The 72089-nt window shown below is 46.4% G+C and overlaps 1 long non-coding RNA gene across 1 annotated transcript; it reads right to left on the reverse strand.

Annotated features, from left to right (window-relative positions):
- Nucleotides 1-37522: 37522 nt before the first annotated feature.
- LOC307200111 lies at nucleotides 37523-37948 on the reverse strand. The gene is made up of 2 exons (XR_013832331.1): nucleotides 37839-37948; nucleotides 37523-37766 (listed from the first exon to the last, which is right to left on the reverse strand). It is a non-coding gene; the product is annotated as an uncharacterized lncRNA (long non-coding RNA).
- Between the last annotated feature and the right edge of the window lie 34141 nt (nucleotides 37949-72089).

The raw sequence follows: 72089 nt of genomic DNA on the forward strand, positions 1-72089 counted from the left end.
GCATCTAATGAGCAGAAGCCGATTTCTTCTAAGCCCCTGGGAGGACCATGCGGGTGACTGTTCAGAGACACCGCCGGCTCCCCAAGAAGCATCCCAGGGGATGGAGAGGCAGCTGGCTCCCAGCTGCTTGCCTTGCTTTCGGGCCTGCCGAGATACCCACCGGGGACCCGTGTCTGAGCTTCGCCGAGCCACAGGAGGAGTAACAAACAGGTGCCTCGCAGGAGTTTGACCTGTGCTGCCTGGCGCTCCTGCTGCAGAGCCTGTTTTCCTGGCTGGATGGAGAAAAACAGGGGGGTTGAAAACAAAGCCCAGGCACACCTTGCACCTGTGACCTCAGAGGCTCCTGGGGGGGGGGTGGAAGTAAGCTGGGGCAGACTATCAGAAGCACGCTAACCCTCCAGGGTGGGCTAAGATGCCTTTGGTTTATCAAGTTCTCCTTCACCTGCTTTAACCCAGCAGAAGCCATCGCAGATCCTTCTCCCAGGCCTCGACACACACACACCCCACTGAGCAACTGGAAATCATGAGGATTCAAATCCCAAGCTTGCCGACAAATCCCAAGAGTTAATCATCATGCTTTTAAAGTACCTTTTTAAAAAAAGTTTTTAAAAAGCTTTTTAGCTTGTTGGCGTCTGTTGTTTTTTTGCCTCCCCACTGACAGTCAACTCCTCTAGGTAGGGTTGCCACCCCCCAACCCTAGAAAAACTGGAGGGCCCCGTTTTTGGACAAAAGTGTCCCCTGTCCTGTTTTAACTTCAAGTGGGACATCTTTCTCCTGTACAGTGGTACCTCGGGTTACATACGCTTCAGATTACAGACGCTTCAGGTTACAGATTCCGCTAACCCAGAAATAGTGCTTCAGCTTAAGAATTTGCTTCAGGATGAGAACAGAAATTGTTCTCCGGCGGAGCGGCAGCAGCAGGAGGCCCCATTAGCTAAAATGGTGCTTCAGGTTAAAAACAGTTTCAGGTTAAGTACGGACCACTGGAACGAATTAAGTACTTAACCCGAGGTACCACTGTATTTGAGCTCAGCCAGCCCAAAATGGCGGCTTCATCGTTGTTGGTGCAGCTGTCGAGCAGCCCAGCATGAGTGACAATAGAGAGAAGGGGGGAGGAAGGACCTCCTCTCCCTCCTTCGCCCCCTCCTCCCTCCCTTCTCGCTGGCGCTCCTCCTCACTCTTCACCACACTTTCATATGCATCTGCTAAAAACATTTTTGTTCTGGCATGTCTATCTAGACGATGGAGAGTGTTGATATGAGGTCCAGCGCCGTGGGCCTTCTGGCGGTTCCCTCACTGCGAGAAGCCAAGTTGCAGGGAACCAGGCAGAGGGCCTTCTCGGTAGTGGCACCCGCCCTATGAAACGCCCTCCCATCAGATGTCAAAGAGAAAAACTACCAGGCTTTTAGAAGACATCTGAAGGCAGCCCTCTTTAGGGAAGCTTTTAATGTTTAATAGATTATTGTATTTTAATATTCTGTTGGAAGCTGTCTAGAGTGGCTGGGGAAACCCAGCCAGATGGGTGGGGTATAAATAAATAAATTATTATTATTATTATTATTATTATTATTATTATTAATAATAATAATAATAATTGGTTTTCAGCATCATCAATGATTTTAAATTTTGGGGGAAGGTTTCAAATTATTGTTTTCCATTATTATTTTTACTGATAATTTACTTGTTTTATTATTTTTTTTGTAAACTGCTTTAAGGTTCTGGACTTTTATTTTTTTTAAAAAAAAAAAAACAACCCACACAGCACAGGTGCTTAAAACTGACATAAAATGACAGCAAAATGTGAAAACTGACAGCTTGGGGGGGCGGGGAGAGGATTTTTTTGATTGACATCGTACTTTTTGGGTTGCATTGAACTAAGTTTCACAAAGTAGACTCACTGAAACACAAACTTAGTCATGTTAATTAATTCCAGTGGGTCTACTCGGGATGAAACTTACTTGGATGCCAGCCTAAAAGTGTGATGACAATCAAAAGCTAATATAAAAGTTGTGGTTAAAAGCCCAAGGAAATAGGAGAGTTTAAAATACACGAAGTTGCTCTAACAGCACAGTCCTGTACACAGGCCTGAGACCAGCAAATGCCAGGAGTCAGTGGACAGGTGGAACTCATTGTGATGGATACCTGCCTCCTCTTCCCCACATCGCATACCCTCCTCCAACATGTAGCAGCTCAAACAAGACCGTGCATCTTCCGGACCGCACTCCTGCATGAGTCATGGAACCCGCACAAGAGCACGGAACCCCAAAAGTCTTGCCCCATGGACCCCATAACCTTTAAAGTGCTAAACGGCCTCGGCCCAGTATATCTGAAGGAGCATCTCCACCCCCATTGTTCAGCCCGGACACTGAGGTCCAGCTCCGAGGGCCTTCTGGCGGTTCCCTCCCTGCAAGAAGCGAAGTTACATGGAACCAGGCAGAGGCCTTCTCGGTAGTGGCGCCTGCCCTGTGGAACGCCCTCCCATCAGATGTCAAGGAAATAAACAACTATCTGACTTTTAGAAGACATCTGAAGGCACTCCTGTTTAGGGAAGTGAAATATATAGAGTGGATTTCATGCTCTTTATTCAGCTCATAGTGGTGAGGAGGAATGGAAGTTCCCCGCAGAATGTCTGCTTTATATACATTATTTACACAATGGGCCCCATGTGATTGGCTAATTCCGGGATTCTCCTGTAGGCCAATGAAGTTGCGGATTCCCTTCCACCTGGAGCTGGATTGGGTGGCTCCTGTGGACCAATCAGACTGTTGCATTTTGGATGCTATTCAACTCAGTACATAACAGGAAGTTTTTAATGTTTGATGTTTTATCATGTTTTTGATATTCTATTGGGAGCCGCCCAGAGTGGCTGGGGAAACCCAGCCAGATGGGCGGGGTATAAATAACACATTATTGTTATTGTTATTGCTAAGACTGAAAGTCCCCACTTCCCCACAGCCATAAAAGACTCCTCCTCTCCAGGGTTTCCCCCTGAGTAATTGGAGACTACACCTGTGTGAAGCCTGATGCTCCTCCGCTCATTTCAGCCCCCTTCTGGTTCTTGGAGACCGAGAGGAAGGGGAGCTTGTTGCAGCAAGATGAGGAGACACCTGCAACTCTTCACCAGCCTGACTCATCTCTGCCTCTTGGCTTCCCTCCTCCCACTATCCCACTTCAGCTTCTGCCTCTGATTCTCTCTGCCACAGACTCTCCCAGCTCACTGAGCCCTGTTACCCCTTCTGCTTCTGACATCTCTTCCCAGCCTGCTTCCTCTTCTCCCTCTGGCCACCCATCGTCATCCCACTCCCTGGGCTCTGAAGCTTCTTCCCTCGGTGGTTCTCCAGCTGGTTCCTCCCACCATTCCTCTGTGTCCAACCAGTCAATTTATAACAATGGCTATGGGAAGTAAGGGTATGTCAATCAAACGCTTCATCCAAAGATCTGCTGAAGCCAGGCTTTCTGAAGGCACCCACGAGCCTTTGAGTGTCAGTCCTGAGCAGGTCTCCTATGGGAAGGAGTGGGTGGGTGGACACAACCGAAAAGGCCCCGTAGCTCCAACGCTGCTGCTGATTTAATCTCCTGCAGAAACGGAATGCAGATCAGGACTTTGTTGGCTGCTCCGAAAAGTCTGTAGGAGTCTAGTCAACAAGATGTCTTATCTTTGCCCGATGGGTTAATGTGAAGACACAATAGAGAACAGAGTGTGCTCCTCCCAGGCTCTCCCATCCACAGTACACACACACACACACACACACACACACACACACACAGCATCCTAGAAGGGAAATTCCTGCCATAGTGGCACCAAAGTAGACTTAAAAGATCGCATCTGATCAAATTGCTGTCTAAATCTTCCCAGAGGTTTCAGCTTCCCATCCTTTCCTCGTCCACCAAGAGAGATGGGTTTCTCATTAGACTGTAGTCCAATTTCAGATTGAGGCAAATTTTGGCAATCCCAAGCATACCAGTTCAAGTACAGGCCACTCCTAGCCCTGGGACCTGATATCCTTTCTTTTTTCTTTTTTCTAAATCTTTTTCATTGAGTTTTACATTGCAAATTTAAATTCAAACTATAAACACCATCATCATTTAGGATTCCCTGAACTCTTTGACTCCCCTTCACCCTTATGGCTACCATTTTCCATCTTTTTTCCACTGCTTCACTTCACTGCTTCTCTATTTTTCTTAAATAATCCAGTTTTACCTTAGTTTTTAGTACATTACAAGCGGTACTCAAATCCTGCCAAAGTTTTTAGTTGTTTACAGTGTTCTCTCAAATACATTGTAAATTTTCCCCATTCCCTTTTAAAGTTCTTCTCTTTCTGGTTTCTGATTTCCCCGGTCAATTTCACCATTTCGGCATAGTCCATCATCTTTGTCAGCCATTTGTCTCTAATCAGGACTTTATCTCCTTAGCAAGCGCAATATTGTCTCCTACGCTGACTGGCAGGGTTTCAGGTAGGTGTCTCTCCTAGCCCTACCTGGCAGTGCTGGGAATCGAACCTGTGACCTTCTGAATGCAAGACTGATGCTCTACCACTGAGCTGTGGACCCTTCCCTACAAAGTTGTCCTACACCAAGCCAGAACACTGGTCCATGTAGTACAGTGGTACCTTGGTTCTCAAACTTAATCCGTTCCGGAAGTCCCTTCCAAAACCAAAGCATTCCAAAACCAATTGAGACTTTTAAAAACAACCCCTAAAACAGCAATTTAACATGAATTTTACTATCTAACGAGACCATTGGTCTATAAAATGAAAGCAATAATCAATGTACTGTACTATAAAATAAATAAGACAGTATTGTAGATGATAAAAATCAAAATTATTATTTTTTTCTTACCTGCACTGATGACAGTCATTGTTTGGATGGGGGTTTGATCCATTTCTGCAGTCAGGCAATCAATCAATCAATCAGTAATTGAACTGGGTTCCACACAGTCACAAAAACAAATTAACCGAAAAAGCCTCAGAAACAAAAACGCAAAATAAATAGCAAAAACAAAAGCGCCAAACTTAATCCGTTCCAGAAGTTCATTTGACTTCCAAAATGTCCGAAAACCATGGTGCAGGTTCTGATTGGTGCAGGCGCCCTGGAAACAATAGCCAACAGCTGCATCAAACGTTCAGCTTCCGAAAAACGTTCGGAAACCGGAACACTTACTTCCAGGTTTTCAGCGTTTGAGAACCAAGGAGTTTGAGTACCAAGGCATTTGAGAACCAAAGTACCACTATATTGCGGAGGCAGGGAACCTGTAGCCATTGGCTTAATTTCACGCAGTCATGGAGGAAGGGGAAAGTGGGTGGCAAGGACTGAGAGAAGAAGAAGAGGAGGAGGAGGAGGGAGAGGAGTTTGGATTTGATATCCCGCTTTATCACTACCCGAAGGAGTCTCAAAGCGGCTAACATTCTCCTTTCCCTTCCTTCCCCACAACAAACACTCTGTGAGGTGAGTGGGGCTGAGAGACTTCAAAGAAGTGTGACTGACCCAAGGTCACCCGGCAGCTGCATGTGGAGGAGCGGAGACACGAACCCGGTTCCCCAGATTACGAGACTACCACTCTTAACCACCACACCACACTGGCGTGTCAAAGTCAAAGAGATGCAGTGCATCCCCCTCCATATCTCAGGCTCCACTCACCACTGTCTCCAGCTCGGTCCACTTGCGACATGTGGCTCCCAAGTGCTTCTCCTTAAGGCAGGGCTTTTCAGCCAGTGTGCCATGGCACCCTGGTGTGCCTTGAATGATGGCCAGGGGTGCCAAGGGCAACACTGACCTCCCTCCTCTGATGCCCTCTCCCATCTCTGCCTCCCAAAGGGTTGTGTGGCTGCTTGTTGCTGCAGCCCTGGCTACAAGCTCCGCAGGCGAATGGTGCCTCTGGGGCTGGCCAGGGGGTGCTGGTTGCCAGGAGCTGAGGCAGCCTTGGAATGAGCAAGCAAGCAAGCAAGGGAGCCCAGCCAGCCCGTCCGCCAGCCCTTGCTCTTGGGAATGGACGGACAACTGGGAGGCTGGGCAGGCAGGTGCCAAGATGGCCTTTCTTGTGTTTGCTGTGTGCAAGGCCTGCCTGGGAGCCGAGTGCCCATTGCCAAAGGGGAGCCGCAGAAAGAATGCCGTTGGTCAAGGGAGCCATGGACTCAAAAAGGTTGAAAACCTCTGCCTTAAGGGAATGTGGCCCTCAGTGTAAAGCCGGATCCCTGCCCCATGGCACTGACTTCTCTGATCAGTAGCAGCACTCTCAGGTCTTGCACATCACCAGAGATTCATTTTTTCAAATGATGGAAGTGGAAAACAGCCACCCCTCTGGAATCTCACTATGACCTCTGTGCCTTAAGGCAGTCACCACATCCTCCCCCCTCGTCCTTTGCTCTTGTCCAATTAACATTATTCCCTTCCTTTCTGGAGGGCAGGAAAAATTGAGAGGCATTTTGCCCATCTGACCAGCCGGACAAGGGAAAGAAGTGTCCAGCTTTTGGGAAGGAAAGCTATGTGAGATATATATAGATATAGATATAGATATAGATATAGATATAGATATAGATATAGATATAGATATAGATATAGATATAGATCATGTCATATATGACATGAATTTTTACACAATAGCTTTGACCATTTCAAATTGTCAAAATAAAAAGGTTCTTTCAAACCTTCGGACCTCCTCCCCTCCCTCCATGGGTTCCATTTCCATTGAAAATAAATTCTTTCTTCTTTTTCTGCATCTTTTACCCTTATCCATCTGTTTTATAATCATAGTCACCATAGTTGGTTTCACATTACAAGTGTCATTGTATCCCTGTCAGTGATTTTAACTGCCTACAGTAGTCTTTTAGGTATATTAAAAAGTTATTCCAGTCTTTTAGAAGAAGAGTTTGGATTTGATATCCCACTTTATCACTACCGTAAGGAGTCTCAAAGCGGCTCACAATCTCCTTTCCCTTCCTCCCCCACAACAAACACTCTGTGAGGTGAGTGGGGCTGAGAGACTTCAGAGAAGTGTGACTAGCCCAAGGTCACCCAGCAGCTGTATGTGGAGGAGCGGAGACGCGAACCCAGTTCACCAGATTACGAGTCTACAACTCTTAACCACTACACCACACTGGCTCTCAGTTTAAGAAATACGTGATCTTCCTGGTTTCTGATCTTTCCCGTCAGTCTCGCTGTCTCTGCATATCCCGTCAATTTGGTCTGCCATTCTTCTCTGGTCGGCGCTCCTCCTTCCGTCCACCTCTACGTGAGCTGTCTCAATTTGCATGATATTGCATCCTGGATCTGTACAGTTCTGCATTTTAATTTGGCCTGGCTAGTTCTTATCCTGAACTCAGAGCAGAGATTGCATACGTCCCTAATTGTTGTTAATTAATTGCCTGCAATCTCACCTGTGTAACAGTAATAGCAACAACACAATATACAGAATCGGTTGCAATAATGAAAGGGTAACAAGAGTCAAGGCCATACTAGAACATCCGATGCATTAGTCAAGTTCTTCCAGACATGTACAGAGTGCATTTCCCTCTCCATCCAAGTCACCACAACTAGCCCTGCAGATCTGATATTAGCAAATGTGACCTTCAGGGAAGAGGAAGACCTACACTTAAAACAATAATAATAAAGCATGAGGTAATTCAATTGTTTGAAAGGAGATCTGTTAAAAGAAGGTTTCTTTTCTCTCTTTCTTTTTTCAGCCTAGTGTTGGTAACAAATTTTTGTAAGGCACTTTGATTCCTGAGAACACAGTGAGATGGAAAAGGAGTCAAAACCAGAACCAGCCTGAGATCTTGTGACGGAGGGTAGTATATAAATTTAATAAATAAATAAATAAATAAATAAATAAATAAATAAATAAATAAAAATAGAACTTAAACTGAGGCCTAGAATGTGATATACTAACAGAGTGTCCCTGAGCATAGGCAAAGTATTTTTTTGTGTTTTGTTTCGCCACTGAATAACCTCAGCTTCACCCACCCACATCTCAGAGTGTTGATTTCCAGGGTGGTCTGAGAGGGAGCTGGCATGGGGATTATTATTCTGAAGATGAAAGCGAGAGAAGAAATAAGTAAAGGAGGTGGGCAACCTCAGGTCCTCTAGATGTGGTTAGATTCTGACTCCCACCCACTCCAGGCAGGATGACCAGGTTTCCCATCTGAGATGTTCAGTGTTTTGCACATTTAAAGGTAAAGGGACCCCTGACTGTTAGGTCCAGTCGTGGCCGACTCTGGGGTTGCGGCGCTCATCTCACTTTATTGGCTGAGGGAGCCGGCGTACAACTTCTGGGTCATGTGGCCAGCATGACTAAGCCACTTCTGGCGAACCAGAGCAGCGCACAGAAACACCGTTTACCTTCCCGCCAGAGTGATACCTATTTATCTACTTGCACTTTGATGTGCTTTTGAATTGCTAGGTTGGCAGGAGCAGGGACCGAGCAACGGGAGCTCACCCCGTCATGGGGATTCGAACCGCTGACCTTCTGGTCAGCGAGTCCTAGGCTCTGTGATTTAACCCACAGTGCCACCCACGTCTCTCCAGGCAGGATGACCAGGTTTTCCATCTGAGAAGTTCAGTTTTTTGCACAACCCAAAAACACACTCCCTAGGGAGCCAGCCTCATTGAACTAAGTGGACTTTGCCTCTGAATAAAGAGTATGGTTTCCCCTCACTAGGTTGGTGAGAACCTCCTTACTTGAGAACAAAGAGCCCCAGAGTGGTCTGAGAGGGAGTTGGCAGGGGGATTATTTATATGAGGTTCCCAGCCAATCAAAATGCTAGGCTGGCAGCCAATCAGGGAGCTGAAGGAAGAAGACAACCTCGGGAAGAACCCATTGCTTCTTAAGATCTCTGTGCCATGGCTACAAAGAAGCCTGAGGCTGATGGGGGCAGAGGTCCAAAATATCTGCAGGGGGCACCAGGTTGGAGAAGGCTTCCTTATGGCCCATATCACATCATGCCAACTCACCTAAAGGTCCCACAAACTGAAAAGAAAGCAGAGCTGGTTTTGAACAGAGAGCTCCACCTACTGGCTGACAAATTTGTCATTCTCCATTCTGATTTCTACCTCACTTGGATTCAGGCTTCCCAGATCTAGGGGGAAGTGCTCAGAAGAAGACACACCGGTATTTTATTTTATTTTATTTTATTTTTGGTTGTTTACAGGGGCCAGGTTTTAAGAGAGAGAGATTCTTGCAGGCAGGCAAGGGTTAACCTGTTTGAGGGCGGGTGTCGGGAACTCTGTCCAAGTCCCCCAGAGCGTATGCCTTGGTACCTGGGCGCCTGCCCCTGTCTCTGGGGTGGAGCAAACTCTAACCACAGGGCAGCCCTGTCTGCATTCCATCGGAGTGACGGACAGCTGCGTGACTAGCTCAGCTCATCCCAGCTCTCTTTTTTGGACGAAGTTGAAAGAGCTGCCTCCTCCAGGGCTAATTCAGGCTCCTGCCTTTTGAAATCTCCTGATTTGGGAGCGAGGGAGTCAAGGCAACAGCTCCAGAGGGTAGGTGGGTGGGTGGTAGCACTCAGATTGCTGGCTTGCACATTTCTGAGCAAGCGGGTTGACTAGCAGGAGGCTTCCCGTGCCTTTTTATAGCTGGGGAACAGGGAGCAATCCAACAGGTCCTTTCTCATCTAGGTCCTTGGAAGTGATGGGGAGAACTACACCAGTTGGATTTATGCCGGGCAGCTGTTGAAAGGACCCAGAACTCCAGGAGGTTTGGGGTTCCCAGGAAAGAAAGCTTGGCTGTTAGAGAAGATCTAAGCTCATCTGAGCTAATTTCTCTCTTCTGCTTCCGGGATAAAGAACTTGTGGTTCTCTGTGTGTTGCTGGACTACAGTTCCCATCATGCCCAGGCCATTCACCATGCTGGCAGGGAGCTGATGGGAGCTGAAGTCCAACAACATCTGGGCTGCCACATGTTCCCCATCCCTTTCTCTACTTGGTGTAATGTAACGTGTCAGAAACTAGGAGTGAGAAGATGCAGGTGAAAATCCCCATGAAGCTCACAGCACGTGACTTTGAGCAAGTCACTCTGAAAATCATAAAGATGGAAGGAGATTTGTAGGCTAGCTATTCCAACTCCAACTGGAGAGCCAGTGTGGTGTAGTGGTTAAGAGTGGTAGACTCGTAATCTGGTAACGGGGTACGCTTCCCCGCTCCTCCACATGCAGCTGCTGAGTGACCTTGGGCTAGTCACACTTCTCTGAAGTCTCTCAGCCCCACTCACCTCACAGAGTGTTTGTTGTGGGAGAGGAAGGGAAAGGAGATTGTGAGCCGCTTTGAGACTCCTTACGGTAGTGATAAAGTGGGATATCAAATCCAAACTCTTCTTCTTCATTCTCTGGAAGTCCACATCTAGGACATCCCCAACAGATAAAAATCCAGCCTCAGCTTGAATACATTTAGCAAAGGAGAGTTCAGCCTCCACTTGCCAGGGAAATGGTTCCACCGCTGAGCTGTTCTTACTTTTAAGATGTTTCTCCTAACCTCCAGCTGAAATCCACCCTCCTGTAACTTAAACCTGTTTGATCTGGTCCTGCTTTCTCTGACAGCAGAGAGCAGGGATTTGTCTTCTTTCATGAGACAGTCCTTCACACATTGGAAGAGAACCACCATGTTCCCCCTCAGTTGTCTCTTCTTTAGACTAAACATGGAGTTCCTTCAAACTGTCCTCCTAGGAGTTGTTTTCCATAAAACGAGAGTTTTTTCAGAGGGAACTCACAGGAACTCAGTTCAGGCAGCTCTCAGGTGGGCGCCATTGCCATTCTAAGAGAACAGAGGAGGTGTTCACAGTGAGTTTTGCCACCTCTTTTTCTAGGAACATAGCACTGCATAATACGATGTTCGTTGCTCTCCTCCAAACTGGGACCTGTCCCATTTTTTCCCAACAAAATGTCCATCAGCAGCAGGTATAAGGGAAACGAAGACTTACATTATCAGAGATCACTGCAGTTTGCATTTTGACCCCCCGATGAAGGCCTAAAAGCTGCAAGACCAAAACTCACTGGACTTGTTTATAAATAAAATCCTATGCAGCATCTTGAGATTCCCCCCCCCCTTCCATTTTCTGGTCCATTTTGTGTACAATCTTCTTAAAATGCAGAATCCCAAACTAAAACACTGTACTCCATGTGAAGTCCCAGTAGCTTTGAAATCAAGATAAATTACACCCAGAGCATCCCCACAATCCACAGAGCAGCTAACCAAATCCAAAATAGGAGATTACACAAGTCTGGCAAGACTTAATCTTGACAAATTCTTGCTGGTTTCTACAAATCCCTGAACTGTTATCAGATTCAGGGTGGATCTCATCTTGTCCAGTATCCTGTTTCATACATTGGCCAACATGATGCCGACAAGAAGCCGACAAGCAGGCCTGGAAGGCAACAGAAGATGCAAGAGGCAAGAGGAAGATGGCAGTGGAGTAACCAGATGTGTTAAATTTGACTCCTACATTGGACTCCTACGGTTTCACTTTTATCTGCAGTTTGCACTTTTATTGTTATCTCTGTTTGGCTTCCCTCACTATTTCACCCTATGAGCTGATTAAGCAGGCAAGGACTTACAACCACAAGTGAAACAAAACAAAGGATCTGTCAGGCTCCCATCTGTCAGGCCCAGTATACCTGAAGGAGCGTCTCCACCCCCTTCATTCAGCCCACACACTGAGGTCCAGCTCCGAGGACCTTCTGGCGGATCCCTCACTATGAGAAGTGAAGTTACAGGGAACCAGGCAGAGGGCCTTCTCGGTAGTGGCGCTCGCCTTGTGGAACGCCCTCCCATCAGAAATAAACAACTAGCTGACTTTTAGAAGACACCTGAAGGCAACCCTGTTTAGGGAAGTTTTTAATGTTTAATGTTTTATCACGTTTTTAATATTCTGTTGGGAGCCACTCAGAGTGGCTGTGGAAACCCAGCCAGATGGGCAGGGTATAAATAATAAATTATTAATAGTATTATTATTATTATTATTATTATTATTATTACTGAAACAAGACAGCAACCTTTAATTGAAAGTCAGGAAGAAATATTTATTCACACTAATAGTCACACAGGCTCTGCAGCAAGTACAAGGTCCAAAGTCCAAAAGTCAAGCTTCCAATGTGCAGTTCATTACAGACTGAAGGCAATGAAGAAGACCCAACAAGTTGACATGTCCCTTCTGCCAAGCTTTTAAAGATGAGGTGCGCTCACTCACAGAACTCTCGGGCTAGGATGGATAGCTCAGCCGGTAGAGCATAGGACTCTTTAATCTCATGGCTGTGATTTCGAGTCCCACATTGGGCGAAAGATTCCTTCATTGCAGGGGGTTGAAGATCCCCGTGGTCCCCTCCAACTATGATTCTATGATTCTCGTCCTATGAGTCCCTACTATGCACATACATGCATGCTCTGTCACAGTGGGCACATTTGATCCCGCCTATAAAGGTGGCAGGGACGCGGTTGGGGCTGTGGGTTAAACCACAGAGCTTAGGACTTGCCAATCAGAAAGTCAGTGGTTCAAATCCCCGCGACGGGGTGAGCTCCCGTTGCTCGGTCCCTGCTGCTGCCAACCTAGCAGTTCAAAAGCACAAAGTGCAAGTAGATAAATAGGTACCGCTCTGGCGGGAAGGTAAACAGCGTTTCTGTGTGCTGCTCTGGTTCGCCAGAAGCGGCTTAGTCATGCGGGCCAAATGACCCGGAAGCTGTACGCCGGCTCCCTCGGCCAATAAAGCGAGATGAGCGCCGCAACCCCAGAGTCAGTCACGAATGGACCTAGTGGTCAGGGGTCCCTTTACCTTTACCTTTACCTCTCAATATAGAACACTTCGAATGCAGTTTTCAACTGGAGAACTTGACTGGACCTAATGGTCAGGGGTCCCTTTACCCTTTACCTGTATGAAGGTGGCACCCAGCTCTCAGCCGCAAACCTGTGTCCTGCTCCTCAGCATCCAGCTCTGCTGTTGCCCCCCCCCCCAGCACTCTCAAGCTTGTCAAAGTCCTCCCCCCTCCCCGATGAGGCTCTGTGCTCTGCAAGGGGTGTGTGAGTGGAGATATCCAGCAGATCTGCTTCCTCCTCTGTGAGATCCCGATTTACAAGGGAAGGACCGCTCTTTTCCATTCTTGGGTGTCTGCCTTCCAGCCCCCCCCCCACCTGCTTCCTCCTCCTCGACTTACATCTGGGCTGCCAGTGGATTTCCTGCATTTGTAGGTAAAGGTAAAGGTAAAGGGACCTCTGACCATTAGGTCCAGTCGTGGCCGACTCTGGGGTTGCAGCGCTCATCTCACTTTATTGGCCAAGGGAGCCGGTGTACAGTTTCCGGGTCATGTGGCCAGCATGACTAAGCCGCTTCTGGTGAACCAGAGCAGCGCACGAAAATGCTGTTTACCTTTCCACCGGAGTAGTACCTGTTTATCTACTTGCACTTTGACGTGCTTTTGAACTGCTAGGTTGCCAGGAGCAGGGACCGAGCAACGGGAGCTCACCCCATCGTGGGGATTCGAACCACCAACCTTCTGATCGGCAAGCCCTAGGCTCTGTGGTTTAACCCACAGCGCCACCCGCGTCCCTTGCATTTGTAGGAGATTGGACTAAATAAGGGGTAGGTCACCTAATGATGTCCTCTATGTGTTGAACTACAACTGCCAATCTTCCTGCCCATTGCCTATGTTGGCTGGGGCTGATAGGAGTTGTAGACCAACAAAATCCAGGTCGGAACACATAGCTTCCACCCCTGAACAAGATGGCGTTTGAGATTCCTTCCAACTCTATTTCCCCCCCCCCCTGCTTAGTTAATATTTATATTTATTAATACATGTTGGACACAATGAGGTTGTTCTAAATTGTTTTTATGCTGCGACTCGTGATATATTACCAACCGATCAACCCATTTTATTGCTGTTGTTTCTTTTAAAAAGGTAAACTGAGCATAACCAACAAGGAAAGGCAGTGTGAAAGTAAAAATGACAATAGACATATTTGCCAGTTTCTAGGAACCACAAGCAGGGAGACTGGCGCCCAAGTCCTCCTTTCAGGCTTCCCATAGACATCTGGTTGGCCACACTGATGATAATAATAATAATAATAATAATAATAATAATAATAATAATAATAATATTTATACCCCGCCCTCCCCGACCAGAGCCAGGCCCAGGGCGGCTAACACCAATAAAATCACAGTAAAAACATAAGGGAGGGGGACCAATTTAAAATACAGGTTAAAATGCAATTTAAAATGCAGCCTCATAAAGTAGCTGATAAATCAGGACCATAAGGGGAGGGAAACATAAGGGCCAGACCGAGTCCAAACCAAAGGCCAGGCGGAACAGCTCTGTCTTGCAGGCCCTGCAGAAAGATGTCAAGTCCTGCAGGGCCCTAGTCTCTTATGACAGAGCATTCCACTGGCGTCGGGGCCAGTACTGAAAAGGCCCTGGCCCTAGTTGAGACCAATCTAACCACTTTGCGACCTGGGACCTCCAAAATGTTGTCATTTGTGGACCTTAAGGTCCTCCGTGGGGACTTAGCAAGAGACAACCCAGAGTACATCTGTTAAAATGAACCAACCTAAGTTAGTCCATGTTCATTCACTTCAGTAAGCCTCCTCTGAGTAGGAATAGCATTGGACACAATCCAATGAAAAGAACAGGATGCTGGATTAGATGAGTCATTGGCCTGGTCCAGCAGGTTCTTACAGATTGATGGATGTTCTTCTGCACGTACATGCTGCAAACATGATGCTTGGGTTACCATTTCTGCAATGTGGGAAGGTTGGACTAGATGGCTCTTTGTGTCCCTTCCAACTCTCACAGCTCTGTGAATCTATGGTTTTAATGGACAGACAAGACACTTCTGCAATGTGTACTTGTCTGTGATGGCCCGGGACTCAGGCTCAGACTCGGAATCAGAGGAGTCTCAGTCTGCACTGGATCCTTTGCCTCAGGCATCATCTGAACCATGTCTGGGGCCTGATCCTGAAGAGTCCCAGTCTGCACAGGTTCCCCTGCAACAAACACCAGCTGGGCCGAGTCAAGGGCCTGAGCCTGCCCTGGCTCCAGATGCAGGGATTACCTCGTTGCCTTCAGCTGGGCCATCGCTTACAGCTGCTCCACTACCGGTTGGGTCAGGGGAGGCTGAGGCGGCCCCTGGGTCTAGTAACCCACCGACGTTTCCTGAGCTGCAGAGACTGAGGTCTGAGAGAAGGAGAGACCTGAGTACTCGCAGGAGGAGTGCTCGCCTTCGGGCGAAACAGGGAGGTGAGTCGCCAGGGGATCAGGACCGGCTGCTACCCCGACAAGGATAAAAGGCTGTCGGACCCCACCCCAGGTTGCGGGAGCAACATTGCTGTATGCTAGATCCTGCCTGAGATCCTGTACCTGTCCTTGCCTGGTTTCCTGCCTCACGTCCTGCCTTAGCCCTGTTGGACTGACTCCCAGCAGAACCTTCAGATTCTGGGCCGGTCCTGAACATTGTCCAAATAATATGGTCCTAGTTTTTTCTTCCTGCTGTTGCAGCTGCTAAACCCCAGACCATTCTCCTCCAGGTTTTCAGATCCAATGCCACATAAAACACTCACGCTAATGCTAAGGTTCAGTCAGAGATGGAAGAGACACTTGGCGGTCAAACAAAAGGAGATATTCCATTGTTCGCTGACCTTTCTTTGTCTGGCTCCAATTCCACCTCAGCAACGAAAAGATTTTTTTAAAAAAACCTGGCTGGCTATAATTAACGTTAGATTCATTATTTCTTTAAATAGCCTCAATTGCCCTTCAGGTGGATTGAAAGGGGAGAGGGCTTCAAGTAATTCCAAAGGATCCTAAATTCCTCAGTTGCTCCTTGACCTAAAGTCCTCAGACACATCAACTGTGCACAAACACATACATCCTTTCTTTGCTCCTCTCCCTTCCACAGTAGCTAACAATGCAAAGCCCACTAGCCCCAGCGAACATGGCTGATATCCAGGGATGATGGGGCTTGTAGTCCAGTGACACCTGGAAGGCTACAAGTTCCCCATCCCAGATCCAGATGTTTGAGAGCTGGAATGAGTGCAGGTGAGGCTGACCAAGACGATAAAGGGTCTGGAAAACCAAGCTGTGTGAGGAACGGTTGAGGGATTTAGGTGTGTTGAGCCCAGAGAAGAGATGACCGAGAGGTGATATAATAATGGTCTTCAAATATCTGTCACATGGAGGGTGGAGCAAGCTTGTAAGACTCAAACGAATGGATTCAGAATGCAAGGAAGTAGATTCCAACCAAACCTTAGGAAGAACTTTCTGACAGTAAGAGAACTTTCTGACAGATGACCTCAGAAGGTGATGGACTCTCCTTCATCAGAGGTTTGGAATGGCCATCTCTCAGTGATCGTTTAGCTGAGCCTTGAACTGGATGGCCCTTGGGTTCTCTTACAAATCTACGGTTCTACTATCCCATAGTTGTATAGTTGGGGAGAAGAGAGAGAAAAAACAAACAAAGAGAAAATGGGGTGAGACTAGATGAGAACCTTGCTTCCTAATAATATTTATTTATTATTTATACATACATACATAGATACATACATACATAACCTGCCTATCTGGCTCGGTTTCCCCAGCAACTCTGGGCGCTTCCCAACAGAATATTAAAAATACAATAAAACATCAAACATTAAAAAACTTCCCTAAACAGGCCTGCCTTCGGATGTCTTCTAAAAGTCAGGTAGTTGTTTATTTCCTTGACATCTGACAAGAGGGCATTCCACAGAGCGGGCGCCACTACCAAGAAGGCCCTCTGCCTGGTTCCCTGTAACCTCACTTCTCGCAGGGAGGGAACCGCCAAAAGGCCCTCGTAGCTGGACCTCAGTGTCTGGGTTGAATGATGGGGTGGAAACCTAGTTGTCTGTGTACAGGGAATGATTTTGTAGACAGGCACATGCAATCCCATGAACAGCTCTTGACAGCAAGTGAGACCCCGGCACGAAATAAGATGGCTGCCAATGGTTCCTGCCGGCCCAGTTTGGCAAGGCTCACCGGGAACATTCATTAGCTGGTGACAGGCTTGATGTTCATCTCCTGATTTACCCCTTGACCTCTGCGATGGTGATGACGAAGTCACAGTGATGGAGTCTCGGCCAATGGCTAGCCAAGGAACTGTCACCATTCGTGCCAGAACAAACAACAAAGACAAATGGCCCCCATCAAAAGTAAATGGCACTTAATAGCATGCAGGAGGGAACCAGTCCACCCGACTGGCTGGGCACCATATGTGAATTCTTAACTAATCGCCGCAAATTGCCCCAATTTGTTAACGAGCTATGTAGTGGGCATGTGCACCCCAAAAAAGCTCCAGATTCTTTCAACTCCAGCGGCATGGAAATAATTTTGCACTTGCGGCTGCCCAGACATTTTCCCGTCTTGACAGTGATGGAAGCTCAAAGGGAATCAGAAATGGGCAGCTTTGGAGTTTGTGCGGCTTGCCGTCTTTGGCACTTTGTCCCGTCCTGGGGGCGGGGGATGGCAACGGAGAGGGTCAAAGGAGTCGAAAGGTGAAGGAATCCACTGGGGCACAGCAAGGCCCCAAACAGAAGAATGGATTCAAAGGTAGAATTGGCCCAATGACCCATCTACTCCACCCCACCTATGTTGTTGTTATTTAGTCATTTAGTCGTGTCCAACTCTTTGTGACCCCATGGACCAGAGCACGCCAGGCACTCCTGTCTTCCACTGCCTACCGCAGTTTAGTCAAACTCATGCTGGTAGCTTCGAGAACACTGTCCAACCATCTTGTCCTCTATCGTCCCTTTCTCCTTGTGCCCTCCATCTTTCCCAACATCAGGGTCTTTTCCAGGGAGTCTTCTCTTCTCATGAGGTGGCCAAAGTATTGGAGCCTCAGCTTCAGGATCTGTCCTTCCAGTGAGCACTCAGGGCTGATTTCCTTAAGAATGGATAGGTTTGATATTCTTGCAGTTCATGGGACTCTCAAGAGTCTCCTCCAGCACCATAATTCAAAAGCATCCATTCTTTGGCGATCAGCCTTCTTGATGGTCCAGCTCTCACTTCCATACATCACTACTGGGAAAACCATAGCTTTACCTATAAGCTGCCCCAAAGGCATAGCATCAACCTAAGACAAGGGTGGTAAATAGATAGTCCTTGTCCCAATTTCATGCCAGGGAAAGAGAGCCTTGAAGGACAGCAGGAGCTGGAAATGGAAGGAACCTGTGATGGATGGAAGGAGAAGAGTGAGATGCCTGTCTGGGGAGGACTAGGGGCTGAGACCCTCCCAAAAAATCAAGGAGGAGGCTGGGCCTCCCCGATATTCTGTAGCTTGTGGCAGGCCCTGCCAGGACTTCCCGCAGCTGTGACGGACCCCGTTGGGCCTCCCTGCCGCTGTGGTGGGCCCCAATGGGCCTACCCACAGCCATGGTGGGCCTCGCAACCTCCTCTGGCCACGTGATGTCACACGTGTGTGTCGCAATGTCACACTTGATGTCAAACGTGTTGGGAGGAACCCGGCATCAGTGCCTGTAAGCCATCAAGTCAACCCTCCAGTGAGAGCGATCTGGGCAGGGAGAAAGAGGACTTTGGCAGAGAAGAGGGTGCCAGAACCCAGGTGAGAGAAGCACAGTGACTTGACTCATCCAGCCACCTGCCGCCACCATGCCACTGACTTCTCCAAAGCCTAGCATGAACAGCATACAGTAGTTGCTGATGCAGCCATAGTCCTGCTGCTCCCCAGCCAGAGTTGGGGCTAGGCGTGTACACCGTGTTTCTGACCTGCCAACCTCCAGTCCTAGAGCCTTGGAAACTCTATAGCAATGGGAGTGGGGTGGTCCTGTCCCCCCCCATCTGCCAAAGCAGGATTCACTTGGAGCAATCTCAGTAGCAGTCAACAAGGTGACACAGGTAGGTCAGTGTTGCACACTTGGTTTCCCAATGCTGAGAGTTGCTGTTACTTACCAACAAGGGCAGGGACCTTGGTTTAGACTTTAGAGCCAACCCAACACTCCTGCCCCAGCTTGGGGCTGATGGGAGTTGTAGTCCGAAACTTCTGGAGGGTACCGGCTTGGCAGAGGCCGCTCCAGAGATAGGCACCAGCGCCCCCACCTGCTCTCGTCTTTGTGGGACAGTGATCAATAGACACCAATAAACAAATGAATAATGTCCAACGCCCGTTGCCAGAGGGGTTGGCTTTGGTTTCAGTTGTGCACATCAGCCATCCATTTGGTTTATGGCTTTGACGCACAGAACAGATTGTGGATTTTCACCTGGGGCACCAACGAGAGGGGCGGTGAGCTCCCCACCTGCTCCCCTTCATTTTCCTGTTCAGAATTAAGAGGCTTGACGGCATGAATTCCAGCCCACCTGTGGCCATTGCAGCGGTCACACCCACTCTTGAAAAGGGTCTTTGTGCTTGCCTCGCCCTACCTGGGCTTCACCTTTGGTCTGTGATCACAGGCCTGTCGCTTTTAATTAGCTCTCTCCATCCCTCCCCTGGACCGCTCATGCAGAGGTCACCTGGGTCATTGCTCATTGGCAAGAAGAAGAAGGGACATCACCACGAAGGTCGTGTTTCAAGACGTTCCTTTGATGCCAAAGAAGCAGAAATTATACGCTGGTCCTGCCAACGAGATTCGCTTCTCTCCGAAGAGCAGTTGCAAATGACAGAGGTGCCTTCTCTCAAGAAAGGACTGGCCTCCATTGGCAGAGCCAGGCAGAATAAGAAAGCTGGCTTGCCAGTACTCTCCCTGGCAGATGTCTCCCTTACCTGTGAAATCGGACTCTGTGTTCATCATCTGGTGTCCTTCTTCATGTGCCTCCTCCATGTGAGGGTAGAGACACAAGAATGAGCCTTCTCTGTAGTGGCCCCCTCCCCCTCCCCAGGGAGGTTCGCCCGGCGCCTTCATTATATATATTTTTAGGTACTAGGCAAAAACATTCCTCTTCAACCAGGTCTTTGGCCGGCTGATATCCTACAGCCTTGTAAATGTGTCTGTGGGAAGGGTGGTGCTTCTTGTTTTGCTTTACTTCAGGGGTTAGCAAACTTTTTCAGCAGGGGGCTGGTCCACTGTCCCTCCAACCTTGTGGGGGGCAGGACTATATTTTTTTGGCGAGGGGGAAAGAACACATTCCCATGCCCCACAAATAACCCAGAGATGCATTTTAAATACAGTGGTACCTCTGGTTATGTACTTAATTTGTTCTGGAGGTCTGCTCTTAACCTGAAGCACCACTTTAGCTAATGGGGCCTGCTGCTGCCGCGCAATTTCTGTTCTCATCCTGAGGTAAAGTTCTTAACCTGAGGTACTATTTCTGGGTTAACGGAGTCTGTAACCTGAAGCATATGTAACCCGAGGTACCACTGTAAAAGGACACATTCTACTCATGTAAAAACACACTGATTCCCAGACTGTCCGCAGGCCGGATTTAGAAGGTGATTTTTGCCGGATCCGTCCCCCGGGCCTTTGTTTGCCTACCTATGCTTTACTTATTTACTTGTGTTTATCCTGTATTTTATTCTGTGAGCTGCCCTAAATTTAATAAATAACAAATAAATAAAACTGAACCCACCTGACTTGTCCAGTTGTTCCTGGCCAGTTTCGGCTTCCCTTAGGGTACCCTCGACAATCTTGTTGGGGAATCCGCTTTTCTTGGCTTATCCCGTCCACGATCACGGATTATCAGCCTCAAAACTTTGCGCAAGCAGTTCCTTGCCAATCGAACCTCGCAAAAGCCGAGTCGCTCGGTGGAGGCAAAATGCCATCCAGATGTCTGCTCTGAGAGCTCGCCAAGATATACACGTTGATAAACCTCAGCTAGCTAGATATATCAGATCTGAGGTCGTAGAAACAGGCCCCACAGTTCCAAGATATTGTCTCCTTTGGTAGCGAACAGTGTAAAAAATAATAATACTTATATCAGATGGGAGGGGGAACAGTGAGGAATTATTTTTAAAAAATAACCTGTCAGTCTGAATCCATGCCAGCATGAAAGCATGCTTCTGCGGTGCACATAGAAATACGATATGATCAGTTAGGAGCCTGAGATTGCTTCAACTCTCCTCTTAGTTTCCCTGCTATTTGGCTGCAGAGGAAGGAAAGCCACATTGCAGATGGCATGCCGGTTTTTGTTTTTTTTACAAGCCTTCTCAGAGGCTAGTAGTCTGCATTCCCAGGATGGCCATCGAGGAGGAGGTTCTCCTACCTCTGCAGTCAGCATGGAAGCGCAGACCGCTGGCCTCTCAGCAGAACAGTTTGCATGCTAGGAACATCTGTGGGTTTATCTACAAGGCTGGGCAATGGTCAGGGGGTTGGTTGGAACTCAGTGGCTTGATCTGCAGGGGCTGCAGCCCCAAGCAACATATTTTTCTATTGCCCAGCAAGGTCCCCAAGAACTTGTTGTTGTTTAGTCGTTCAGTCATGTCCGACTCTTCGAGACCCCATGGACCAGAGCACGCCAGGCCCTCCTGTCTTCCACTGCCTCCTGCAGTTTGGTCAAACTCATGCTGGTAGCTTCGAGAACACTGTCCAACCATCTCGTCCTCTGTTGTCCCCTTCTCCTTGTGCCTCCTTTCCCAACATCAGGGTCTTTTCCAGGGAGTCTTCTCTTCTCATGAGGTGGCCAAAGTATTAGAGCCTCAGCTTCAGGATCTGTCCTTCCAGTGAGCACTCAGGACTGATTTCCTTCAGAATGGATAGGTTTGATCTTCTTGCAGTCCATGGGACTCTCAAGAGTCTCCTTCAGCACCATAATTCAAAAGCATCAATTCTTCGGCGATCAGCCTTCTTGATGGTCCCGCTCTCACTTCCATACATCACTACTGGGAAAACCAGAGCTTTAACTATACAGACCTTTGTTGGTAAAGTGATGTCTCTGCTTTTTAAGATGCTGTCTAGGTTTGTCATTGCCTTTCTCCGAAGAAGCAGGCATCTTTTAATTTCGTGGCTGCTGTCACCTTCTGCAGTGATCATGGAGCCCAAGAAAGTAAAATCTCTCACTGCCTCCATTTCTTCCCCTTCTATTTGCCAGGAGGTGATGGGACCAGTGGCCATGGTCTTCGTTTTTTTGATGTTGAGCTTCAGACCATAGAACTATTTCACTGCTATTAGGGATGAGCAAGTCTGTCATTTCCCCAGTCTTCAGCTCTCCACATATCTGCATCAATTTGTAAACAGGGTTGGTGTTTTTCAATCCTCATGAAAATTGGTCCATTCTTTAGTATGCGTACTATTACTACAACTTCTAGATTTCAAAAAGAAGTTATAGAACAAGAAGTGGAGCTGCTGAAGAAAGCATTTAGTATTTTGCTAGAATGGGAAACAAAGATGAGGAGGTCAAATCAGTCATGATCAAATGGGCACGAGATATAGGACATAACATACAATTTGAGGACTGGGGAAAATTGTGGAAAGTAAGTTTGAAATTTACAGATTGTTCTCTTTTGAAAGAAAATTATATGAAAATGATGTATAGAGGATTGTTGTTTTTCAATCCTCATGAAAACTGGTCCATTCTTTAGTATGCGTACAAATTTTTGTATGCAATTTCCCCTAAAAGTACAGTGGTACCTCGGGTTAAGTACTTAATTCATTCCGGAGGTCCGTTCTTAACCTGAAACTGTTCTTAACCTGAAGCACCGCTTTAGCTAATGGGGCCTCCTGCTGCCGCTGCACGATTTCTGTTCTCATCCTGAAGCAAAGTTCTTAATCCGAGGTACTATTTCTGGGTTAGCGGAGTCTGTAACCTGAAGCGTATGTAACCTGAAGAGTATGTAACCCGAGGTACTACTGTACACATTTTTGAGGCAATGTTCCTTTAATGTCATGCAGTTTTCTATGTTGTTTTCACTATTATATTCATTTATATATGCATGCTCTGGAGGGTAGGACTCGAACCCATGGCTTCAAATTACAGGAAAGGAGATTCAGACTAAACATCAGGGGGAAACTGTCTGACAGTAAGAGCTGTTCGACAATTACTTGACTGGAGAACGGCACAGCAAAATTCGGAGACATGAGGATTTTGAAGGACAGTTGTGTTTTGCTTTGTGTCTTGTTTCAGAAACTGCAAATCAGGTAGGTCTGTCTTTTGATGTGAACCGGATGGGATTTCTCCCCTATCCCTGCCTGCTGTGGAGAGACAGTCCTGAGTTTGGGACAGTGTTGTTTTAAGGGCAAAGCTTGTCCTTCAACCCTGACATTGGCTGACTGACAGTAGGGGCAAAAGGGGAATGAGCCCCTTCCCACGCACCCCACCTGCCACCAATGACTGACACCTGACTGACTTCTGATATCTGACAGTTTTCGTAATTATATTTATTTTTGACATAATTGACTAGCTGACATGCGCTGACATTTAGTACAACAACATTTCGGGAATTTGCCTGCGAGCAGGCACATAATACTACAGTGGTACCTCGGGTTACATAAGCTTCAGGTTAAATACGCTTCAGGTTACAGACTCTGCTAACCCAGAAATAGTACCTCGGGTTAAGAACTTTGCTTCAGGATGAGAACAGAAATCGTGCAGCGGCAGCAGGAGGCCCCATTAGCTAAAGTGGTGCTTCAGGTTAAGAACGAACCTCCAGAACGAATTAAGTTCTTAACCCGAGGTACCACTGTACTCTCTCCCCACACCGATTGAACCTGTCTCACTATGGGGTTTGGACTTCCAGGCCAAAGGGCCTGGTTTCATACTAGGACTGTCCTTCAGCAGACAGAAGCGCATATCTGGTGGTGGTTTGCGATAGCGGATTGTAGCTAACCAGGCAAGACCCTAGGAACAGGTATTAGATCAGTGGTTACCAACCTTTTTTTGGCCATGCCCCACCTAAGCATCTCTAAAATCCTGATGCCCCCCCAACCCCGGTGACATATAATTCTTATTATTCAAAAAGTGAACTCCTATTCATGTGGAGGAAGCCTAAAAGGCCATTAACTTGGTCTAAACAAGCTTCCAAAGAACATGGCATCCATGAAAGAGAAAGGGCAGTTGAAATACTAAGGAAGAAATCACTAAGAAATTGTTAAAAATAATGATAATAATATTAAGTGATATGAAAAAATAGAAAATTCAGGTGGAAATTCCAAAACTGTTGACTGAGTGCTCTTGGAGCGCTACTCCCCCTGAATGAGCCCAGTGTATTTTCTGTTTAGATAACCTCTCCATTGTCACCAGCTGACCGCCATGTACATTCTGATTTAAATTTTAAAAATGTGTGTGTCACAGTATATATTTATATACTGTACACAAGATCCCTAGAACCATAAGAAATGCAAAAAACCCCACTGTTAATAACTCATTCTCAAATTGCCTCCCTTAAAAATAAAATTGCCCCCTGTGGGATGTGTGCCCCACATTGGGAACCATGAAATTATATGTAGCAATAGCAGTTGACCATCCCTGATCTGCCTTCTTTCACCTGTTGCAGTCACAAGCGCCGTGTCATCCTCGTTCCACATTTGTAAGAAATCAATACTTTAGTGTGGCAGCACCCAGTCTTTGGAATTCACTGCCTGTTGGCATCAAGCAGGGACAGTCACCATACTCTTTTTGGTGCCTGGTAGATTGATAGAGGGACGCGGGTGGCGCTGTGGGTTAAACCACAGAACCTAGGACTTGCCGATCAGAAGGTCGGCAGTTTGAATCCCCGCGACGGGGTGAGCTCCCATTGCTCGGTCTCTGCTCCTGCCAACCTAGCAGTTCGAAAGCACGTCAAAGTGCAAGTAGATAAATAGGTACCGCTCCGGCGGGAAGGTAAATGGCGTTTCCGTGCGCTGCTCTGGTTCACCAGAAGTGGCTTAGTCATGCTGGCCACATGACCCGGAAGCTGTACGCTGGCTCCCTCGGCCAATAAAGCGAGATGAGCACCAAAACCCCAGAGTCGGCCACGACTGGACCTAATGGTCAGGGGTCCCTTTACCTTTACCTAGATTGATAGAACTGTAGAGTTGGAAGGGACACCAAGGGTCTTCTAGTCTAACCCCCAGCAATAAGTAACCAAACAAACCCCTGTGTTGCAAAGAGAACCTCAGCAATGTCTAGGCAACACGATGACCATGTGCATACGCAATAGACAATCTTTACAGAATTCCTTCAAACCATAACAGGCAGTGACTACATTATTACATGAGCATTGTTCCACAGCATTTGATATTTTCATTTACATACATTCATTCGAAATAAGATGAAGCAATTCCATATCCTCCCCACCACACTGATGAAGAATTCTACGAAACAGTAGTCAATATCTGGAATCACTGTTCAGTGTTGGACATCATATTTGCTGAATACACAAAGCTTCACAGCTTGTCTTTCATTGTACAAAGTCTGGTACCTCGCTTCAGTTAAAGATTTTCAGAGACTTTGGGACTAAAGATTTCATTTTGTACTTGTTATGGTTTGAAGGAATTCTATAAAGATGGTCTATTGCTTATGTACATGGTCATCGTGTTGCCTAGACATTGGTAACCCCCAGCAATGCAGGGATCTCAGCTAAAGCATCCATGAGAGATGGCCACCCAAGTTCTGCTCTCCAAGGAAGAAGAGTCCACCACCTCCCAAGGGAGTCCGCCCCACTGTCAAACAGTTTCTACTGTCAGAAAGTTCTTCCTGATGTTTCATCGGAATCTGCTTTCTTGTACCTTGAAGCCATCGGTTTGGGTCCTGCCCTCCAGAGCAGGAGAAAGCAAGCTTGTTCCATCTTCCATATGGCAGCCCTTCAGATATTAGAAGGTGACTATCATGACACCCGTGGGACGTGGGTGGCGCTGTGGGTTAAACCACAAAGCCTAGGACTTGCTGATCAGAAGGTCGCCAGTTCGAATCCCCATGACGGGGTGAGCTTCCGTTGCTCAGTCCCTGCTCCTGGCAACCTAGCAGTTCGAAAGCACGTCAAAGTGCAAGTAGATAAATAGGTACCGTTGCAGTGGGAAGGTAAGCGGCATTTCGGTGCGCTGCTCTGGCTCGCCAGAAGCAGCTTTGTCATGCTGGCCACATGACCCAGAAGCTGTACGCTGGCTCCCTCGGCCTATAGAGCGAGATGAGCGGCGCAACCCCAGAGTCGGCCACGACTGGACCTAATGGTCAGGGGTCACTTCACCTTTACCTTTATCATGACACCGCTCAGTCTCCTCTTTTCCAGGCTGAACATACCCAACACCCTCAACTGTCTCTCATAAGTCTTGATCTGTGCACCCTTCATCATCCTGATTGCCCTCCTCTGCGCACACTCCAGCTCGTCAATATCCTTCTTAAACTGGGGTGCCCAGAACCGGAAACAGTAATCCAAGTGTGGTCTGATATTTTGCCTAAAAACATTTTTCATTAGGCAAGCCTGTCCAGACATGTAGAATGTTGACATGTGTTTCAATCTAGTTTTTAGCATTTTGTGGTTGGGGTTTTTTTTAAAATAATAAAAAAGTTCAAGATTATTATTTTTTAAAAAACTGGGTTTTACTAGTAGTTGTTTCTTTTTGTAAGCTGCTCTAAAGGTGTGGGGTTGTTGTTGTTTTTTACGATCAATTAGTATACAAATCTTTTAAAATAAAATATAAAAAATCTGTGGCAGAAGTGGGGGATATTTGGTGCTCCAGATGTTGCAGAAGGACAATTTCCATCAGCACTGGCAAGCATAGCCAATGGTCAAGGATGATGGGAGTTGTAGTTCAGCAACATCCAGAAGGTCAAAGGTTTCCTACACCTGATCTATGGGGCAGTTCTTGTATTGTTTTGCACAAATGCAAAATTTGGGTTTAAAATGCCTGAATTCGAATTCTGACCCCTTTCCTATGTTGCTTTCAATGTGTGAAGTGAAGCTTTAATCTGATGACTGGCATGCAGAAGAATTCAGCACCCGGCAATGTTTGTTAACTGATGTCCAAGGGCCAAACCATGTCCTATAAATATTTGCACAAAATAAATAACCTAGCGTCCGATAGATGATATGCGACGGTCGTTAGTATTTGGAAATGAACATTGCATGCAATTTCATCTCGGGTACCAGTCGAACGAATCAACCAACGTTACCTCTCTAAAGCATTAGAATGTTGGGGTGAACGTCGTACATTCAAAATGCAAATGCAGCTTCTAAATTTGGAAATGTCACGTCACAAAGCTGAGTGGCAGCACCTGAAGATTTCAGGCAAAGCCGAAATGCTTGAAACTACAGGAGGGGAAACTGCTCTTGTACTTAGGTCCTGTTTGAGGGTTTCTAACAGGCATCTGGTTGGCCACTGTGGGAACAGAATGCTGGATTAGATGATCCACCAAATAATAATAATAATAATAATAATAATAATAATAATAATAATATTTGTTCCCTGCCCATCTGACCGGGTTGCCTCAGCCACATAATAAAAGGTCAAACATTAAAAACTTCCCATTACAGGGTTGCCTTCAGATGTCTTCTAAAAGTTGCATAGTTCTTTATCTCCTTGACATATGACAGGAGGGCGTTCCACAGGGAGGGTGCCACCACCGAGAAGGCCCTCTGCCTGCTTCCCTGTAACCTCACTTCTCACAGGGAGGGAACTGCCAGAAGGCCCTCAGTGCTGGACCTCAGTGTCCAGGCTGAGCGATGGGGTGGAGATGCTCCTTCAGGTATACTGGGCTGAGGCTGTTTAGGGCTTTAAAGGTCAGCACCAACACTTTGAAATCCGCTCGAAAATGTACTGGGAGCCAATGTAGGTTCTAATCTTTCACCAGCCTTATGCCCCCAGATGTTTTGGACTACCAGCAGATATTTAGTCTGAAACATCTTTACGGCACCAGTTTGGCAAAGGCTGATCTCCAGAATCTGGGTCACAATGTGGCACAATCAGAGGTTTGGGCGCACTGACAAACAATACCTGCAGAGCATCTGGGTTCAGGTGACTCATGCAAGTAAGCCAAGCCGCATACTTCAGAGGAAAGCAAGCCCTTCCCTTCACTGAGCATCACCTGTCATAGGCTGAGGGCTGAAAAGCCTTATCGGTGCAACACTTGGTTATAAACACGTCTCCTGTGTCTTTAAACTATGCCAGTTCCGCTTTGAAAGCTTTGGAAGCCGTTGAGTGTGTTGCTCGAGGGCGACGGCAAAGGCCTTTGATTCAGCAGACTGGAGCCAAAGCAGGTAATACTCTGTGGGTGTATTCCTTAAAACTGCACAAGAGGCAGCAGTCCTGCCCTGCAACGGCCTCTGGAAATTCTGGGCGGCTGCCAGAGTTAAGTACGAGGAAGGCCTTGCCTGCATGAGTGGCGTTTGCACAACAGCCTCTCTCGACTTGGGGCATTTGCCGGAGCTTAGAGAAACTCTTCCCAATCGCCCCCACCTCTTCCCCTATTGGAGGCACAGCAGCTGCATACAGGAACACAAGATAACTGACCTTTTTGCTTATGTGGGCTCCCAACTTGTTGCAAAGCTAAATGAGTTATGATTCCCGCCCCCCCGCCCCCTTAAACTGAAGAGGGATTAAAGCAAAGGTGGTGGACCTCAGTGTGTGAGGGGAGGGGTGTCGAATTCATCCCATGAGGCCTCCCTTCAGGCCACGCCTCCTCCCAGGCCACACTTCTTCCCAGACTGTTCTGCCCCCACTTCAAATGCTTTTGCCTGACTTGGAACTCTGATACAGTGGTACCTCGGGTTAAGAACTTAATTCGTTCTGGAGGTCCGTTCTTAACCTGAAATTCTCCCAAGGAGCAAGTGTCTTTTAATTTCGTGCAGTGATCATGGAGCCCAAGAAAGTAAAATCTCTCACTGCCTCCATTTCTTCCCCTTCTATTTGCCAGGAGGTGATGGGCCCAGTGGCCATGACCTTCGTTTAACCTATGGATAACTCCATACCCTCCAATAATTCTCCAAGGAAAACAGTGACTTCCTACCATACCCTTCAAATTTCTCTGATGGAAATAGGGACGTCCTAAGGAAAAGCAGGGGACGCGGGTGGCGCTGTGGGTTAAACCACAGAGCCTAGGACTTGCTGATCAGAAGGTCGGCGGTTCAAATCCCCACGACAGGGTGAGCTCCCGTTGCTCAGTCCTTGCTCCTGCCAACCTAGCAGTTTGAAAGCACGAAGTGCAAGTAGATAAATAGGTACTGCACTGGTGGGAAGGTAAACGGTGTTTCCGTGTGCTGCTCTGGTTCACCAGAAGCAGCTTAGTCATGCTGGCCTCATGACCCAGAAGCTGTATCTCGGCTCCCTCAGCCAATAAAGCGAGATGAGCGTCGAAACCCCAGAGTTGGTCATGACTGGACCTAATGGTCAGGGGTCCCTTTACCTTTACCCATACCTTTAAGAAAAAGCAGAAAATTCCAGGTTCAAATCATAAACCAGGAAGGCTTCTGTAAATCTGGGACTGTCCCTGGAAAATAGTGGGACACTTGGAGGGTCTGTTCCAAGTTGCCTCCCACCCCATTGAGAGTGCTGTGCCAGCAGCACTGATCTGAGTTTAATGGATTTTTACATTTGGGAATAGAAAGGGACACCGCCCGCCAACCCACCACTGCCTCCAGAAAATACAGATTGGCTTAATTTCCTGTGGCAGGTGTGAGCAGCAGAACTTCCGCTTTCGCCATGCAGAGTGTGGCTAGCGCGAGTCATCTATTTGCTCGGCCAGCACCTTCCTCTGGCCCACTGCAGTCTGAGCTGCACATGAGTCGCTCGTGAGTCTGCGGACAGTCTGCCTCATGATGGGGCAGTGAACCAGCAGGCCTTGGGGCCGCCTCCCAGTCTGCGAGCCATCCACCCCCCCTGGGGGGGGGAGGGAGAAGGAGATGGGGAGGGCGTCCACCCTGCATTGGGGCCTGCCATTATACAGGAGGCCTCACAAACAAGGCAGCCCTCCCCGTCTGACTCGTTTTGTAACCAGGTAAGCGTTTCCTGTGTACCTCATTCTTCTGAGAACCTTCCGTGCCTCTTGCCAAGCGGTGAGCCACCTCTTAGTTCCTTACCAGAAACTCATTTGTATAAAGAGGTGGCAAACAACTTCTCAGGCAGCCGCAGTGCAAAGACTGGAAGATGAGGATCTTAGCAACGAGGGAAGGCTCTGTGTTAACTTGCAGCAGGCTGAAATCTCCTGAAGTTTCCAAATCTCGCCCAGACCATCCTAATCTATCTTACACCCGTACAGTGCTACCTCAGGTTAAGAACTTAATTCATTCTGGAGGTCCCTTCTTAACCTGAAACTGTTCTTAACCTGAGGTACCACTTTAGCTAATGGGGCCTCCTGCTGCCGCCGTGCGATTTCTGTTCTCATACAAGGTTCTTAACCTGAGGTACTATTTCCATAGCTATCAACCTTCCCTTTTTTTGAGGGAAATTCCCTTATTCCAGCGCCGCTTCCTGCTGCTATCCTGAATTGTTAGATATCCCATAGACTGTCCCCAGGACAGGTGAGGCTGCTGATCCCTTATTTTCAAATCTAAAAGTTGACAGCTATGTATTTCTGGGTTAGCGGAGTCTGTAACCTGAAGCATCTGTAACCCGAGGTACCACTGTATATAGGTCCTGAAAATGCTTTGGCTTTTGCCAGAGCTAACATTATTCAGCGCAGCTTCCAGCGCACTACGGATAGAAGCAGTGGTCCGTTCTGTCAGGATTGCTCCTCAAAGTCTCCCCACCTCCATTATTCCACATTCCCAAAACCTCTCCTTCTCCTATTGTGTACTGCATGCCTGTCAACTGTCCCGATTTGAGTGAGACATCCCAGAATGACAGAAGCCAACCCGGCTTCTGATTGGATGACAGGATGTCCCATTTTGGTGTCCATGAGAGTGTGGCCCCAAAAGATGCCCATTTGGAGGGGGGCGCGTCCTCTTGCACAAGTCATGTGACACACATCCTAATTTTCGCCCACAGGATGTTGGCGGGTATGGTAGTGTCATCATTAGTTCTGTACCACAGCCTTATCCCCCACCGGTTTCCAATCCAAGAGGGTCTATCCTAATCAAACCTGCACCATACATTGAAAACATGTTTTTTCCACTTCTCATCTGTTGCATTTAATGCTTTTATTTATTTATTTATTGCTGCCTTTTAAGCACACTTCCCTTAAATTATTGAGGAGTATGGATGGATGAATTTTTGGTTATCTCTGTTATTTTTCCAACCTTAACTTCGGTTCTTTGTATTTCTCCAGCAATTTGTATGCTGTTGTTGTTTTTTAAATCCTTATTAAAATTCTTAAGCATTTCAGTGCAAATTTCTACTAATGAGCACGTTTTTGTATCACGTTTTGATAAATAATAAATAAATTTGTGCAAGCAGCTTTCTCTAATATACTGCATTTTTGTATGTTATTGCCATGAATATACACATTTATACACATACTTTGTCCTAATATCCTCATTTGCTCACATATTGCTTAGCGGGAGTACCGCATTGCAATATTTGGGGAAAGTGTGTCTTTTGAATAGGGTTGTCATATGCCTGGAATTTCCTGGACATAGCCGGAATGTGGCAACCCTACTGTTAAAGGATGGCAACATTTCAGTTCCCAATATTGTTTCAGAAAGTGCAAATGTATAAGTTTGCCTTTAAAGGAGAACTGGGTTGAATTTATCCTCCATCCTTTCTGTGGACTAAGAGCTGGTTATTCATGTCGCTTATAAGTGGAGGATAGACTATGTCTGGACTTCATTGAGTATTCCTCCTGATTTACCGGTACATGCAGATTACACCTTCCTGCTAATCATTTGTTCAGCCCTGTCACTTTCCTAACTGCAAAAAGGTTGCGGTTGTTGTTTTAAAGTGGATTTGTTGTACTAGAGCAACAGAGCTCATTAATCCACTTTAATTGCACAAACCTAAATTTCCAGAGCGGACTTGAATCCCTTTCACAAGATAGTTACAGACTGGAGCCACTCCAAATGACATACCAGTGTTATCCCCTGCTGTTCCAGAGAACCAGTTTAAGACGGTTAAACGTCCTAAAATAGCACACTATGCATGGAAACATGTGAAAGAGAAGAGGCAGAATAATTAAAATTGCCCCAAAAATGATAGCAGAGCCAAAAAAAACCCCCAACTTGCACAGATAGCAATGCTTTTGAGCACTCTTCAAAAACCTGCAAGCGAGCAACAAATTTGAGCAAGGGCACCAAATAAGCTATGGGAAAAGGTTACTGGGACAGCAACATTTTAAAAAGAAATGCTTCTGGTCTTTTGGGAAATTTCCTTTCAAAGCATTTTCTCCATCGCAAAAGCCTTAAGCTGCTTTGCATGTCCACCATGGCAGAATGTACAGTGGGACTTCGGTTTACAGACGCTTCAGGTTACAGACTCCACTAACCCAGAAATAGTACCTCGGGTTAAGAACTTTGCTTCAGGATAAGAACAGAAATTGTGCGGCAGCAGCGGGAGGCCCCATTAGCTAAAGTGGTACTTCAGGTTAAGAACAGTTTCAGGTTAAGAATGGACCTTCGGAACGAATTAAGTTCTTAACCCGAGGTACCACTGTGACTGCTGTTTCTTGACATTTCCAACAAATACCCGATTCTGATTTATACATCTTTGCTAACTTATTCAGCGTCAGATAAATCCTTTTCATACAGTTTTCTGTAAATGTCAGACCAGTTCCCCACAATTTCCCCTGGAAACTCAGTTCTATATTATGTCCTACATCCCTTGCCCAATGGATCATGGTGGATTTTGCCGTCGTCTTTTGTTTTAATGTTTTAATGTTTAACAGACTACTGTATTGGAATATACTTTGGAATATACTTTGGAATATACTTCCAATACTTTGTTGGAAGCCGCCCAGAGTGGCTGGGAAGGCCCAGCCAGATGGGCACGGTATAAATAATAAAATTTATTATTATTATTATTATTATTAGTTTGTTTCCCATGGAAGGGGGAGGGCTCTGGTCCTGCTTATGAGTTTCCAATAGGTGGCCGCTGTGGGAACAGGATGCTGGACCAAATGGGACATTGATTTGATTCAGCAGTTTCTTCTTGTGCTAAATCCTGCAAGTAGAAAACTAGCACATCAGGCTTGCTAATATTTTATGAGATGGAGCCTTCGACATAGGAGAACCATCTGAGCATGCAGTGGTCTAAACCACTGAGCCTCTTGGGCTTGCCGATCAAAAGGTTGGTGGTTCGAATCCCTGCAACTGAGTGAGCTCCCGTTTCTCTGTCCCAGCTCCTGCCAACCTAACAGTTCAAAAGCACACCAGTGCAAGTAGATAAATAGGTACCGCTGCAGCAGGAAGGTAAACAGTGCTTCCATGAGCTCTGGTTTCTGTCACAGTGTCCTGTTGCGCCAGAAGTGGTTTAGTCATGCTGGCCACATGACCCGGAAAGCTGTCTGTGGACAAACGCCAGCTCCCTCGGCCTGAAAGCGAGATGAGCACCACAACCCGATAGTTGCCTTTGACTGGACTTAACCGTCCAGGGGTCCTTTAATCTTTTTTTCACCCCGACTTGCCCAGTGCTTTTTTTTTCTGGGGGTACTCAAGGATACACAGTACAGGCACCATTTTCTCTCTCCAAAAGTTAAAAGTGTGGCACTTACTCCAACAACTTTGTGGTGAGTACAGTGGTACCTCGGGTTACATACGCTTCAGGTTACATATGCTTCAGGTTACAGACTCCGCTAACCCAGAAATAGTGCTTCAGGTTAAGAACTTTGCTTCAGGATGAGAGAAATCGTGCTTCGGCGGCGCAGTGACAGCAGGAGGCCCTATTAGCTAAAGTGGTGCTTCAGGTTAAGAACAGTTTCAGGTTAAGTACGGACCTCCGGAACAAATTAAGTACTTAACCCGAGGTACCACTGTACAGCAGGGACGCAGGTGGCGCTGTGGGTTAAAGCCTCAACGCCTAGGACTTGCCGATCGAAAGGTCGGCGGTTCGAATCCCTGCGGCGGGGTGCGCTCCCGCTGCTCGGTCCCAGCGCCTGCCAACCTAGCAGTTCGAAAGCACCTCCGGGTGCAAGTAGATAAATAGGGACCGCTTACTAGCAGGAAGGTAAACGGCGTTTCCGTGTGCAGCTCTGGCTCTGGCTCTGGCCAGAGCAGCGATGTCACGCTGGCCACGTGACCCGGAAGTGTCTCCGGACAGCGCTGGCCCCTGGCCTCTTAAGTGAGATGGGCGCACAACCCCAGAGTCTGTCAAGACTGGCCCGTACGGGCAGGGGTACCTTTACCTTTACCTTTACCACTGTACAGGCACCTTTAAAAGAAGAAGATGAAAAAGCAATGAATAGGACAGTATGAGGAGTCTTCCTTCTGGGGCAGGGATAGTATTATTTTTGAGCTCTGAACAGCACCCAGCACAGGGTTGCCACAAAAACAGGCATTGCACCACAGGTGGCCTGACTTTCAAGCTTTCACTCATATACCCACTTACCTGAGAATAAGTCTCATGGAACCCAGTGGCGTTTATTTCTGTGTAGGATTCCTCTCCCCCCACCCCCACCCCCATGGATGTTGCTCTAGGAATCTCTTGCTCATCCTCGTAATCAATTTGCTTGCAAATCTGCAAGTGCTTAATTAGCCAGTGCTCTGCGAGGAAAAGAGGGGGAGTAACGATCCCCCGGCTTAATTGTTATTAATTATTGAACTCACACTTCTTCGCTTTGCATGGCGCTATGGAAAAGATTATAAAGATCTTGCCCCTAAGGCTTTTGGATCTAAATGAGAATCGTAAAAAAAAAAGAGAGAAACACTTCGCGAAGCAAAACAACTGGGCGGGGGAGGGGGAAAGAAAAGCAAGAGATGTCCTAATCCACAAACAAACCCTGACTCATACTGTGGGTGATGCTTACATTTTTTAAAGGCAGAGACTCAGTGAGGAGGTGGCAATGGAGCAAGGTTTGGAGTGTGTGTGTGTTCCTGACTCCTTGCACTCACAGCCAATTTTCTGGCGCTTACTTATCCCTTCCAAAATACTTCCCTTTGGAACTCCTTGTGGATGGGTTTCGTTCACACCCAGGACCAATGATTACGACTCATCAGATTTGGGGATCTGATTTATTTTACCCCACCACCACCACCTCCAGGGGCAAAAGTGGTATTTTGCATAAATTTGAAATTTGGCGACGTTTCAAAAATTCAAAATGTTTCACTGTTAATCTCCTCCCCCAATTGTTTTGAAAAATGGGGCTTTGAGGCACTTTAAAGGCAATAAAATTAAGCACCAGCTTGCTCCATGCAGTGTTTTAGGATGTTTGCTCTTTTATAACCCCAGATCCAACACTATCTGGAACTGGGAATGTTGGTTGTGGGTTCAGGGTTCGCGGTTGGTAGGTAATGGCAGAATTTTGAAGGGTGCTGTGGGAGTGGCTGTTGCTGCTGATATGTCCCAACAGCTGTTGCTGTCTGCATTTGGATCACAACTCTATTGCACTGGTGTAAACCCTGGTGCAGCAGAAGCCCAGAATAGCAGCAAATAAAATCCGCTCATACGTCAGCGACTGATAAGACTTGTTAACCAGTTCTTCCAAAGTCTTCCTAAATTATAAAGCTCCAAAATACAGGCTGAAAGAGAGCAGGTCTGGGAAAAGTGAGCCATACAATGGGCACCACCAGTGAAAAGGTCCTGTTCTGTGTAGCTCCTGCCTTGTCATTTGATAGGGTGCTCACTTGCCCTCCTTGCTGACATGGAATGCTCTCTATTGGAGTCTCCAAGTCCAGTATAAAGACCATCAGAAGGGAGAGCAGGGACCTTGAAGTTCCCAACAGCTGTTAATCAAAAAAGCAAGCAGAGGTCACCTTTGTCACAGGTGTGTCACGCCTATGTCCTGGCTAGGCCTGCACCCAATCTTGTTTTTGTACAATCTTGTTTGTCCTCAGTAACCAAAATTATAATATCAACATATACAAGCAGAAAAGTTGTTTTCCTTCATTTGCAAGGAATCGAACAAAACAAAGTGGCACAAGTAAAGAAAAGTTCCAGGGTGGCAACAGAAAGCAAACTAAAAATGCTATTGCAGTTCATCAAAACTATCCAGCAATATCAAGTCATAGGAAAACTGGTGCTATTAACAGTAATCCTACTAGTTGGTTAATTGATTCTGCAACTTCCATGCTCATGACATGTGTTGCTAATTATTTCGCCAAAGAGTGAAATGACAGCTCATCAGAGGCAGCTACAGTTGCAAATGGCAACAAATATCTGAGAAAGGAAGAGGAGCAGGTTTGCTCAAGTGTGTTACAGGTAGAAATACTGTTTGCAATGAAGTGAGAGCAGGAGTTTAACTTGCTCGAATTAACAAATAAGAAAGTTTTGATAATTTAAATGCTAGGTTAAAATTGATTACTTCATTGAGAAGGGGATTGTAAGAAAAACACTGGGGCCTAATAGTAGAGATCCTGGTATCTGGTGGGCAATCTCATCCTTTATTTCCACACTGTGGCTTCAGACCAAATCACCTGTCAGGAGAGTTATTAGATTCAGCTGAGGGTCAGATGCCTTGTCAATCCCAGCAGGTATATAAGAGGCCAGGCCATGGCACGAGGCTCTTGGACGTCTGTCTCCCAAATGCCTCCATCAGCTGCCGTGATTGCTCCCCCACTATTCCTTCCAGTCTGCTTATCTGCACCCTTAACTCTGTATTTTAAGGTCAGGGTGATGCGATTCTTCTTTGTGGGGGAAATGCATAAGTGGTGGTTCTGGTGAAGCCCCAGTAGTATTTGCAAAGCTGAAATGGCATAGCTGAAAATTTGGCCCATCGTGAGCTTTCACAGAGGAGAAAATGACCATAAAATCCTCCGCTTCCTGTCTATTCTTTCCTATAACCAGATGGCATGGTGTCTCTCTATGCCTATAAGATGACTAAATGTGATTGTTCATTGCTGAATGTGATATTGGTGTTCATTGCTGCTGCCACAACTATAATTTTTATATAGCATTTTTCAATTTTATACACCCCTGTCAAATTCCAAATCTGTCCCCAAAAGCAATCGCAGTAGGTCGTTATGCCCATTTCATAGAAAGAGGTTGTTGCCAACTTAGGCTCTGTGCATGCTATACCCTGGAAGAACATTGAAAGCACATTCCCCCCTGCCTCAAAGAATTATGAACACTGTAGTTCACTAAGAGTCGCTAGGAACTGGAACTGCTGGAGGTGAAAACTACAGTGCCTCAAAAGATCAGACTTTGGGGGATAATGAAAATGATGGGAGGAGGCTTGCTTCGATTCAGCAGACCCTTAGCCTCCAAATCCAAGCGAACGCTCTTTAAATAGGCAACACTGTCTAATCTCCCTGCGAATGAATCTAGAGGAAGGCTCAACAAACAGGTTGGCTGGAAGTGCCGCAGATTGCATTGGAGAGCTCAGTGCTGGAACCACCGAGGACGCAATGCAGCAGACGATATGTTGAGAAAGCAAAACTTCCCAGAGGCCCAGCTGCGGGGAAAAATTAAAGGGAGCAATCGCAAAGCTTGCAGGAGAAAGCCATTTATGGGGACTGGAGTGGAACCATTCCAAGTAAGAGATTTTAACAGAACTGGACAGGTTATGAAAGGAGATTTTGACTAAACGTCAGGAATGACTGTGGCGATCACACGGGTCCCCGGACGTTTGACGGTCTATTGATGCCTGTGCCACCACTGTGCTCGCTTCCCCCCTACCACCAACCCGTTTCTCTCAGGCACACACAGAGTCCAGACAGCTGTTAACATTAAACCAAATAAACAAGTTTATTTTATAAGCATTAACAAGTTTATGGTTTCAGATAATTTTTCTTGTCAGTTTCTTAATCTTAGTTTCTTTACCGGCCTATACCTTCCTAATAACTTCTAACTGATTATCCCAACTGTCTATCTGACTGCTCTTAAAGAGATTCTCTCACTCTCTCACATCAAACTATCCCAACCCACAGACTTATCCTCCCTCTCTCTTCTCTAACACCCGACTGACTCCTTAACAACACTAACTCTAACTCTAACTCTAACTCTAACTCTAACTCTAACTCTAACTCTAACTCTAACTCTAACTCTAACTCTAACTCCTCCCCTTGGGTTCCCACTTGCCAATCACTTCACACTCATTTAACCCTTTCCTTATGACCCAGCATGATGTCACCTAGGAGGGCAAACGCCACAATAACTTTCTGACAGTAAGAGCTGTTTGACAGTGGAGAGGAATCTCCCATAGTAGGTGGTGAACTCTCCTTTATTGGAAGCCTTTAAGCAGAGGTTGGGTGGCCATCTGTCATGGATGCTTTAGTTGAGATTCCTGCATTGCAGGGGGCTGGACTAGATGACCCTCAGGGTCCCTTCCAACTCTACTAGAAACAATCTAGTTTGGAGGGCTGGGAGAGAGAGACTGGAAGAGTGTTAGCAGCTTGACTTATCAGACTGGAAGTGAAATAAAAAAGAGGGAGGTATCAGAAGAGTTTAACCTCTGCTTAAAAGCTTCCACCGACTGAGAGAGTCCGCTCCACTGTCAAACAGCTTTTACTGACAGCTGGAAGTGAAATTACAAGGAACCAGGCAGAGGGCCTTCTTAGTAGTGGCACCTGCCCTATGGAATGCCCTCCCTTCAGATGTCAAGGAGATAAAGAACTACACAACTTTCAGAAGACATCTGAAGGGAGCCCTGTTTCAGGAGGTTTTTAATGCATGATGTTTTTATTATGTATTTAGAGATGCTGTAAGCTGCCCAGAGTGGCTGGGGAAACCCAGTCAGATGGGCAGGGCATAATGATGATGATGATGATGATGATGTTTACAAATGCACACAGCATGAAGCTACGAGGCTCTCCTCTTTTTACTTCTCATTTTGGAAATCACCACACTTCCCAACAGGTTGTTTGACTTCTCCCTCTCACCAAACACAGCATCTTCATCAAGAGATGATAACATGTATACAGACAGATGGAGACAGCAGATGAAAGTCACTTCTGAATCGGCACTATTGTATCTTCAAGCATCTTCCCTTTGGGAAAAGAACTGCTAGGATCAGAGAGCACATGGTAGCATCTTCTAGCTCAGGGACAAAATGCTAGCCAGGAGTCTTTCAGAGATAGGAGGCCCTGGTGAGCTTATTTGGAGGCCAAGAGACATGAGGTACTCCGAGGAAGTACAAGTAAAAAGAAAAATAGCAATGAAGAAGTTAGAGTCCCTTATTGAAACTTCTTCCATCCTTATAACTCCTTTCCAGGGTATTGGCTATCTGTGACCAAAAAGGGCTCATGATGTATCTGATGCTGACTCCAGCTCCTCAGATGCTGAATAAAATGAAACACCCATGTCATGGATGGAGAACTTGTGGTCCTCCAGATATTAATGGACATCTGCTCCCATAATTCCTGGCCATTGGCCATGCTGGCTGAGGCTGATGGGAGCTGGAGTCCAGCAACACTAGGAGGACCACAGCTTTCCCCATTCATGACCAGCCATGATACAGAACGTACTTGATACAGAACACCATGTGGGTCATATTCTTGATCCAGAGGTTTCAGCCTATGGACCTGCCTGATTCAGGTGAGGAAGTGGACCTCTCTGAAGAACCTGAATGCAGTGAGATGGCAAGGTGCAGGTCTTTCAAGGCCCAGCTTGCATGTTGTCCAGCTACAGAAAGGATGATCTCCACAACTGCTGGCATATGACCAGCTTGGGACCATTGGCTATTTGGCATATTATTGTCCAGTTCCGGTATTTTATTCCACATGGGATGAACAGATGCCTGGTTTTCCCCCTCTCTGGGGGAAAGTGCTCTGCCTTTATTGATTGTTTTGTTGTTTTAACTAATCCTTTAAGGGGAATCAAATGAACCGCTGGGGCAGTTCTGTTAAGAATTGTGAATGCGGGCGACAGTGTGCATAGCTTCTGCTGAACTTGAGGATGTTTCAGACAAGGCAGCTTTAGTTTTCTGCATTTCCTGGGTCTTCATGAAGATGTTCCAGTGTTCAGCTTGCAGGTCATGAATCAAAGGGAGGAGGGGAAAGCCACTGAAAATCGCAAAGAGAAATCCCCCCAGCTGCTTATGATGGCGTGATCCTTTTCACGTCCGCTCAGAACCAAATTCCACACTTGCTCCTGGGTAAGTGAGCGTAGAAGTGCAGCTTAAATTTTGCACAGTGTTTGCAGTAGCACAAAACTTGTTTTCCCTGATGAGAGGTGATGGTCTGAGCAACAGTGCCATCTGGCGAGACTTAGTGGAAAAGTGCTTGCCTTAGATGCCAGCCAGGATAAAGTTTGGACAGAATGCAGTGTACTTTTGTCTATTTTTATCCAGAGCAGCTTGTCCAGCACTCAGACCCCTTATAGGTACCAAGATAGATAAGCCTCAATTTCCAGAGGCACTTTTCATAACTGGAAAAACCAGGTTTATAGAATGTGCCCATCACTGACCACTGCCAACTAGTGCTTGCTAACCAGCTTCTTTCAAAACACCAGAGTCAATAGCTTTCTCCTGCAGAATGCAGCAGGAGAACTGTTTTCATCTGCTTTTTCTGAGAGAGGGTAGAAATCCTGCCGAGAAGTTTCTGGCGTATAGAGCCTGGCCACCTTTTTTTTTAATTCAGGGCTCAGCTATCCCTAAAGGTAAAGGGATCCCTGACCATTGGGTCCAGTCGTGGCCGACTCTGGGGTTGCGGCGCTCATCTCGCTTTATTGGCCGAGAGAGCCGGCGTACAGCTTCCTGGTCATGTGGCCAGCATGACTAAGCCGCTTCTGGCAAACCAGAGCAGCGCATGGAAACGCCGTTTACCTTCCCACTGGGGCGGTACCTATTTATCTACTTGCACCTTGACGTGCTTTCCAACTGCTCAGTTGGCAGGAGTTGGGACAGAGCAACGGGAGCTCACCCCGTCGCAGGGATTCGAACCACTGACCTTCTGATCGGCAAGCCCAAGAGGCTCAGTGGTTTAGACCACAGTACCATTGCGTTCACACTTACAAATGCAAGGGACGCGAGTGGTGCTGTGGGTTAAACCACAGAGCCTAGGACTTGCCGATCAGAAGGTCGGTGGTTCGAATCCCCACGATGGGGTGAGCTCCTGTTGCTCGGTCCCTGCTCCTGCCAACCTAGCAGTTCGAAAGCACATCAAAGTGCAAGTAGATAAATAGGTACCACCCCGACGGGAAGGTAAACAGCTATCCCTACCCTCCACTGAAAGAGAAGGAACATAATACAGTATGTGAATATTTCCTGTTAATTTGGCTGCTGGGAACATGGGTGAACTGATACAACATTCTCTCAGCCATGCTGGGTGCGAGCAAAGTACTATCTCTCCTAGTCATTCAGCGAGGTGCAAACAAATTGCCAGCCGCCAGTAGTAGCATTGCCAGTTCACATCTGACCCATACAAATTCGCTTTCTTTGACAATGAAGCAATTTGGATGCTGATGAAAATTAACTGGTGCAGTTCTTAAGAGTAAGTGCAATGAACTTTCTGTTTGTAGACATTTATCAGCCTGGAGATAACACTTGTTTACAGATCCGATGGAAGACTCAGCTAAGGGCTTGTCAACACTTTCATTTGGTCCGTGACTTCTAGGCATGAGTCCAAGAGGTTTTTCGTCTGAACTGTAACAAACATCAGTCAGGTTTTCTATGGACTGATGTTTGTTCCAATTCAATGGTAAGCAGCGGGTTTTCCAGGGGCATGCGGGAAAGGTGGAGGTAACGGAAACCATATTGGACCCTTGCTTAGAAGGCAAGGGACAAATAGAATAAAACGCAGACCCAATGAAGTGGATGAACTCATAAATGACATAGGATTTCCCTCCTGCCTCCATGAGCATTTGGCGAGCAATCAACATTAATTAAAATGGGACTTCTGCTGAGGATTGTGAAATGCTCCCCAAAGTGTAGAACTAAAACAAATTTGATTGTGTGTGTGTGTTCAAAAAAGGATGCCAATTTCCACCTTCACATCTGAATGTAAAATTGTGGTATGGCAGTTTGAACTTTGCTATAGCCTGCCCCATTGTTGTTAGACAGTTTTGCAATATTTGCAAGACTTTGCATGGGTGCTGTTTTTTTAAGCAGCTCCAGGAGAAATCAGACCTGGTCTATAGCACTGAGAAAGTTCTACAGACTCTTAAGTGATTTCACATTCATTGTTTTTTTGAGTCTGCATTGCCCCTTCCCATCCACTCAAAAATGCTGTTTGGCCCATTGGTGGTGGAAGGGGAAGGTACCTGTATAAGATAAGGAGAAGCAGAGAGAATTTCTGAGCTGAACTGTCCTCTTCCAAGTTTTCCAATCTGGAATCCATGTAATTGCAGACAAATATTTCAGCTGCCTTCTACGAAACGTTAGGTTTCCTTCTCAATCTCTGTTCTAGAGCCGTGTTTCAAATTCCATCCCTCAGGGTTCCATAGGGTGATAAGATGATGGGCAGATTGAGTGCATCAAGGCTCATTGTGTTATAATCACCATAATAATCACACCGAACGATTATGGAGTGTTGGCAATTTCAAAACCTTGCATGAACATTAACCGAGTAATTAAACTTCACATTAAACCAGTACTCTGTGCCAAAGCTCTTGAAAGCAAAATCCTCTTGCCTTCTAAGCCAAAGAATCAAAAATTCTGGGCTAAGGGGACTCCATTTCTGCACTCAAAATATATTGCAGAATAAATAACGTTCCCGGAAGTTAGCACAATGTTTTGCCGCTTGCATGCTCAATTTGGAACCAAAACTTCGGGTTTTGCAGACTTTTTCAAGGGTGTTTTTTTTTTAGTAGGGAACATCTTGATAACAAAATATAAGGTATGGTTCTATGCATGATAGGACAGGTACTATCTACAATGGTCATGAAGGAGTAACATAGAACCCTGCTAGACACAGCACCTCTGCCCCTCAGGCACTGAAGTCTCTTCCAGGAACAGCCAGCCTAGTTTCACATATGTTCACAACCATGAGAACTAGGTGGTGGTTGGTTTAGTGTTGGGGGCTTTTTTGTTAAATGGTCACTATCAGATTCTTATAACTATAACAGATTTCAAGTTTCCCAGATGATCCCATGTGCACAGAAAAGAGCCACCCCTAATAATAATAATAATAATAATAATAATAATAATTTTTATTTTTATTTATTTATATCCCGCCCTCCCCAGCTGAAGCCAGGCTCAGAGCGGCTAATAACAGTAAAAATAACACTGTTTACATAAAATCACAATCAATTAATTGAAATACATTCTAAAATCAATTCATTCTAAAATCAATTCAGAGTCAAATTAATGGCAACCATTGGGCTAGAGTTCTATGAGGATTACAGAAGGAGGGGGGTCATACTGTGCCCTGGCCAAAGGCCTGGTGGAACAGCTCTGTCTTGCAGGCCCTGCGGAAAGATGTCAAGTCCCTCGGGGCCATAGTCTCTTGTGACAGAGCGTTCCACCAGATTGGGGCCACGGCCGAAAAAGCCCTGGCTCTGGTTGAGGCCAGCCTAACCTCCCTGTGGCCTGGGATCTCCAATATGTTTTTATTTGAAGACTGTAAGGTCCTCCGTGGGACATACCAGGAGAGGTGGCCCTGTAGGTATGAGGGCCCTAGTCCGTATAGGGCCTTAAAGGTTAAAACCAGCACCTTAAACCTGATACAGAACAAAGGGAAGCTGGTTCTGCAGAGCTGCTGCAAAACCTGGCTGCGCACAGCCCTGATTGGCTGAACGTCACTAAAGCATAGGAGAGGCCACGAGAGGCAACAGGATTCTCCCTCACAGCCATCACTGCTCTGGATGCTTATCCGCCTCCCTGAGCTCGGCAGCAGTGACACTTGCCGGGGAAATAGGGACATCAGACCAGAAGCAGGAATGGCTTTTGTAATTCTGGGGTTGTCCTTGAAAACTGGGACATTTGGAGGGTATGCCTTTTGGTTGTCCTTCAGTCCTGGCATCTTGATCTTCCCTATTGGTTGATGCCTCCATCTCAGCTGCTCAGAGAGCCAGTGTGGTGTAGTGGTTAAGAGCGATGGACTCGTAATCTGGTGAACCAGGTTCGTGTCTCCACTCCTCCACATGCAGCTGCTGGGTGACCTTGGGCTAGTCACACTTCCCTGAAGTCTCTCAGCCCCACTCACCTCACAGAGTGTTTGTTGTGGGGGAGGAAGGGAAAGGAGAATGTTAGCCGCCTTGAGACTCCTTAAAGGGAGTGATAAAGCGGGATATCAAATCCAAACTACTACTACTACTACTACTCTTCTTCTTCTTCTTCTTCTTCTTCTTCTTCTTCTTCTTTTCCAGTGCTCCCATATTGCCTTCCACAGCAGAGGTAGGACATAGGCATGACTTGGTCTAACCCTCTTTCAAAGCCAAGCTCACGGCTTGAAGAGTACGTTTTCCCAACACAAACCTAATGTTTGGATTATCGTCATCAGACATTCCCCCATTCAATTTGGGAAATGGTCCCCTGCGTGACTTGCCAGCTCAGCATCCTGTTGCAAATTCCGCCCCTGGGTATCACTGAGATGTCTCAACAACCTGGATGGCTGAGCTTTCCTATCTGGGGATGGAGGGAATGGCGTGTTTCGACACCACAAAGAGGTTGCACGCTCAGCAGCAGCACCCGCCCACCCTGCACGTGAAGGCGCAGCCATGTGAGGCAAGCTCAGAACACCCACTGGCGGTGGGCGGTCAAGGAAATAGCTTTTGATGTCGGAGCAACTGAAGCAATGCAGAAAGGAAGGACCGGAGAGCGACTTTATCACAAAGAAGCTCATCCACCAGGGAAGGAGGAGGTCTGGCTATGACAAAAGAGAGGTGTGTGTATGTGTAGGTAGCCATTTGATCACAATCCAGACTACATGGCCAACAGCAGCAACAAGACAGAAAATCAACAAACGATTGATACTTGGGTTATAGATGGCCATGAAACCAGTCCAAAATGGAAAAGCAGCAAACTTAGGAAAATACCTTCTACCAAGTCAGACCATTAGTCCATTGAGCTCAGCCTACTTTACTCAGGGTTTCCGAACTTGGGTCTTTACCTGTTTTCAGACTACAGTCCCCATCATCACTGACCACTAGTCCTGCTAGCAAGGGATGATGGGAGTTGTAGTCCAACAACAGTTGGAGGCCCCAATTTGGCAATTTGGGAAACTCTGCTAGACAGTGGTGCCTCGCAAGACGAAATTAATTCGTTCCGCGAGTTTTTTCATCTTGTGATTTTTTCGTCTTGCGAAGCACGGACTTTGAAAAAGCTTCAAAAATCACCAAAGTCTTCAAAAACCTCAAAAAAGGCTACTACACCGCGTGCTATGAGTTGCTCCTCGAAGTGAATGCACGGTTTTAAGAAAAAGGAAACAAACTTGCAAGATGTTTTCATCTTGCGAAGCAAGCCCATAGGGAAATCCGTCTTGCGAAGCAACTCAAAAAACGAAAAACTCTTTCGTTTTGCGAGTTTTTCGTCTTACGAGGCATTCGTCTTGCAAGGTACCACTGTACATGATCTACTATGCATCTACTATGTATCTACTGTGGAGTGGATCATCTCCCCTGATACCAGAGGAGCCCCAGAAGCGACTTTAGTCCACACTGCTTAAAATTTTGGGGTCTAGTAGAACCAATCTGAGTCACATTGAACTGAGTCACACTGATTTTTGTTGTTGTCTATATTTCAATAATCCCAAAGCTTGAGAATCAGTAGCACAGATGTTGTAAAGGTGTGGTGGAACGACCCCATTGAAGAAGACAACTGTGGTTACCCAGACCTCATTGCTGGTTGTGAAGGGCCCCCCGTGACAGATTAAGCTTCAGAGCCCCCCAAATGTTAGATCCATCACTATAACTTACCTTCAGTATTAGAAGCAGTGATCCCCTGAATAGCAGCTGTCCACATCCATTGCAGCATCCTCTATACTTTTCATCGCTCAAGGAATTATGGGACAACTGTGTCCAAAATCTAGTAGGGGGATTGTGTTCCTCAATTTCTTTCTGACCTGGTGGAAAACCAGGATAAGCAAAGTGTGCGTTGCTGAAGCTCTTTCATCAGGGGAGCCCTCTTTTGGCTGTCATGTGACTCCAGCAGCCTCTGCCATTTTGAAGGGCTGGGTCAGAATAGATGATACTGCATCTCCCTTCAGGAATCTTCATGACTAAGAGGTGTCATCATTATACACCCCAATACTAATTATTCAGATGCCTCTGGGCCTTCTCCTCAGGCAAAATCGGTAACATGAAACAAAAACAGGGAGATTATGGAAGAGCTTGGGACAACAAGGCCTCCAGCTTCACCTTGGGTGCCATTTTGAAACATGTGAAAAGGTGATGCTCTGGGATCAAAGAGGTGAAAGTCAGAAGAGCAGACTAAACCTGCGGTGAGGAACCTGTGGCCCTTCATATTTTTTTGAGACTCCAGCTCCCAGCAGCCCCAACCAGCATGGCCAACGGTCAGGGATGATGGGAGTTGTAGTCCATCAAAATCACCTGGAGGGCTAAGAGTGCCCCATCTGTGCTTTGTGTGGGACATTTTGGCCTGGAAAGGCATTTTTATAGCTTGTGTCATTTGTCAGCAGGATAAATTTAGGCCAAATATTGGCTCCATGCTCTCGCCTTTGAAGTTGCTACGTATCTGTATGACTGAAACCCTGTGAGGGTGGGGGAAACCCACACACCTCAAACAGAAGACTCCACACACATTAAAGGTAATAATAATAATATTTTTTTTATTTATACCCCGCCCTTCCCAGTTCAGAAAACCAGGCTCAGGGCAGCTAACAACAAATTTAAAACACTTAATGGATGCAACAAAAAACAGCATAAAATACAGTATAAAATGTGAATAACAATAAATTCAGAATGCAAAAATCAATTTAGGGGGGAAATCCATCCAATAAACATTAGATGATCACCAGTTCTAGCTGGCTAAGTTAGTCCTATCTGGGCCAGCGAGGAGAGCAGGGGAGAATTAGCTGTGGGATCCCAGAGTGGGTAATCTTCATAAAAAGAGGAGAGGGAGGGAAGGAAGGGGAATAAAAGATCAGGCTAAGTTCAAATTGAAAGCCAGGTGGAATAGCTCTGTCTTACAGGCCCTGCAGAAGGAACTTAAATCCTGCAGGGCCGGGTCTTATGGGACAGAGCATTCCACCAGGTCAGAGCCATCACTGAGAAGACCCTGACCCTGGTGGAGGATAATCTGACTTCCTTAGGGCCCGGGACCTTTAAAATATGATTATTCATGGACCTTAAGGTCCTCTGCGGGACATACCAGGAGAGGCGGTCCCGTATATACAAGGGCCTTAAGCCACAAAGGGCTTTAAAGGTCAAAACCAGCAGCTTGAATATTGTTGAAACTAACAGATAATCTGTGAGCATGGACTTTAAAGAAAAACCCAATGAAAAACATGGATGATCGCCATCACTATCTCCACCAACCATTACAGCAGCTGCCTGATATGGCTGCATCCATCTCACCCACAGTACAACACTGCAACGGAGCTTTGCATTTAAGCATTTGCCTGGTAGCCATGGGTGACAAGGAATTGCACGTCAGCAAGTACGTGGCATTGATACACTTGGCGCAATTGGCTTTTGTAGCTGTAATCCTCTTCCAAGCCTATTTTGGCATTCGGTGCTTTCTAACTTAACTAAATAAACAGTCTGCAGGCGGGCAAGAAGATTGGCACAGGCGCGATGGATCATTAGCATAGAAATGATCAAGAGAAAGGGTAGAGCTCTCTGCTCCTGTGCTAGTCCCTAGCGGGCTAGTAAGGTAACTTACCAAAAAATAAATAAATGGCAGGCTAGTAATTTGTATGTGTCTATTTGCAAGCCTGCTGTAAGGTCTTTGAAGCTGAAAAACAGCCAACTGCCCACCAAGGAGGAACCATAGCTGTCAACTTACAGATTTGAAAATAAGCAGCTTCGAAAATAAGGGATCAGCAGCCAAAATAAGGGATTTTAGTCAACCAGCTGAAATGCGAAGTTAAAAGGGACCAGATGATTTGGGAGAGCAGCGCTGGTTTTTAGCCAGCTCAGGACGCCAGCTGATGAAACACTGCAATTAAATAACTACAAGCAGCAACCACTTTTCGCACAAAACGAAGTCCAAGCTACAAAGATGATGCTGCAGTTCTGTATCTTTTCTCTCGTGCTCCATCTGCAGCTTTCAGTTCCATCAGCTGGGGCAGGAGGAAGAGGGGGGGAAATAGTGCCCAAAGTAAACTCACAGATCAGACCATCTATGCTAGTCTACCACTACAAATCTATGGGAGAAGTGCTTGCCGTCCTTTCTCCGCTTTCCCCCTCTATGGTTAGCCCTTGAACACCTGCCTGCGCCTCCGCCTCCTCTCTCTGAACTGCTTTCTGTATGGTTGCCCTCGCTCTCCTCTCAAGGTTCCTCAGCAATTCATAGGCCATGCCAGGCTTCCCATCTCATCCGGGTCCTTCGGCGGTGTAGCCACAGTATGGCCTAGCAGGAGCGGTGGCGGGCAGAGGGGAGGCCCCAGGCAGAGATGCTCAGTTCGGCGGCCACAAGGAGGATGGCGGCGGAAGGGCCCGAGGCTCCCACCAGTCCCGGCGGGGAGGGGCTCCCGGGGGCCGAGGCTGGTGAGAGGAGGCCAGAGGGGGGTGGGCCAGGCAGCCAAGCAACACAGTTGGAGCTTCCCTCCTCCCTGGCCAGCAGGGAGAAAGGGAGGAAGAGGAGCTGCTTCCTTTGAAACCTGGGAAATTTAAGGGACATCATCAATAAGGGACAGCAGCGGGACACGGCGCTGGGATAAGGGAGTTTCCCACCAAATAAGGGACGGTTGACAGCTATGGGAGGAACTCCGATCTCTCCTCCTTCCCGGAGTGTGCACCTTCTGAACTCTTCCCTAATCGCCTTGTTTTTGAAGGCTGAGGTCCAATCGATTTGGACTTGCTTCCAAGAAAACGTGATTGGGATCAGGGCGTTGAAGCTCATTTGAAAACAGGAGCATCAATCACTCAGCTGCTCTTCCTATCTCGCTCCTTTTCATTTCCTCCAACACTCCCCTCCCCCCCCTCCACCTGAACATCCTTCTGCGTTAGGAAGGACCAGGAAAGGCAAAAGCCCGAGGCCTCCTGTTGCCTCTTGGGAGGAGGCTGGCAGGATGCAACTGGATCCACTACATTCCAAGCCACTTGGTACCTTGCGAAGCAGGAAGGCCTCCAGGCGGAGCCTCTCCTACAATCTGGAGGCACTGGAGTGTCCCACTGAGGGCCGGAATAACAGGTTGGGGAGTCTGACAAGCTCCCCCCCCCCCCAAAGGATACAAACTCAACCAAGGGGGCAGGTTTGAAGCATTAAAACAGAGGTGTCAGCCCACTGCAGCCTGGAACCCTTCATGAAGAAAATCCAAAGCTCTATTATTTTTCTTTCCTTTTTTAAAGAAAGTGTGTTTCTTGTCCTCTTTGTCATTGCCAACAGCAGTCGTGGGAGAAAGGTAAAATGCTCTGACCTGTCAGGAGGAGCATGAGATTCTTAATTCCAGGGCCGAGGGTTCGAGCCCCACGTTGGGCGAAAGATTCCTGCTTTGCAAAGGGTTGGAGGAGATTGTCCATGATCACAATCCCTTCCAACTCTTCTACGATTCCTCCTCCTCCTCTGTATTTTGGCTGCTGAAAATAATCCTAAATGATCTGAAACCTTCACCAAGTCATGCATTTGAAAATAGGGAGCTAAACACACACACACACAGAGAGAGAGAGACATGGATTAAGAAGGAGGATGCTGCATGGGGGGAGAATCAGTAGCCTAAATTTCTCAAAGTTCATTTGTTTTTCCAGCTGCTATAATTTCAGCATCCTTTTTTTTTCTTTCTTTTTTTGCAAACCCCCCCCCCAATAATAAAATTTTGAACAACAATAACTGGGTACTAATCTAGTTATATAATGCAATCACCACCAAAAATTTTACATTGAATTTGTAGCGTCAAGCAGATTCTTAAGACATCAACGGTTAATATAGCCTCTCCACAGACAAATTAGAGTAGTGGGTGGGAGAGAATTGTTATCTACTTTCCTTACATATGAAAAGAAAGGGCACCAGGGCTGGATCTACACACAGTGGGGGGGATGCTATAATAAATTAGATTGTTATAACAAAAAGGGGGGGAACCCCTATGTAAAATCGCATAGACAAGTTTTTTGCTCTACAGTGCCATCTGGTGCCGCATCTTTACAATGGCGTTACAACGATATAACTGACTGAGTGTAACTGAGTCCATGGTTTCAACAAAGGTATCACTCTTTGTTATGCTTTTTGCTATGCTTCTACGCCCAGTTAGTTGCTCTGAGATAGCCACATCCCAAGCGCTGTTGAACAATACCTTGAAAGGGTAGCTCAGCCTCAAATTTCCAAAAGTGTGGCATCACCAAACGTGTGTCTGTCAGTAGAAAAAAAACCTAAAGTTGTATGTCAAATAGTGAGGTCAGAACCTATGTTTAATGAAAGCAGGGCTATAGCTAGATTTGGCAAGGAAGTTGCTTAACGGTTTTAGAAATGATATCAAAGACCCTGGTCCAGAATATTTGAATAATTTTACTTCAACAACAACAAAAACAACAAATTTAATTATACCCCGCCCTCCCTGGCCAAAACCGGGCTCAGAGTGGCTAACATCAAATATAAAACATATTACCATAAAATCAAGTGATCAATTAAAATACATCCTAAAATCATATCAGAATCAAAGCATGGAAATAGGTTTCAAAAGCTTTTTGATGAGCTAATCGCAAGTATTGGGGAGTTACTCCATATTATAATTTGGGGGTCACTCCACAGATAAGGTAAAAAGGTAAAGGTAAAGGACCCCTGGACAGTTAAGTCCAGTCAGTGGCGACTATGGCGTTGAGGCGCTCATCTCACTTTCAGGCTGGCAGCTTTCCGGGTCATGTGGCCAGCATGACTAAACCTCTACTGGTGCAACAGGACACCGTGACAGAAACAGAGTGCACGGAAACACCACTTACCTTCCCACCGCAGTGGTACCTGTTTATCTACTTGCACTGACATGCTTTTGAACTGCTAGGTTGGCAGGAGCTGGGACAGAGCAACAAGGCTGTTGACAAGGGACAGCTGGACATATAAAGGGCCCCATTACCTTCAGTAGCTTAGGGCCTCATCAAACCTAAATTCGGCCCTGCTTTGGAGTATAGATTTACTTGCAATAATGGGGTACCATCTTGCTGCTTCTTAGCAAGGTTCATAGGAACTGTATTGTTTGCAGTACCTGGACAGATATTTGCAAGGACTAGGGCTCCGTTTCTGGGTTTCATCCATATAACTTTCCCAAACATTATATGGATGAAACCCAGAAGTGGAGCCCTAATCCAGAACATCACCCACAACCGAATATGGACTACATGTTCAGCAATATGGCCTGAGAAGACATTCCCTTTGAGTTCCTGGGCTGAGAGGCACAACAGGAATACCTCTCTGCTTGCTGTTACCCAATGCCTCCTATTTACACCCCAGCCCGGGGGATCTGATCTGCCTCCCTTCATCCCAACAGGATGAAGAGTAATTGGTGGAGGTTTGTCCAGGTTTCCCATGAATCACATTAGAAGGGGGAGAAAGAGGGCAGCCCTTTCCCTCCCTCACCAATAAGTCATGAGTCACCCTTGACCTCAGATGCTCATAACATCCGTCATTTGTTTTCCACCTGGAGAACAGCGCAATGTCTCGTTCTTCAGGCATCTTCTTCGTCGCCCTGTTGCAAGCTGCTCCACCAAGGCTTGCGCCAACCATCACATGGAATCCACTGGATTATTGCATCAAGGGCAGGGCCTTATCCTCTTCCAAGCCAGATTATCCAGCCTTTGAACTGAAAGAGGCAGCTCCTCCAGGTGTCCTTGGAAGATTATAGATGTTGGCGGAAGTTGCAGGCACAGGGCAGAGATGCAGATCAGGGGGGCAGCCTGTATGCTGTACAATCTGATTCCCCTCTAAAGCAAACCAGAGATTTTGGAAATTCAAGACTCTTAAATCAAATGGCCATCTTCGGATCCAGTTCATCAGATATTGGAGGACCTTGCAAATCTCCCCTCTTATCAAAGGCAAAGGCCCTCATCTGCACTATACACCATATTTTTCGCTCTATAAGACGCACCAGACCATAAGACGCACCTAGTTTTTAGAGGAGGAAAACAAGAAAAAAAATATTCTTAGGAGATGTCTATTCCCCCTCCCAGAGCTACAGTTCCCATATATTCAATAAACATTTTCCAATCTTCTCTAAACGTATGTTCTTCTTGTTCTCTTATTCTATATCTTATGTCCGCGAGCTGCGCATATTCCATTAGCTTAAGTTGCCATTGTTCTTTAGCTGGGGCCTCGCTCATTTTCCATTTTGGGGGCTAACAAACATGGGCCGCAGTAGTGGCATACATAAATAACCTTTTTTGACACCTGGAAATTTCCATTTGAGTTATCCCCAACAAAAAGGACTCTGTTTTTGTTTTGTTTTTGAAAAGTACTTTTAAGCATTTTCCCCGATTCATTATGGATTACAGTGGTACCTCAGGTTACATACTGTCAGAGCTGCCCAAGGTCCCAGCTCACAGAGGACCAACGCCAGGTCGTGGTTATATACAAAAGTCTTTATTGAAGTTCAGTTTCCATTCCAAAGCCGTAGCACGCAGCTCTACGTCTTAAACCCTAGACCGCCGAAGTTCCATCTGAATCTCCTCCCCCTGACACCAGTTTAAGATTCTAGCCCTGCTCCACCTCTTCCTCTGCTCTCTTCTCCTCTGGGTCCTCCTGTCCGCTGGGGCATTCCCCTTTCTGGATTCTTCTGACGCTGAGTCCCCTGACTCCTCCCCCTGCCTCCGGCGGGCTTTAGGACCCGGTTCCCAATCCTCGTTCTCTGCTGCCCTGCGCGCCTGTACTTTTGAACTTGGCTCTCGCGCCAACCCAGTGACCTTCCTCCTGACCGTTACACTGCTTCTGTCACTGCTTCCCTCTTCCGGGATGCTAGCTGGACCTGACCTCCCCTCCGTTGCCTGACTCTCCGATGGAGGCGTGGTCAGCCCTGACTCCTCTTCTCTCCCTGCTGGGGGAGACGCTACCCCCGATACCTGGGACTCATCCCCCCCACTATGCTCAGGTGGGGAAGCTGGTCCTGATCTCCAACTGCTGCTCTGGGAGTCCCCGCTGGCCCCTTGCTTCTGGAGTGTCCCCCTTGGGACCCCCCTTGCCCTGGCCACCGGCGCCCCCTTCTGTGAATCTTCCGATTCGCTGGAGAGGTTCATGGAATCCCTCGGGCCACTGTCATCTTCTCCTACGCTGCCCTCAGATTCTTCCCCTTCGCTCTCCATCTCCCCTCTTCCCTGTGCTTCTGCTCCTGAGCCCCTGACACATACGCTTCAGGTTACAGACTCCGCTAACCCAGAAATATTACCTCGGGTTAAGAACTTTGCTTCAGGATGAGAACAGAAATCGTGCTCCAGCGGTGCGGCGGCAGCTGGAGGCCCCATTAGCTAAAGTTCAGGTTAAGAACAGTTTCAGGTTAAGAACGGATCTCCGGAACGAATTAAGTACTTAACCCGAGGTACCACTGTATTTCCCAATACTCTTTTACCCTTTTACAAGTCCACCACACGCGAAAGAACGTTCCCTCAACCTTAGCAAGCCTACTCAGTGTTAACTACCTTCTGTAAATAGGATCTGCTTACATTCTTAGCCAAAGCTTCTTGAAACCCAGTGGGGGAAATCAGCATGGATTTGCCCCCACTGATTTCAATGAGAACTAAGTGCAACTAACTCGCCTCTGTCCGAGCCCAGAAGGCTGTTTCTAGGCAGGCCACACACAAACACCTAGGGCTGACCTGTGTGGGTTATACCATTCTGACAAGCCATTCCCTAGATGTTTGTTTTCTCCTTTAGATGCCCAATTGTAGGACTTATCCAAAGACTGTCATCTTTCATACACTTGCATCTCATGCCAGATGTGATAAAGTTATTTGGCTGACCTTCCCCCCCCCCTCCTGTTTGTACAGTGGTACCTCAGGTTAAGAACTTAATTCGTTCTGGAGGTCCGTTCTTAATCTGAAACTGTTCTTAATCTGAGGTACCACTTTAGCTAATGGAGCCTCCCGCTGCCGTGCGATTTCTGTTCTCATCCTGAGGTAAATTTCTTAACCCGAGGTACTATTTCTGGGTTAGTGGAGTCTGTAACCTGAAGCGTCTGTAACCTGAGGTACCACTGTATTCAACACTCCTCTACGGTATGGCAAGGGGAGAGGCAAATTCCCCAAATCAGCACACGGCGCACGAAATAGTAGCTTGCACGAGCTCTGCAGGGAACGTATTAACACGGAACAAATCCCAACATGTTTCAAGTCTACTGGCAACTTCATGGGAAGAATCTGCAAGTATGAACTGCAACATGGTCTGAAGGCACAGCCTGCTTGACGCCAGTCGGTCTGGTCAGTGCCTGACTGGGAGACTTGGGAGCCTTACAGATGCCACCTTGATTTCTACTGAAGAAAACTGAGATATAAACAAGATAAATCAGGGTGGGGGAGTGAGGATCCTGTGGACCTCCAGACGTTGCTGGACTCCAGAAGGAGCGTCTCCACCCCCATCATTCTTCCCAGACATTGAGGTCCGGCTCTGAGGGTCTTCTGGCAGTTCCCTCCCTGTCGGAAGTGAGGTTACAGGGAACCTTCTTGGTAGTGGCGTCCACCCTGTGCAACACTCTCCCATCAGATGTCAAGGAAATAAACAACTATTGGACTTTTAGAAGACATCTGAAGTTTTTAATACTGGATGAATCATTGTATTTTAATATTCTGTTGGAAGCTGCCCAGAGTGGCTGAGGAAACCTAGTCAGATGGGCGGGGTATAAATGTTGTTGTTGTTGTTGAAAAGGACACCCCTATTTTCATCAAAGAAATGTTGGCGGGTATGTGTTCATGCAGTGATACTGATATAGAATAAAATGCCCCTATTTTCATCTGAGGATTATTGGAGGGCATGTTGTTGTTTTGCCACAATACAGCAGAAAAGCCAGTGAGAGCTGAAATGGCCAAAACACTCAAAGTACATTGTTGCAAAGCTTTTCTAGTGCCACAACTTAAGTCCCCATTCCCAAGCTGGCATGAAATCAGAGGATCCGCTAAGCAGAAAATGTCTGCTGCAGCACATCTCTTGTTTTTAGCAACCCAAAGGTTCACCTTTGTGATATCTGCTACGAACAAGCAATCCCTCCACAAACTCCATATCCTGAACACAGGGCCGGATTTAGGTTTGATGAGGCTACTGAAGGTAATGGGGCCCTTTATATGTCCAGCTGTCTTTTGTCAACAACAAATTTTCGCTGTTTTTTGTGTTTAATATATGCTATATGGTAATTTATGGACCTCGTAGGTACCTAAAGCCATTTGCACATGTTGTCATGCAACCAGTCCATGCAGAATATAAAAAGGTAAAGGTAAAGGTACCCCTGCCCGTACGGGCCAGTCTTGACAGACTCTGGGGTTGTGCGCCCATCTCACTCAAGAGGCCGGGGGCCAGCGCTGTCCGGAGACACTTCCGGGTCACGTGGCCAGCGTGACATTGCTGCTCTGGCGAGCCAGAGCAGCACACGGAAACGCCGTTTACCTTCCCGCTGGTAAGCGGTCCCTATTCATCTACTTGCACCCGGGGGTGCTTTCGAACTGCTAGGTTGGCAGGCGCTGGGACCGAGCAGCGGGAGCGCACCCCGCCGCAGGGATTCGAACCGCCGACCTTTCGATCGGCAAGCCCTAGGCGCTGAGGCTTTAACCCACAGCGCCACCTGCTGTATATATAGGCACCCTATATATAGAATATAGGCACCCTATATATAGAAATGAGCAAACCAGTGATATTTTAGGGAGCAGGCTAGCAGGTGGGGCCCATAACTTACATCATAGGAGCCTACACAACACAAAACACTGTTGCTGTATGTAGGTTTTGTTTTATTTGTTTTTTATCTTATATTTTGGAAATGTACATCCAGGTTTTTAACCTTTCATTTTGGGGGGGGGGCCCAAGAGTGTGGGGCCCTAAGCTATAGCTTGTTTAGTTTATACTTAAATCCAGCACTGCCTGAGCACCTTTCCCCGATTGCGACGGAGCGGCCGATTTCAAACATAGAGTGCCTTGGGCCTTGTTTTCCCTTTCCTTCGGTGTCAGAAAGGGAATCAGCGACGTGCAGGAGCAGTAAAGCTTAATGAAAACAATACAATTATGCTTAATTGGATTAATAAGGGTTTGGGCACAATGCTGATTTAATAAGCCACAAAGGGAGATTTCTCCCTTGGCCCTTTCCTAACCTTCAGTTCTCGTTCTCTTGTTTAATTTGTCTCAGCTTCTCCTATTGGTCTTTGGAGAGCATTTCAGTGTTTCGCTCATTTATTTATTTTGTTACAGTTCCTTTCCTGCCTGAAGTTCCTGAGCCTTTGTCCAGCTACCTCACTGTTACAGATAGGTGGGGAGAGACAATTGTAATGCAAATCTACCTAAGTTGTACTTTCTGAAAAAAATACAGAAAGCAAAATTCAGCTACCCATTGAAACCTGCCTTTCCCCCCAAAAAAATCTCTGAGTCAAGTTTTCCAGTTGAAAACTGCATTCAAAGTGTTCTATATTGAGGGGAAAGATGCATAAAAAGGCATAAGTGAAGATAACGTATGAAAAATGCAATTTAAAGCAGAGAATTGCTTGATATCTTAGGCAAGGTGGCATACAAAAAAGTGTGTATTATGAAATAATGGTGAATTATCATGATGACTTAAAAAAAAAAAAGAAATTCACAAATGAATACATAAACGTAGCAATAAACGTAGCAAACAGAAATTAAGAGTGGAAAAATGAGAATCCGAGAGTGGACAAAAGGGACATCCATCGCCTCACAGTCACAAGGGAAATTTGACAGGTGCAGCTTTTCCTATCACAAACTGATAGGCATCATAGAATTGTAGGGAAGGTACCCTGAGGGTCATCTAGACCAACCCCCTGCAAGGGAGGAATCTTTTGCTCAACGTGGGGCTTGAACCCGTGACCCTGAGATTAAGAGTCTCATGCTCTACCGACTGAGCTAGCCCTGGACTGAGCTCACTGCCCTCTTGCATTTGCTCCCGCCTTGCAGTCATTAAGATGCTCAGGTGCCTCTGCTGAAAGAGAAGTTGGCCACAGTCTGTGGAGAGCAATCAGGCCCCTGCCCAACAAACCTTGGTGTGTCCTTGGCCACCCTCTACCTGCCCTATTTTCTTACTTACAACCAGTCCAGGGGGGTGTCAGGCAGCAGAGAAACAAACCCCCACAGCAGGTTGCCAGGAATGGACTAGAGAGAATCCTTACCATCTGTTTTTATTCAATATTCACAGAGAGAGGCTTGGGAATGTGGCCTCTCGGAATAATGGCAGTGAATCTCCATCCCTATCCTCTAATGCGTCATCACTACGGGTGCTGAGAGGTGCCCTCTGAGCTCTCTACTCTCCTACTTTCAATGCTCGCCGGGTTCTGGGAGAGAGCGGGAGTCTGGAATACTTTCTAAAGACACTGTGTCCATCAGCTGTCCTCCCTCTGGTCCTCCTTCCTCCTCCTCTCCCATTATTTCCCAGCTTTTTCCCTCATCTGCCCCTGAACTGCAAACTCCCTCAAACCCCTGTTGTAATTCTCTTTTTTAAATAAAATGTTAATAACAATTTCAACATAACAAATTATCAAAACAAATCATCTTCCTTATTTTCCCCCTCCCACCTCCCCAACCAACCCTCCCTCCCTCCCCACCCAAAACTTACCTCAGCTCCTCTCTCTGATTTCTCACCTCATGTTGTTCTCTGCATATTGTAAAATTGTATACATCCTTATATTATCTGTCTACTATAGTAACCCTCAATAAATTTGTGTATGTTTATTCAAAACCTGCCAAGGAGTCCAGTTCATCTTGTTGTCTTTTTAAATAATTTGTAAAAAGTCCCCATTCTTCTTTAAAGTCACAGTTGTCCTTATCTCGCAATTTGCATGTCAGTTTCACCAGTTCTGCATAGTTCATCAATTTCTCTTGCCACTGTTCTTTTGTCGGGGTTTCCTCATTCTTCCATCCTTGTGCTATCAAGACTCTTGCCGCTGCTGTGGCATACATAAATAAGTTCTTTATTTTCCTTGGCAGGTCTTGTCCTACAATCCCTAACAAAAATGCTTCTGGGGTTTTTTTTTACAAATGTCATTTTAAACATTTTCTTCAACTCATTATATATCATTTCCCAATTTTTTAAAATTTCTCTGCATTCCCACCACATATGGTAAAAGGTTCCTTCCTTTTCTTTACATTTCCAACATATGTTTGACCCAGTTTGATACATTTTTGCAAACCTCTGTTGTAATTTTGAACTGTTTTCTTCTTCTCTGGAAGGGTCAGGCTGCGGAGGCGGTCTCCACCATTCCTTCTCTGCCCAGTGCCTGACAGGGGGTGGCCTTGACTGTCCATTTCTTCTTTCTTTGCCTCAGTGTTGCCCTTGAAAAACTCGTCAGGGAGGAGGATGCAGGTGCGAAACTAGATTGAGCTGATTCTGCTTGTCATTGGCTCTGCTCCCTGTTGGACGTCCACCCTTCTGTGCCACCAGCGATCGCAGGCAGTAGCAACACAAAGCATCAACCTCATCCCTTACGATCTGGGATGGTCGGGCCTGCTGACTTCTCTAACTGCTTCAGAAAACAAAGAGAAATACAACAGAACTACAGTGGTACCTCGGGTTACAGACTCTTCAGGTTACAGATGCTTCAGGTTACAGACTCTGCTAACCCAGAAATAGTACCTCAGGTTAAAAACTTTGCTTCAGGATAAGAACAGAAATTGCACGGCAGCGGCGGGAGGCCCCATTGGCTAAAGTGGTACCTCAGGTTAAGGACAGTTTCAGGTTAAGAATGGACCTCCAGAACGAATTAAGTTCTTAACCAGAGGTACCACTGTATCAAGTAAAATATGCACGATTATATTGGTTTTAGGCCCAACAAGAAATCCGTATTGAAAATAGCTGGGGGAGAGAGAGAGAGAGTGCTAGGGCTGGATCTTCTCTCAGACCGATGGAAGTGTATCTGGCATGACATTCTCCAGCAAACACAGAAGGTTTTTACAAGTTCTTATTCCGCTAGTACCTAACACTGTTACATCTTAATCAAATATACAGTACAGCAAGTGATGCCTGTCAGACATGCAAAGGCGTAAATGCTGGGATGTGGCATATATTTTGGATGCGTCCCAGAATTAGAAAATTATTGGAGGCTGTAATAACTGAAATAGAAGTAATTACAGGCTGTGTTTTACCTATGGATCCTCTAATTTTGTTATTTGGCTACATTAAGCATAGTGTACTAATGGGGAATTAATGCAACATTTGCTGACGGTTGCCAGAATGGTCATTTGCCAAAATTGGAAGAAAATGAGCACACGCTCCAGGAATCAACAGATAACCAAGCTTTAGGATATTGCATGTTTGGTTAAGCTTACAAATGTGGCGGGAACCAGGGAAGGAAGGCAGGCAGATAATGTATTTGTGGGGAACTGAAGTATTTTTTATAATTTACTGGAATAATAATGTTCAGGATAATGTAAACCTATTTGCATTACTCAGAAACCTATGGTTTTGATCTGCCATATCTGACCAGTTAAATTTCTTTTGTCTGTTTTTAGGTCTGGATATTTATTTTCCTTTGGTGTTTATTAATCTGACAATATCCTGTTTTCCTTTATCCTGTGGTGGTTGTTGATGATGATAATGATGATAGGTCTGATTCAGTGGGCTGCACTAACATTTTTATGGGGTACAGAAAAAAATATAGTGAGAAGTAGGGGTGCCAGACTGAATAAAATATTTGGGGACAGGTAAGCTCTGCCCCTCAAAATCTATCACAAGACACACACCATTTGAATGACAATGGCCATCAATTTTGGGGGGACTTGGCCCCTCAAATATTTTATTGGGGGGCCAAAGAGCCTTGGCCTCTAAGGGTTGACTCCTATGATGTGAACAGGGATTTTCAACTCTGACAAATATGAAAGATCAGAAAAGAGAAAGGCTTCTTTGGGTCGATGAGAGTTGGTCGGTCTCAAATTACACCTGTTATAAATGAGATTACCCAGCAAAAGCAAGCTCACACCTCTCACAGAGTGTGTACGCATACTTAAAGTACACATGTAAGAGTCCTGTTTATAATTATATTTTGAGAATGATTCATGTTCTTATGTAGCTGTATTGCATTCTGGATACCACATGATCATATTATAAAGTACTTGTGTTCTGTGCTATAAATCAAGCACTGCTAAGAATGGTTTCTTTTCGTTTTCCAATGTATTTCTGACCACGTGGAGCAAGCAGTTTTTTATTCTGAAAGTGTGGCTCAGAGAAAAAAGTTTGAAGAGCCACTGCTATAGACAATACTGAGCTGATGGACCTAACTGTCTGACTTGACTGTTTTCTCTGTTCATATATTCAGATCCAATATTCTATTTTCAAATTGCATCACTTGTGAACAGGGGTGTGTATCTTTGTACAACATTCCAGATTTCTGTGACCCTTTTGGAAAGAAGGACTCTGCAGAAATCAGACAAACTCCTGACTCACATGCAGCGAAGGGGGGGAAGCACTTTTCGGGATATACAAGTGATAACTGCATAATAAAGCTCTTGGCTTCACAGCTTTCATTGCCTCCCGGCCTTCTGCTAAAAGCACATCTCCTCTGACTGGCAACAGGAGATGAACAAAATAATCCCAGCCTGCCATTCTTATGAGTCCAGGAGGAAAAACATTTGGAGAATTATATTAGCGTTGACCCTTCATTTTAGTTTGAGTCTACTTAAGTCAATGAATGAGATCCAATGTTTGTTAGAGTCGAGCCACTGAGAACCATGAAATTCAGCAACTGATTTCAATGGATGTACTCAATGGCATCCAAAATCTGCAGGGCTGCAAACAATGCAAAGGAACAGCGCCACCTAATGGAGCTTGCAGGTTCTGCCATCTAAGTTCTCCTTTCTGCTTGCTTAGTGGTCAAGTTCAGGCAAACTGGGCTTGCTGCACTTCTAAGGCTCAGCTGTGAAAGGAAAGGGAGCTTCTCTCCAGAACAAAAAGCAACACACCTATTTCCAGAGCTTGGGCTGGTCCACCAGAATCTACTGAGCTGCTTCCCAGCAGAGTTGGGATTTTGTTTTTAACCAAAAACGCAGAAGAGTAAAATTTGACATACATGCAAATACCCATTTATTGACCTTTCTCTGCATTGAATGCCGGAGCTCTTCTGATCGCGATGCTCCTGCTTTGCTACATCATGGGACTCTGTGGCACTGGTCAGATTAAAAGGTGGAAAGGGAGGGGGTCCTTCATAAAATTCGGACGTGCCCTACCTGACTTTCCCCAATTTTAGCATGAGGTGGCCAAAGTATTGGAGCCTCAGCTTCAGGATCTGTCCTTCCAGTGAGCACTCAGGGCTGATTTCCTCCAGAATGGATAGGTTTGATCTTCTTGCAGTCCATGGGACTCTCAAGAGTCTCCTCCAGCACCATAATTCAAAAGCATCAATTCTTCGGCGATCAGCCTTCTTGATGGTCCAGCTTTCACTTCCATACATCACTACTGGGAAAACCATAGCTTTGACTATACGGACCTTTGTTGGCAAGGTGATGTCTCTGCTTTTTAAGATGCTGTCTAGGTTTGTCATTGCTTTTCTCCCAAGAAGCAGGCGTCTTTTAATTTCGTGACTGCTGTCACCATCTGCAGTGATCATGGAACCCAAGAAAGTAAAATCTCTCACTGCTTCCATTTCTTCCCCTTCTATTTGCCAGAAGGTGATGGGACCAGTGGCCATGATCCTAGTTTTTTGATGTTAAGCTTCAGACCGTATTTTGGCTCTCCCCTTTCACCCTCATTAAGAGGTTCTTTAATTCCTCCTCACTTTCTGCCATCAAAGTTGTGTCATCTGCATATCTGAGGTTGTTGATATTTCTTCCGGCAATCTTAATTCCAGCTTGGGATTCATCCAGCCCAGCCTTTCACATGATGAATTCTGCATATAAGTTAAATAAGCAGGGAGACATGGCTGTAAATAAATGTTCCTGACGGTTTCTGCTTTTGAGACACATTTCAGTAGCAAACAACCCCACTGTATTAATACACACACACACACCTCGTAGGCCCGGTGCTCATTCTGGGGAAAGGGGATGGGCGTTGGCATGGCGATGTGGGATTTCTAAAGGCCCTGTGGAGAAAAGGAACCTTTCCAGGCCTCCTTTCCAAGACCTGTCAGAGAGAATTACGGGTGCATAAGTGAGGGAAAGCTGATGAAGAAATTGCTGGAGGGGAAAACTGGAAAGGAAGTCGAGGGCAGGCGTGGGAGGGAGAAGAGCATTGTCTCTTCATCATCATCTATTGACTGGCACAACCAATGACTTCTTGCGGCTTATTTAAAAGCAACTGGACTATGTGAGAAGCCTACAAAGGGAGGCGGAAATTTCAGCTCCGCCTCGGATTTGGACAAGAAAACCCATATCACTCAGGCTGTGTACACATGCATACATTTAAATCTCCCACACCCAAATCCTGGTAACTGTAGTTTTTTCAGGGTGCTGGGAATTGTAGCTCTGTTAGAGTGAACTACCGCTCCGAGGGGGTGATTTAAATGTTTGATGTTTACGCATCCTACTTTGGCCCCATTCAGGACCTTTCTTAATGGTTAAAGTTCTTTTATTCTTTTATCACTATTCTTTTATATCCCAGCCTACAGCAGGGACAGCTCAGTCCATAGATCGTGAGGCTCTTGATCTCAGGGTCGTGGGGGCAAAAGATTCTTTCATTGCAGGGGGTTGGACTGGATGACCCTCAGGGTCCCTCCCAACTCTTACATTCTAGGATTCTGTGTTTCTTTCTTCCAGGATGCTCAAGGCAGGATACATACCCCTTTTATCTTCTTAACAACCCTGCCAGGTAGGCTGAGCTGAGGGAAGTTGACTGGGGCCAGGCCACCTAGTGAACATTTCATTTTGAGCAGGGATCGAGGGTCTTCAGTTGTTGCCTGACAATCTAACTAATATGAGCATCCTCCCCCTGCTGACCAAATAATGCTTCACCATTAATGCAACACCAGGAATGAATGAATGAATGAATCTTTATTTGTGTCAGCCATTAGCCAGAGCAATAAAACAACAATGCGATATACAAAGGATAGAAATAAAAAGTCAATTCTATAAAATACATTTTAGGGTTTTGACTCACTGGTCAAATAGTGGATCTTATTCTGATTGCCCAGGCTAAAAACCTTGCAACCTTTGCTGTCACCTGCTCATCTTGATCTGCCAAGAGAAAGGACACTGTGGCAGTGGTTGGGCAACCCAGAATGGAGAATAAAAGAAGGGTGATAATCTCATTCCTCAAGGCTTTATAAAGAGTGCAAGCCAGAAGGGCATGTGCTACTGACCCAGTACTGCCATCTCCACAGGGACGTAAGCATTTTTTGTGTGGAATCTGTTGGAATCGTCCCTCAAGTACAGCCGAGGGCAATGCATCCAATCTTGTGAGAGTAAAAGCATTGCTAGGTTATGCAGATAGGGTGGCAGAGAGTCAAAATGGGAAGGTGAAAAATAGTCATACCATGGGCAAAATTTCCTTAATGTGGTGAAGTTGTTCTGACGCTCAATATCATTTAGGCGCTGACAAATTAGGCTGTTTGCTTTACTAAAACCCAAAGTGAGTAGCTGTTGTGGTGATAAACCACAAGAGTGAAGTTTTTGATAGACAATTTTAGTCCAGGCACTCTTGTGAAAATCTTGCAGCACTGGGGATATTAGACCGGGGGGATTTGAGTTTAGGTGAAGCCAATAGCTAAGTGTCCTACACCAGATTCTACCAAGGGAAGATTAGCCTCTAGGCGCAATGATGCGTTTGGGACACAGGGTGGTACAGAGAAAATTTGCCTTAAGAACTTTGATTGGACAGCTTCCGCTTATCCAAGGGAAGTATTTCTAAAAGAGCATTTTGAAAGAGACCTGGGAGCAGGTTTTTGTCTGCACTTTCCCATTGGCCTGTGGAAATCTACTCTGTAGAAACTGTTGCAGGCCACAAGGGAGAGCACGGTGCTTCAGGAAAGCAAGCAGAAGTTGGAAAATGAGCGAGGTCCCAGCTAAAGAAGAATGGCAACTTAAACTGATGGAATATGCACAGCTTGCGGACTTAACATATAGAATAAGAGAAAAAGAAGAGCATGTGTTTAGAGAAGATTGGAAAATGTTTGTTGAATATATGGGGGGGAATTGTGTACACTTGAAAAGTTGGCAGCATTAAGATAAATTCAATAAGTTTTGAAGGGTGTAAATAATGGAATGCTGAATGGTTTCGTTTATGTAAAATATGCAGGGATTTATGGTATGCAAAAAGAACCATGGAACTAGAAGAAGGGAAGTTATTGACATTTTAAGGTTGCTTAAATGCGTATTCTAAATTGTAAAACAGAAAAGTTAATAAAAATTATATATACAGGAAAGCAAGCAGAAGCAAGGCATAATTTGATCCGGTACTGAACTGTGGGACACGTTGAGTATGGATAATGATATATTGAAGCAAACGTCCATAGTCCTTTTCCAATGGTATATTTGTGTAAGTCCCAGCAGGAAGAATTCTGGCTTAGTTAATCTTCAAAATTCTCTGTATCAATGAATATATTTGTATCCAATATTTTCTGGCTCTTTTAAACGTTCACCAAGCATGACAAAAATGTCCCATCCTAGAATCTTAGAATTGTAGAGTTGGAATGGACCACAAGAGTCATCTAGTCTAAGGTTACCAGAAGTCCCCATTTGCTGGGGACAGTCCCCGGATTTACAAATCAGTCCCCTGACAAAATCCTATCATTCCTACTGTAGTTGAAAAGTGTCCCCGGATTCATTGAAAAAAATCTGGTAACCTTAATCTAGTCCAACCCCCACAAAGCAGGAATCTTCTGTCTCATGCTCTAACCGACTGAGCCCCTGCTTAATTAACTGTGATGGGACTATCTAGATGTTACCTGCCACTTTGTGGAAGGGAATCTTGATGTATTTTGTGTGGACATAAAAGAAGGGTTCGGAAGGGGGCATTTGGAGTGCAGTAGAATTTTGGACTTGGAAACTTGTCGCTTCATCCTTTCCTTGTCGTTGGTTCTTCCTTCCAACTTCCCAGCTGATGGCTTTTGCTTCCCTTGCACCCAAGCATGTCACTGGTAGGGACCTGTCAGCTCTGGTTCTCTCTGGTTCTCATTTTAAAATCCAGCTTTCCACATTTCTGCAGCAATTTGCGAATTCTTTTTGTAAAAAAATAAATCCCCATGAAAATTCCTCACCATTTTGGGGCGAATTTCTCCCAGCAAACACATTGTTGCAAGCGATTTCTCCTAATATAACGGATTTTTTTTTTATTTGTTATATTCCCATTGTCATTTCTGCACACATTTCCCCCTGAAATGTGCATTCTGTTTGTATACGGATTGCGATGAAACCCGTAAGCGGTTTTTCCAAACGCAGTTAGAAGCAGGTCTTTCAAAGCATTGGGATAATTAAAATCAACAGTAAACAAACAAGAAGATTAAAAACACATGTCAGCATTCTACCTGTCTGGGTAGACTTGCCTGAACAAAACGGTTTTAAGGAGGCACCAAAAGGAATAGAGAGAAGGTGTCTGCCTCATGTCGATGACTAGGGAGTTCCAAAGTTTGGCTAAGAGTTTGATTTCTTACAAGTATGGAACCTGTCACAGTGCTAGAATGAAGAATGATTTGGGGAGGTGAAGTTGCATATGTGAGCATCATGCCTTCCTAAGCTGGGCAGAAGCTTCCTGGGCTTTGGGAAGAAGACGCCTGGCATTAATATTTTAATGTTACTGGGAACATTTAGGGGACTAGTTTAGTCCCCCAAGTCCAGTGACCGCACGCCCCTGTCAAGTGGGCATGGAAGGGGTAAGGCAGTCCTGCAAGTCAGCTGTTCCTGAGGTATTAAACAGTATATACTAGCAGTAACGGGACGCGGGTGGCGCTGTGTGTTAAACCACAGAGCCTAGGACTTGCCGATCAGAAGGTCGGTGGTTCGAATCCCTGCGATGGGGTGAGCTCCCGTTATTTGGTCCCAGCTCCTGCCAACCTGGGACGCAGGTGGCGCTGTGGGTTAAAGCCTCAGCGCCTAGGGCTTGCCGATCGAAAGGTCGGCGGTTCGAATCCCTGCGGCGGGGTGCGCTCCCGCTGCTCGGTCCCAGCGCCTGCCAACCTAGCAGTTCGAAAGCACCTCTGGGTGCAAGTAGATAAATAGGGACCGCTTACCAGCGGGAAGGTAAACGGCGTTTCCGTGTGCGGCTCTGGCTCGCCAGAGCAGCGATGTCACGCTGGCCACGTGACCCGGAAGTGTCTCCGGACAGCGCTGGCCCCTGGCCTCTTAAGTGAGATGGGCGCACAACCCCAGAGTCTGTCAAGACTGGCCCGTACGGGCAGGGGTACCTTTACCTTTACCTTTACCTGCCAACCTAGCAGTTCGAAAGCACGTCAAAGTGCAAGTAGATAAATAGGTACCACTCTGGTGGGAAGGTAAACGGCGTTTCCGTGCGCTGCTCTGGTTCGCCAGAAGCGGCTTAGTCATGCGGGCCACATGACCCGGAAGCTGTACGCCGGCTCCCTCAGCCATTAAAATGAGATGAGCACCACAACCTCAGAGTCGGCCTCGACTGGACCTAATGGTCAGGGGTCCCTTTACCTTTTACTAGCAGTAACACCTTGAACTTGACCCAGTGTAATACACAAAATAAATGACCTGCCCTTTTATGATGCAGATCTAGAAGAAGCATTTTGGAGAAGCAATTGGGAGAATACCGTTCTTAGCTTGAAATTCTTTGAATCGTCCACATTCCTAACTGTTCAAAGCAGACCTCCCCACTTTCCCCTCCAGATTTCGCAGAGTTCACCTGTAGACTCGAAACCGTTGCGAAGGTGTTAAGTTCTCTGGATAAAGTGGCTGCTGTGTTTATGGGGGCCTGGGGTTGTGACCATCAGGTCATCTGCCAAGAGCAAATGCAATTTTGGTTTTAAACTCAGTGTAAAGTAGTCTCTTCCTGCCAACCTAGCAGTTCGAAAGCATGTCAAAATGCAAGTAGATAAATAGGTACCACTCTGGTGGGAAGGTAAACGGTGTTTCCGTGCGCTGCTCTGGTTCGCCAGAAGCGGCTTAGTTATGCTGGCCACATGACCTGGAAGCTGTACGCCTGCTCCCTCGGCCAATAAAGCGAGATGAGCACCGCAACCCCAGAGTCAGCCACGAGTGGACCTAATGGTCAGGGGTCCCTTTACCTTTACCTAAGGTAGTCTCTATGGGAGCATATTGTATTTAATTATGGGGTATCAGAGTTTTTAGGGGGTTTGCCAGGTTGGGATACCTGGGATAGTAGCCTTGTTGGTTTTTGAATGTCTGATGTAGATTTTTTTTCAATTTCGTTGTTCTGTATGGGACAATGACAATAAAGATTATCGTATCGTATGAACTCTACGATTCAGTGATTCCAGGTTCTTGCAGGCCACCTTGCAATGTGGGAAGCTCGTCATCCTTCTTCTCCCACCCTTTGCCCCCAAATCCTCCCAGCCTGGATGCTTACCAGGTGACCTAAAGCTCTTGGCATTCCCAGCCATCCGGTCCCACCTTTCCTGGAGCCATCCCTGCCTTTGGGAGGAGGAGGAGGAGGAGGCTGCTGGCAGGTATTCATGCCTCCTTCTTTCATCGCAGGTGCCAGACCCACCCCCTTTGATTTATTTTTATTTTTATTTTTATTTTATTTTTTGGGTGGGGGGCGAGGACAGGGGGAGAGGCTGGCTTAAGGGGCAGCTTATGGTGTCCAACCGCCTCCCATCTCCCTCCTCTTCCTCCTCCTCCACCCCTTGTCTCCCAGTGCCACAGACTGGGCGGCGAGATCAAAGGCCTCCCAGCCTCTCTCTCTTTTTATTGAAGCTCAAGGTAGGTTGCCTCCTGCGCGGCTGGAGCCGCCGTCGCCACCACGCTGAGCCTGCAAGCGGCTCCTCTCGAGTAACCCGAGATTCCCCCCACTGCTGCAGGCGGCTCCGGGATTGATAGGTGACACGGAGACACTCAGATGGGGCCGGCCCCGTCCTGACAAGCCCGGCGATGCCGAGAGAACTTCCCGTCAAGGATTTTCAATCTGTCTGCGGTTAGGCATGGGATGTGCCCAGCGAGATTTTGGACGGGGAAGAAAGGCAGCAGCAGCAGGAGAAAACCCTGGGAGGAGCCAGCTTTTCAACAGCAACACCCTTTCTTTCACCTACGTTTATTACCGCGGCTCTCAACATCTCCGACGAGCCAAAAAATTAAAAAGGCAACATCAAGAGCGTCCCGTCGCCCTCAAACTCCGGGCGACGATCAGAGGTTGCGGAGAGTGCAGGCACGATGCGTTTTGCCAGTCGCCTCGGCCGCCGGGCGCAGCGCGCAATTGTTTTACATAGCGCTGCCGGGGTGCTAGGCGCTGTACAAATGCAGAAGATATGGTTTCTCTCTGCTGGAGACCTTATGAACAGTGCTGGGGCAATAGGGCGGGCTGATGAGCTGAGAAGAGGCCCAGCGTCAGCACGATGGCGCAGATGCCAGAGGAGCTACACATGATGAGGCCTGCCCCATTTTTTAAAAAATGGCTTGGTATTTCTCTTTGAAGACCTGAGAAATGTCCTGCCACCTGTCCTTGCTGATGCTGCTCATTGCAGAGTTGCCACCTTTTGCCACACCATAATTAATGGGGGGTTACCAGGATGCCTGGGATGTGGGTGGCGCTGTGGGTTAAACCACAGAGCCTAGGACTTGACGATCAGAAGGTCGGCGGTTCAAATCCCCACGACAGGGTGAGCTCCTGTTGCTCGGTCCCTGCTCCTGCCAACCTAGCAGTTCGAAAGCACAAAGTGCAAGTAGATAAATAGGTATCGCTCCGGCGGGAAGGTAAACGGCGTTTCCGTGTGTTGCTTTGGTTCACCAGAAGCGGCTTAGTCATGCTGGCCACATGACCCGGAACCTGCATGCCAACTCCCTCGGCCAATAAAGCGAGATGAGCGCCGCAACCCCAGAGTCGGCCATGACTGGACCTAACAGTCAGGGGTCCCTTTACCTTTTACTAGGATGCCCAGGATGCCCTCATATCTGATGCCAGCATGGGTAGATGATTTATAGGTGTGAAATGAAGGCAAGGGAGAATGAGGAGTCCCTAGGGACTCACAAAACAGGAGGACAAGGTGACTAAGGCAATAATAATAATAATAATAATTATCTGTATATAGCCCTATACCTGTGGATCTCAGGGCAATTCACAACATAAAATTGCTGGTGTAATTGGGGGTAACCTCTGCTGCTGCAATAAAAGGAATGCCTCTAGCCACGTGCAGAGTTCTTTCCCTCCAACTAATAAGTGCCCAATCTCTACCAAACGTGGACAATTTAGAGCTAGGGTGCCTTTCTTTTTCAGGCAGCAGCCAGCAAAGAGAAGGAAACGATCAGAGAGGATCCCAGGAACTGATCATCTTGACACAAACTAGACGAATTATCCTATACAGAGGCAAATCTCGAAATATTTAGGTTCCTGGTGTTGTCGCTGAAAGCCCAGAAGGAGACTTGCACTCCCGTCTCATAAGGGTGAGGCGCATTAGCCCCAGAGACAGCACATGTAAACGGAACCTGAACATGCAGACTCAAGGATAAATTCTTGGATACAGAGACCTAATGCTAAACATACAGTTCCGATCAGGACTCTTCCTTGCTGAATAGCCAACTGGCCCCATCCAAACAGGGCATACCGGCCATCTGATAAGTGTGCAAGTTGATGCACTTGTAGGTCTCTGGATTGGGGCCTTGACTTGGAAGTCTCTGCCTATATGCTCTGTTCTTAACTGAATTGCAGCCGAAATCTTCTAGCATGTGTATGCCACTTCTCACAGAGAGGCCAAACTCTTGCAACGCTTCCTGGTTGGATCGCGCAACTTGACCCTTGCAAAGCCAAACCTCGCCTTAGCGGGCTGCAAACATGCAGTTCTCCACCTATACCGTTGGCAGGTATAATGAGCCAACGACACTTGATGAGAGTTAAGCTGCATGATCCATCCCAAGTGGTTGTGCAACAGCTCAGCTCCTATGCAAGGTGGTCCATAAGGTGATGTTTTCTCAGCAGCAACAGCTCAACTAGGTCCGCCTCAAGCTGGAGGCAGAAGCAGAAGTGGAGATGAAGAAAAGTTCTTCTCATGTGTGTGTGTGTGTGTGTGTGTGTGTGTGTGTGTACAAAATGTGGGACACGGGTGGTGCTGTGGTCTAAGCCACTGAGCCTCTTGGTCTTGCCGATCAGAAGGTTAGCAGTTTGAATCTCCGCGACAGAGTAAGCTCTCGTTGCTCTGTCCCAGCTCCTGCCAACCTAGCAGTTTGAAAGCACACCAGTGCAAGTAGATAAATAGGTACTGCTATGGCAGGAAGGTAAACGGCATTTCCATGTGCTCTGGTTTTCATCATGGTGTTTCATTGCACCAGAAGCGGTTTATTCATGCTGGCCACATGACCTGGAAAACTGTCTGTGGACAAAGGCCAGCTCCCTCAGCCTGAAAGCAAGATGAGTGCCGCAACCCCATAGTCACCTTTGACTGGACTTAATCATCCAATAATAGCATTATTTTGTAAGTTGGCTTCCCACTCTCAATTCCACAGTGTTTTTTCCTTCAAACCTTTTCTACTGCATTATATCTTCATTACAAAAAGTTTCTCTACTATTTCAATTATCTTATCGTTTTTCTCCTCTTGCTTTTATCTCTCAATTTCATTTGGCTGTAATAATTTTTTTTTAAAAATACTATTCTTCTATTTTTTTAAAAAAGTTCATCATTTTTGATCTCTTAATTTTGCTGTCAGCTTTGCACGAGATGGGGCAAAGTTCTGACTCAGAGTTGCACATATAACTGTGCTTGGCGGAGACGAGAACAAACTTTTCCACAATCCGATTCTCCTGCAAGGTACACATGCATCCCTCAACTAATTCAAGTTGAAACCTCCTGGCATCTGACGATGTGTGAAAGAGATGAGAACTTGGGGAAGATTATAAAAACTTCAATGGATTTGCTCTACTGGCAGAAGCTGCTCTTTCATCCATTCACCTGTCAGAGGCCTGACTCTACCTGTCTCCTTGATCTGTCTGTCTCAGTCTGACAGTTCATCATATATATATATATATATATATATATATATATATATGCGCGCACCTCCATGCTAGAAGGGACCCCACCCAAAACTTCAGCTAAGCCAGGATGCAGGCACACAAAATATATTATAATTCAGAATCATTGGTGCCACAGGAGTCTCGGTGGTAGAAAAATTAAATAGGAGATATGGGCAAAAAAGGGTGAGACGAGGTAACTCACGATCTTTCAGCAGGGTGGGGGGGCGGGGGTGACCTTGCTTATTAATATCTTGAAATCTCTAAGCAGTAGAGAAAAAGACAATATAAAAGCAAAGAGATACATAGAAACAGGGATACAACACAGAAACCACTAAAATAAAACAGTATTAGAAAAATCAGATAAAACCTGGAATATGCAGAAATGGTGAAACTTACTGGGAGAATAAGAAATCAAGATAACAAACTTTTTAAATAAAATAATGTAAATGGTTTATGAAATATTTGCAGGTAAATTGTAAGCAGATAAGAACATTGACAGGATTGTTGTACAGTGGTACCTCAGGTTACAGACGCTTCAGGTTACAGACTCCGTTAACCCAGAAATAGTGCTTCAGGTTAAGAACTTTGCTTCAGGATGAGAACAGAAATCGTGCTCTGGTGACGCGGCAGCAGCAGGAGGCCCCATTAGCTAAAGTGGTGCTTCAGGTTAAGAACAGTTTCAGGTTAAGAACGGACGTCTGGAACGAATTAAGTACTTAACCCGAGGTACCACTGTAATAACCTGCAGTATATATTTAAAGAAGATGAATAAATGAGCAAATTAATTTGGATATGCAGAAGATATTAAAAATAAACTTAAGGAACTGTAGAAGGGGGGGAGGAAGGAAGGCAAGTTTTGAAATGTCAAAATGGTTGTAAAATTAGTAAAATGTATAAGCCAGCAAAGTGTGTGTGTGTGTGTGTGTGTGTGTGTGTGTGTGTGCACGCATGCATGTGTGTGTGTGATTTTTTTAAGAAAATCAAATAAAACTGGGAATTCAGTAATGACAGGGTCCAATGCTTTGGGTCAAGGTAAACCTGGGCAAAAATATCTGAAGCAACTGACAGATGATGCTTCCCGTGCGGTAGATGGAAAGGCATTCCACCGTGCAGTGGC

This window comes from Podarcis cretensis, assembly GCF_951804945.1.
Source record: "Podarcis cretensis genome assembly, chromosome: 13".
Classification (NCBI taxonomy): Eukaryota; Metazoa; Chordata; class Lepidosauria; order Squamata; family Lacertidae; genus Podarcis; species Podarcis cretensis.